The sequence below is a fragment of the Citrus clementina genome, unplaced genomic scaffold, assembly GCF_000493195.1.
Source record: "Citrus clementina cultivar Clemenules unplaced genomic scaffold, Citrus_clementina_v1.0 scaffold_1, whole genome shotgun sequence".
Lineage (NCBI taxonomy): Eukaryota > Viridiplantae > Streptophyta > Magnoliopsida > Sapindales > Rutaceae > Citrus > Citrus x clementina.
In genome coordinates this window covers 27209239-27278071 of record NW_006263303.1, presented here as the reverse complement: position 1 = coordinate 27278071, position 68833 = coordinate 27209239, and the positions used below count along the sequence as shown (strand labels likewise).

The 68833-nt window shown below is 33.9% G+C and overlaps 12 protein-coding genes across 14 annotated transcripts in view; 7 read left to right on the top strand and 5 right to left on the bottom strand.

Annotated features, from left to right (window-relative positions):
• The first annotated feature begins 18 nt into the window (after positions 1 to 18).
• LOC18054124 (AAA-ATPase At5g57480) lies at positions 19 to 2022 on the top strand. Its single transcript, XM_006453320.2, has one exon. It carries the CDS (start codon positions 220 to 222, stop codon positions 1771 to 1773), a length of 1554 nt encoding a protein of 517 aa, XP_006453383.1. The 5' UTR covers positions 19 to 219; the 3' UTR covers positions 1774 to 2022.
• Positions 2023 to 8965: 6943 nt separating this feature from the next.
• On the top strand, positions 8966 to 13755 carry LOC18054123. Its single transcript, XM_024192285.1, has 12 exons — positions 8966 to 8993; positions 9251 to 9343; positions 9530 to 9658; positions 9794 to 10088; positions 10225 to 10343; positions 11014 to 11146; positions 11339 to 11415; positions 11878 to 12075; positions 12462 to 12651; positions 12875 to 13053; positions 13274 to 13374; positions 13462 to 13755. Exons 1-12 carry the CDS (start codon positions 8979 to 8981, stop codon positions 13601 to 13603), a joined length of 1671 nt encoding a protein of 556 aa, XP_024048053.1. The 5' UTR covers positions 8966 to 8978; the 3' UTR covers positions 13604 to 13755.
• Positions 13756 to 15768: 2013 nt separating this feature from the next.
• Positions 15769 to 19138, top strand: LOC18054122. Of its 2 annotated transcripts, XM_006453317.2 has the most exons (6): positions 15769 to 16128; positions 16652 to 16766; positions 17009 to 17683; positions 17837 to 17939; positions 18335 to 18397; positions 18737 to 18829. In XM_006453317.2, exons 1-5 carry the CDS (start codon positions 16046 to 16048, stop codon positions 18358 to 18360), a joined length of 1002 nt encoding a protein of 333 aa, XP_006453380.1. In that variant the 5' UTR covers positions 15769 to 16045; the 3' UTR covers positions 18361 to 18397; positions 18737 to 18829. The 2 variants fall into 2 exon arrangements, with proteins under 2 accessions (XP_006453380.1, XP_024033785.1); XM_024178017.1 differs by lacking the exon at positions 18335 to 18397 and having other exon boundaries at positions 18737 to 19138.
• Positions 19139 to 23094: 3956 nt separating this feature from the next.
• Positions 23095 to 24358, bottom strand: LOC18054120 (DNA repair protein XRCC3 homolog). Its single transcript, XM_006453315.2, has one exon. It carries the CDS (start codon positions 24309 to 24311, stop codon positions 23403 to 23405), a length of 909 nt encoding a protein of 302 aa, XP_006453378.2. The 5' UTR covers positions 24312 to 24358; the 3' UTR covers positions 23095 to 23402.
• A 1378-nt stretch (positions 24359 to 25736) lies between these two features.
• Positions 25737 to 26228, top strand: LOC18054119 (histone H4). Its single transcript, XM_006453314.2, has one exon. The coding sequence runs from the start codon at positions 25800 to 25802 to the stop codon at positions 26109 to 26111; it is 312 nt and encodes a 103-aa protein (XP_006453377.1). The 5' UTR covers positions 25737 to 25799; the 3' UTR covers positions 26112 to 26228.
• A 5722-nt stretch (positions 26229 to 31950) lies between these two features.
• LOC18055644 lies at positions 31951 to 34252 on the top strand. Its single transcript, XM_024178549.1, has one exon. It carries the CDS (start codon positions 32094 to 32096, stop codon positions 34029 to 34031), a length of 1938 nt encoding a protein of 645 aa, XP_024034317.1. The 5' UTR covers positions 31951 to 32093; the 3' UTR covers positions 34032 to 34252.
• Positions 34253 to 40237: 5985 nt separating this feature from the next.
• LOC18055643 (uncharacterized protein DDB_G0271670) lies at positions 40238 to 41077 on the bottom strand. Its single transcript, XM_006453312.1, has one exon. It carries the CDS (start codon positions 41075 to 41077, stop codon positions 40238 to 40240), a length of 840 nt encoding a protein of 279 aa, XP_006453375.1.
• Positions 41078 to 43276: 2199 nt separating this feature from the next.
• LOC18055642 lies at positions 43277 to 44071 on the bottom strand. The gene has a single exon (XM_006453311.2). It carries the CDS (start codon positions 44069 to 44071, stop codon positions 43277 to 43279), a length of 795 nt encoding a protein of 264 aa, XP_006453374.2.
• A 2442-nt stretch (positions 44072 to 46513) lies between these two features.
• Positions 46514 to 49280, top strand: LOC18055641 ((DL)-glycerol-3-phosphatase 2). The gene is made up of 6 exons (XM_006453310.2): positions 46514 to 46691; positions 47110 to 47334; positions 48017 to 48077; positions 48248 to 48395; positions 48544 to 48623; positions 48870 to 49280. The coding sequence occupies exons 1-6, from the start codon at positions 46625 to 46627 to the stop codon at positions 49000 to 49002; spliced, it is 714 nt and encodes a 237-aa protein (XP_006453373.1). The 5' UTR covers positions 46514 to 46624; the 3' UTR covers positions 49003 to 49280.
• Positions 49281 to 53197: 3917 nt separating this feature from the next.
• On the bottom strand, positions 53198 to 54371 carry LOC18055640 (auxin-responsive protein IAA33). Its single transcript, XM_024178249.1, has 2 exons — positions 53591 to 54371; positions 53198 to 53494 (listed from the first exon to the last, which is right to left on the bottom strand). The coding sequence occupies exons 1-2, from the start codon at positions 54016 to 54018 to the stop codon at positions 53413 to 53415; spliced, it is 510 nt and encodes a 169-aa protein (XP_024034017.1). The 5' UTR covers positions 54019 to 54371; the 3' UTR covers positions 53198 to 53412.
• Positions 54372 to 61503: 7132 nt separating this feature from the next.
• Positions 61504 to 64438, top strand: LOC18055639 (probable small nuclear ribonucleoprotein F). Its single transcript, XM_006453308.2, has 5 exons — positions 61504 to 61624; positions 61997 to 62084; positions 62163 to 62200; positions 62366 to 62430; positions 64136 to 64438. Exons 1-5 carry the CDS (start codon positions 61619 to 61621, stop codon positions 64203 to 64205), a joined length of 267 nt encoding a protein of 88 aa, XP_006453371.1. The 5' UTR covers positions 61504 to 61618; the 3' UTR covers positions 64206 to 64438.
• A 3131-nt stretch (positions 64439 to 67569) lies between these two features.
• Positions 67570 to 68833, bottom strand: part of LOC18055638 (NADPH--cytochrome P450 reductase) — a 5632-nt gene continuing 4368 nt past the window's right edge. Inside the window, exons 16-17 of one of the 2 annotated variants that reach the window (XM_024192416.1) lie at positions 68718 to 68831; positions 67570 to 68000 (exon numbers count right to left, since the gene is read on the bottom strand). In XM_024192416.1, coding sequence (XP_024048184.1) covers positions 67920 to 68000; positions 68718 to 68831 — 195 coding nt within the window. In that variant the 3' untranslated portion in view covers positions 67570 to 67919. The remainder of the gene's footprint in view (positions 68001 to 68717; positions 68832 to 68833) is intronic. The other variant, XM_024192417.1, reaches the window with a different exon arrangement.

Here is a 68833-nt window from a genome sequence, read left to right as displayed (position 1 = left end):
CCCCCCCCCCCCCCCCCCTCCAAAAGAAAACTCCTCGGCCTTTTCAGCTCCTCTTTTTCCTTCTGCTTTATTCCTCCCACCCTCCAAATTCCTGAACCCTTCGTTTTTCCTCTATAAATTCACCCACAAACACATACTTTCGCTTCAACCCACTTCCCGTTTCTCTCATTGCTTCACAAATCTCAGTTCAAAATCGGAACTTGGCCGTCACAAATCACAATGAGAGAATATTGGACATCACTAGCCTCATTACTTGGCGTTTTGGCCTTCTGCCAGAGCCTCCTCCAAGTCATTTTCCCACCAGAACTCCGGTTCGCTTCTCTCAAATTATTCAACAGAATCTTCAACATCTTCTCCTCCTACTGCTACTTCGATATCACCGAAATTGACGGCGTTAACACCAACGAGCTCTACAACGCCGTCCAGCTCTACTTAAGCAGCTCCGTTTCAATCTCCGGCAGCCGCCTGAGCCTCACCCGTGCTCTCAACTCAAGTGCCATCACCTTCGGCTTGTCAAATAATGACTCCATTTACGACTCCTTTAACGGCGTTGGCGTTCTCTGGGAACACGTTGTGTCTCCAAGACAAACTCAAACGTTTTCCTGGAGACCGTTACCCGAAGAGAAACGTGGGTTCACTTTACGGATCAAGAAAAAGGACAAGTCTTTGATTCTCGACAGCTATCTCGACTTCATAATGGAGAAGGCTAATGATATCAGAAGAAAGAATCAAGACAGGCTCTTGTATACAAATTCGAGAGGTGGGTCTTTGGATTCAAGGGGCCACCCTTGGGAATCCGTGTCCTTTAAGCACCCGAGCACTTTTGATACACTAGCCATTGATCCTGAGAAAAAGATTGAGATAATGGAGGATTTGAAAGATTTTGCAAACGGGATGTCGTTTTATCAGAAGACTGGGCGAGCTTGGAAGAGAGGCTACTTGCTTTATGGGCCACCTGGTACTGGTAAATCTAGCATGATCGCTGCCATGGCTAATTATCTTGGTTATGATATTTATGACCTCGAATTAACTGAAGTGCACAACAACTCTGAGCTGAGAAAGTTGCTAATGAAAACAAGTTCGAAGTCAATTATTGTGATTGAAGATATTGATTGTTCTATCAGTTTGAGTAATAGGAATAAGAGGAGTAATGGGTCAGGTTCGAGGGGTAATTGTGGAAATGGCAATTACTATGAGCCTGAAATGAGATGTGGGTCAGGTTCAGTGGGCGGTGAAGATGGTAATAATTCAATTACTCTTTCAGGCTTGTTGAATTTTACTGATGGGTTATGGTCTTGCTGCGGGAGTGAGAAGATTTTTGTGTTTACTACTAACCACATTGAGAAGCTTGATCCTGCATTGCTTAGAAGTGGCAGAATGGACATGCATATTTTCATGAGCTATTGTTCTTATCCTGCATTGTTGATTCTGCTGAAGAATTACTTGGGGTATGAGGAAAGTGACTTGGAAGATGAAACTCTGAAGGAACTGGAGGATGTTGTTGGTAAGGCTGAGATGACTCCTGCTGATATTAGTGAGGTTTTGATTAAAAACAAGAGGGATAAGTGCAAGGCTGTGAGGGAATTGTTGGAGACTTTGAAGGTGAAAGCCGAAAAGAATGTGAAACATGGAGGGATTATTGTGAAAAATTCAGATTATGAAGAAGAAGAGCAAGAAAAGAGAGCATTGGAGAGTCCTATAGAAGGCAGTGACATTGAAGACGCTAATAACTGCGAGGAAGGCGATGATGATCATGAAGAGAAAATAAAATGAAAGTCTTACTTTTCACTTTCTTTTTCTGTCACATGAGTAAATTAAGTCAAGGTTAAGATGAAATTGGCAATTGATCTGCAAATTTTTGTTAGGGTGGGGGGGGCCATTAGCGAAGGAATTTATTATCAAATATACTGGATGTGTCCAACTTTATGGTTGTTTGATATTATATCCATCATGGATGGATCTTATGTTTAGTTTAATCATGTCAAATATATAATATATGATCTAAAGATAAGCTTATTGGCATGTGGGTTTGGTTTGCCATGTGGGATTTTCTTTTTATGTTATTTTAGTTTATCTTATTGTTATATTTTTGAATGAAATGAGTTGTATAGCTTGCACATGCTACGTATTATTATCATTTCGAACTCGTTGGGTGTCTACGTGCCATTGAGTGAGTGCACATGGGTTGATTTTTCACCCAAACGCAACATTTTCATAACTGGGAATATTATAGTTGTTTTTCGAGGATCATGAGATCAGCCAAAAATCTGTGATCAATTATTAATGATCGAATTATGTTACTGTGTTAATGTGGAGTACGTTGTGAAGATGATGTTGGAAAATGATATTGTTGTTGTAACATCAATTGTTGTAAAATTTACAAAATTGCATGAATATGATGATCAATAATTAATGCTAGGAACAGAATTATTGTTAGTATAAACTTTATGTCTATTTCGATGTAGTTAATTCAAGGAATTAATTAAGAAATATATATTTTTATCATTGAAGACAAGAGTTTCCGAGTTGTCGTCTTGGACGTACTTGAAAAAGTTTTCTTAGACCTTCTCGAGCTTTTTCTTTACAATCTTTGTTTTGTTAGTTCTCGATATGAGTTGTTTCCATGTAACCTCTCAGTTCTCATTATTATTAAAAAATTCCAAATGCCAATTGTCTTTCATTATTATTAAAATATTTAGTATTGTAACTTAATCTGAATTCCAAACACACCCTAAGGAGACCATAACATTAGCAAGCGTAATTTCTCCCAATTTTTCGCTTTGAATTTTCTTTTATTTTAACAAAATTCAGAAATAAAAAAATTTCCAAGGTTATTGTCATCTTTCCATGCTCTTCTAACTTCTAAGAAACTATTTCCGAAAATGAGAAAGAAGTCAATGTTTTGCCGTCCATCCATTAATGTATTTTACCAAATTTTATGTCACGTGTTTTGCTACATTCTCATATCTTAAATTAAACAGTATCTTAAATTCCAAGTGACTAGAGAAATGCAGCTGATAACTTAAAATTTGTAACGGAAATTTTGAATAATATAAGAAAAAAAAAAAGCCGGTGTGATGTATGGCGCAGCTGATGCACCGTGTCACACTCACACCCGCTAAAGAAGCGTAGTTAAAAGCCGTTTTGATAATGGGATCTAGCTATCATGCACTTGGTTCATGCGACCCGAAACTTTGTAGTTTTGTGATTCAGCCGTGGGATTTAAGGGAAAAGATGTTCGATGGCTAGACTTTTTGCTTTTTTTTTAACGTTTATTTTGCATTGCAGTCGCTGCTGTTTGATGAAAAATCATAAAAGCTGAGAGTTTCAAAATTTTGATTTTTCAAACTGCTTGTGATTTTACATATTTAAGCAATGCCCCTGCTTGTGATTTAGCTTAAAAATATCACATATAATACTTGACGCTTTTGAGTTGTTATCAATCTTTAAAATATAGTTTTCATTCAGCCATTTCAATTTCATGAAATCCAACTCGTTGCCAACCACCGGGTACTGAAAAATTACCTTAATATACTAATAATAAACTATACATAAAATAGAAAAAGTGACGATGAGTACAACTATTGAAGATACGGTGTCGCAGCAGCGGTACTATAGTTTTGTCATCGGTAATGAGTACAACTGTTGAAAGCGAAGATCATTTTATGACCTTTTAAGAAAGTGAACAGCTAAATGGGGTGCTTGAAAACGATAAAGTGCTGTTTTTCACTTTATAAATACTTTATAAATTTATGGAGTAAAAGTTGAAAGCCCTAAAATACTTTTGATGAAATGACATGATTCGTGGATAAGATTGGAAGGGCAGTTAAGTAATTAGAGAGAGCGAAAAAGTTTGAAGACAAATGAACAAAACCCAGATTTGGTGTTGGTGTTGGCGAAAAAGGGGGGAAAGATCATCGAAGTCTTGTGATGGATTGAGAAAAAGTTGGCCCCTTCTCGATTATGATTTGGAAAGGCGTTTGGTTTGTCAGGCCGAGCAAAAGATTTTGCCTCGCCTTCTCACGAGTCACCGCAGCAAATGCAAAACCATGATTGAACCCGAAATTAAAAATTAAAAAAATTAAAAAAAGTTGTTTTGAATTTCAGAATCGCCCATGTTTTCCATGTAAAACGCGTCTCTATCAGCTGGAAAAAAGATCCGGATGATACTTTTTACCCTGTGTGCTGCAATGCATTGGACTTAATTCGTGCATTTCTTTTTGGCTAAGCATTGAGAATTGGTAGCCAAATTGTGTTCCGATTGTGTTATAACACAATTGATTCGGATCATAGCCAATTAAGCGTCCGACTGTTAATTTCAATTATTTAAAAACACCAAAAATATAGCTCAAAGTTGTGTTTTCATAGATTTAAATTAAGTGCTTAAACTTACTTTTTGTAAATTTTTTAGAAATATATAATTAGTAGTTATTGGGTAATAATATAAAACTAATTGAATCTTAACTGTATATTACCAACACACACACGTAGTAAAAAATTATGAAAAGTTGAGAATAATCAACTCAGTACTGAATTCAAATATATGTTTTTATATACAATACCATTAGAGATAAAAGCAGCGAATAAGATCATTGTCAATATGTTGTTACTATTGTTTCAAAAATCCCATACTGCAATCTACCGATATTAAAATCATGGGGCCACTACAAATTAAATTCATAGAAATATAGCATAGTACGAAGGTGTAATCCTATGAAAATGAATTTTCTAAGAGTAACAAAATTTCTTAGTTTTTAAGGTGATCCTTCCGATATGTGGATATGCTTCGATGGAAAAAGCAGTTGGGTTGGTGGGGATGGTCGAGATTTTAATTATATACCAATATTCCAATGAAAGCGAGACATCAAAATTCGTAGATGAATTGACAATCTCATATATGGACACTGAAGCAGACATATATTTCTGATAGGAACTCCAAGGGCTCCCACAGCTATATTCAAACAAGCTAACTGGTAAGCAACAAGCATACATCACATTCATTTAGTTTCTTCTCTCATCCAACTTCAATAAAAACAATCAATTTTATTCCGATGGTTCCCCATTGAATACATGCAGTGGCCCACGAGCAAAAATTATGTGTTAGGTGAGCCATGGCCAACAATTATTCCATTAATGGTACTGTTTGCTTCTGTGTGTACTTTGAAAAGTTAGAATAACTTCAAAGGTGCCGACTTACTAGCATTTCTTTGAATAAAGCAGAGGATCAGAGACTACCTATGCATTGGCCATTGCCTTCAACCTAGAATCTAAAATATGAATTAATAATTATCACTTGTATTTAATCTATTGTCATAAGTTCTTAACTCATCGGCCGACATTGGGATTTGGGAGTGACGAGTTTGGGATATTTTGGGTTTTGATTTTTCTTTCATTAGATCATGTGAGATTGTGAAAGATAAAAATCTCTCGGATAGCACATCATATTTTGGATTTGAATCTTGCTCGTAAGATATAATTGTAATGGGATGCTTAATTTTTATTAAAGCTGTATCTATAATTTTTTTAAAAGGAATTAATTAGTACATTGGGTGGAAATATTATTTAAAGGGACTAAAATTTAGTACTGAGTTAAATTTTTGTTGAAAAAATATTGATTAATATTTGTTTTTTATCTTTTTTTGTTAAATAACTACTGATTTAATGCTAAAAAAATAATTCAGTACTTCCATATATTTTGATTGTAAAGTGATTTAAACATCTATTATAAACTTGATTATTTAAAGAGATGGAAAAAGAAAAAAAGTCCCTTCTATTTGCAATCAGATTATTCAAATTTTTTTGTACTGTCAGTCTAGCAATATGTTTATATACATGGTTTCCATACTTTATTAAAGTACGAAAATATTATTACACCATATAATATAATAGAGTAATGCCCATTACACTATTACCCCACGTGATTTAATAACTTTTTTGTACTTTAATAAAGTGGGTAAACCTTCACTAAATAATAACTCTATATATAAAAAAAATAAATCATCAGTTGATGAAAGAATACATTGGAAAAATTGGTCGCCGTTCTTTACAACATATAGTGAACTATTCAGAATCCAATCTTTGATTCCAGAATTTTCAACCATTGATTTAAGTCCAAAAAATGAGGCCCCATCGTCCTTTTAATTGGTGCAGAGGAAACACTGGAAAAGCATATGATCACATGAAAACCGAGTAGATTTTGTGGGGAAAAGGAATATATGCATTGCAAAATTTTAAATTTGACCCTACTACCACTGCATGCATGTAAATAATATCATTTACAAAATGTCGACACCTTTCTTTTTATTATGTATAAAAAAAAAAAAAAAGAGGGACTGAAATAATAGACACAACACGAATCACTCTTCCAAATATGCCGTACATACAGAATGAATTTTCAGCTTCATCGGCGGCCATCGATTCATTGCACATCTAACATTCAGAATCAGATACTCATCGTGAACGTGAAATAACAAAAATGAGACCATCCATTGTTATATTTTATAATCTATACGATCAACAGTTTGTTAAAAGCTCAGAATCTTGGACTGAAAAGGCAAAAGAAGATCACGAATTAATGCTGGCCGTTCATTTCCACCAAGTCGTCCAAAAAAACTTGCATGGATTCTCTACTTAGATCGACCAATCCTTTTTTTTCCGTTTCAAAATTTTCAAGTCTAAAAGGTCCAAAGAAGTGGGAACCGTATATAGCGAGAGAAAAATAAACGTGACTAGCCAAAGTAACAGCCATTTTTGTTTTAGAAAAGTTTAGAAAAGCATCCGCTCGAGTTAGTGGATAATCTATTTCATTAAAAGTTTTCAAGTCAAAACTGCAATAGTTAGTTATTCATTAATCGGTTTTTATATATGTATTCAATGAATTTGTATGTTTCTTTATAAGCTTTGTTGAATTTTGAATGCTTTTGGTCAAATTTTGTCTCTGTATTTGCTAGGATAAGTGCTCCTAGTCGTACCAGAAGATAATCTCGCTCCACTTTGCTTATGGGTGTTTGTTTAAATAAAATTTTATCTCCTTTTTTTTTTTTTTTTGGTTTCGTCTCTATTTTTCTTGAATTGATTGGGTGGGATAGAGAGAGTGATTTTGTGCAAAGCCGAAAGATCATTTCAATTTTCAAGCGCCCAAAATTGAAATTTATTGTTGAAGAATCAACATTTAAATTGAGTTTGTCCATATCATTTTGAGGGGAGAATTTTCAACATTTATATGCCAGCGGAATGAAAGTCATTTTACCGAATGTTGCCAACTATTTGGGCCGACTTCCATGCCCTTCCTTATTACACACACCCCCCCCCCCCCCCCCTCCCCCAAAACCCCACAAGAAAATAAAAATGAAAGTCACCTCTTGTAGTTGTAATCCATGTCTTGACTTAATCCATTTTATGTTTAAACTACTGTCCACGACAATCAATGAATCCAAACACCGAAATAACACTCTCTTTATACATTTTCAGAAGAAATCAAATATAAATTTCATGACGAATATATGATAAGAATTAAGATTAAATCCGTACCAAGTATTAAACCTTTTAGCGAACCAAACCATCCCCTATAATTAACAATGCATTATTTCTCAAGTAGTATCTCAACCATATATAAAAGCAATAAGGCGGCATACTTTACTTTTTAAGTTATAGCTATTGTGGAAAAAAAAATACTGTAATTATGAAACAAACATTAATAATATATAATGAATATAAAGTTTAAATAATAATTTTGAAAAAAATATTAAAAATATAATAGATTTTCCATCATATAAATGAAAAATTATATCAACATAGTTTCCGAGCTACAACAACTAGTGTTTACCAAACATTTTAGTGCTGTAGTTTTTAAGTTACAATTATCCAACCTCAATTCCGAACACACCCAAAATGGACTAATAAATAATTTATTGATTATATATATTTTTAAGAAATAAATGCCACACTTTTTTTTTAATAAGTAAGTATATACCACACTTGAAATTAAAGTGCTGATATAATTTGAAGTGTACCCTATTTCTCATAATTTGAAACTAGCTATTTTACTCCATTTCTTAAAGCCCAAAGTTTTGTTCAGCGGCACAATGCTGTCGTCGAAGCCCAAGTTTTATGTCAAATTGGCCCAACTTACTTTTGAGGTGGAGTATCCTTTTACCCCGTAAAAGTTCCTCTTAAAACTCCTTTTTTTTTTTCAGGTCTTAAAACTCCTTTTTAATTTAAATTAATTAACCAACATAGCATAAATGAATTCATTTCTTGCTTTGAAAAAAATTAATTAAAAATTTAGATAAATTATTCTTTTAGTAAAATTTTTATATCCACCTTATTTTATAATTCATATTTATATTTTAAATTTTAATTCAATTATTTGAGAAAATTAAACAAGAGTTATAAAATAGAAATTATATAAGAAGAAAAAAATTAAGATGAATATTTTAGGATTTTTATGTAATTTAAAAATAAATGGGTAGAATTTATGAGTAGATGATTAATTTTAATATAAGAATTTGTATTTTATCAGTTAAACCGAGAATATTGGTTTAATTATTTCTTAATCTGCTAGTTCTAATGGTTTTGGTTTAATTATTGCAGATTGTAGAGATTTAGCTCAGTTAATTGGAGAAGTGAGATTCTCTTTTGTGCGACGATCTGCGAACGCCGCTGCCCACCGTGTAGCTAGGGTGGGGGGTTCTATGTCAGGTCCTGGAGAGTAGAGGGATGTTCCACCTCTATGGTTATATCCTCTGTTGACTATTTCTCTTGTTTAATGAAATTTCCTTCATCAAAAAAAAAAAAAAAATTCAAAAGGAGTATTATAAGGATCTTAGAGGGGGTGTTAAAAACTCCCCCCTTTGAAGGGGCTGTAAGGCCCAAACCATGGACCGGACTTGATTTTAAGGCCCGTAAAGAGAGTGATTTTAAACGTCAAATATTTGATGCTACTTCATTCACAGTATCACTTGAATTTGAGTTCTTCAATGGCGGATGTTGAGGTAAAGCCAGACCCTTCACGTTGTAACTTTATTTATTTATTTGTTTTTTCAATTAGTCATGCTAAAACTGATTGATTATTACCTTTACTTTTGCTTTTATTTTTTTGGTTTTGCTCCACCAGTTCTTAGCAGGCAAGCTGACCCTTTTTGTAGCCATTCTTTGTAAAGCTTGAATTTTCGGGTTTATTTTTTTAGCTTTATAGAGCTGCCTGCGGTTTTTGTTTGAAGTAACGTGAATTTATTTCAATAAATTGCAGGCATGTTCATCAAGGGACTCTTTGGAGAATGGTGATGGATGTTCATTGGTTCTTGAGCTCACTGAAGATGATCCTTTATTCCATAAAAAGAAGGTGACAGATGCATTGGATAATTGACAAAAAGTTTAAAGTTTTTATTTTTATTTTTCTAAAAGAAATGTTGATTCATGGATTATTTTAGTCTAGTACATTGATTGTAGCTTTCAAAAGAAGTTCTCTAACTTGATAAGAGTTGCTAAGATGCTAAGTTCTAATTATATTTCTCTTTCTTTTCGACAGAAATTACTAAATGATAAGGGTTTCGGTGTCAAGGAACAAATACACCTGCAGAGCTCGATGTGTCCTGATTCAATAAGTAACAGTTTGGAAACAATGCTTAGGATAGGAAGAATTATCCACTTAGATGAGGTAAATTGCAACTCAAAAATGCATATTTTTTACACTTGAGACATGTTGTAAAGCTGTTCACAGGGAATCTGTTGAACGAAATATCCGGTACATAACATGTCCTCTTTCTATTAAGTGAGCTCATGGTGGGTGCAGGTGGAACTTTATTTTGGTGAATTTGACACACAAATGGGATTTTACAGCCCTAGGAATGAGTTGGAAACCCTCAATTCGATCCTTGCGCGTGTTAACACCTTACTCTCTCGTCAAATGCACAAGAAAATGAATGTCTGGCAAGGATTACAAGCTGCAATTATTCTTAAGATCCAGGAGTTTGGGAACCAGATCAAAGAGGTCGCCAGAATTGATAAAAACTATACTTGTGAAAAGGAAAAATGTCTAGTGCAATGGGGTGAAAGCAATGGTGTTAAAACAAAACTGGAGATTGCATGTAAGTTTTCAAGGTTAAGATGGCATCTTCGATGTTCACTTATCTAGTCTACTTTTTATGATGGCTTTATTTGACATTGAAGCATTCAAGTTTGGCTTTTAATATATTATGTTATTCATGCTGCATCATCATATAGATGTAGGCGGAGCCGGTAGAGGAGTTGTTGCGATGGAAGATTTGAGAGTTGGAGATATTGCTTTGGAGATCCCTGTATCTATTATCCTTTCTAAGGATCTTGTCCACAAATCTGACATGGTACTTTTTCATAATTTAAAAACTTTCAATGATTTTATGATGTCACCTGCATTAGGTTACACCGACTGTTACGGTTCTAAGAAAAATGTTCCGGAAGACTCAAAGGAGAAAGTAGTAATCATCCTGCCATTTAAAAGAACTTTGTCAGATTGGTGCTATACTGAGACAACAAATTGCCTTTCTCTTGAGCTTCAACTTCTATGTTTCTATCCTCAGTATGAAAACCTATTTGGCTACGAGAATAGGAATTGAACCCACATGTTGTAGATTCATGATCTACATCCACTACCTGTGATTATGCTAGCAGCATCTGCCCTATACCATTCAGAAAATTGAAAAAAAAAATATTCAAGGATTTCAAATGCTACAACTGGTCATCACCTTATGAAGATAATGAAGGGATTAAAATATAAGAGGTAGAACATTCTTTCCAATAGAAGCTATACAGGATTTAACCAAAGAGAGGGGAGAGATGTCTGTGCAGTATGTATAAGGCTCATGGTTTTAGGTGCCTGAGCAGTTGACATATGAAAATTACAATTTATTAGATAATACGCTGTTGTAAGCTAACTATCACTGAATTTAGAGCCATTTGCAGACTCATACTGAGTCTAAAAATTTTGGTCCAGTTTAGTGTTGTTGAGGACTTTTAGACTTTATTTGACTGCAGGATAATGTCTTGGGGAAGATTGAAGGAATGTCCTCTGAGACTATGTTGTTGCTCTGGAGCATGAAAGAGAAGCACAATTGTGGTTCAAAATTCAAGAATTATTTCGACAGTCTGCCAAAAGAATTTCATACAGGTATGCTTGCTTTGACATACTTTTCTGGGCTAGTTTACGTGTAGGTTCTTGCAACTACCATTGGAGGTGTAACTGCATTATGGCTTATAAGATTTTCCTTTTGCATGTGGTTGTGTGTGCGGGAAAATAAATATTTCCATTGTAAAATTTCTAACACTATTCTTTCTGCTTGGTTCCTTTTAATTGCTGCAGGTTTGAGCTTTGGAGTTGATGCAATTATGGCTCTTGAAGGAACCTTGCTGTTAGAAGAGATAATGCAAGCAAAAGAGGTTATTTCAGCTGGCCATGGATTATTGATAAATTTAACCTTTGTGCTTTTCTTATTTCAAGAAAAATTTGCTTGTCAGAAAAATGTTGATCCCGAAGGAGATGAGTTTCGCATCTTTAAGTTTAGAATGGTGATCTGGTAATCTGCAACTGCTCGTTAAATTTTCCTGAATCTCAGTGGAGTTCAACATATAGCCTAGAGTCCTATATCAATTCTTACTATTGTGCCAGATCTTGACATGTATAATAATTTGGATCAATTAACTAAAATCAATTCCTTGTATCCCTTTGGCAATATTTTCTCATTTTTTCCCAAATCTGAACTTTTTGGGAAATAAAATAAAATATAAAAAACTGAATTGTTCTGGTTGAAATATTTCATGTTTTGCTTGCTTGCTTACATATTTCTATATTGCATGAAGAAAACTACTTCCTGACCACTATTTCATCTTACCCTTTTGCAGCACTTGCGCACTCAATATGATGAGTTGTTTCCTCGACTATGTAATGATTATCCTGATATATTTCCTCCAAAGTTTTACACGTGGGAGCAGTTTTTATGGGCTTGTGAACTCTTTTACTCAAATAGCATGAAAATCATATTTGCTGATGGAAAGCTGAGGACTTGTTTGATTCCTATAGCTGGCTTTCTTAACCACTCGGTATTTCATTCCTCCTTCCTCCTTCGTTTGGTGCTCTGTACCCTTTTATGCCCTGTATGGAAATCAGAAGTCATTCCTCATTAAGTTCTGGCATTTACCATCAAACTATGAGCAATCTGAGGTACTTCAGTTTAGGCTTCAAGTAGATGCTCTATGTTGGATTATACTGATTTTTTCCCCCCAACAAAAGCTTACCGACCATGTGCTTCCTTTTGGTTGCTACAGTCATTTGAATTGTTCTAGTTTGGCCCTTTTTTAATCTTTGCTGTTAGAGCTTATCATAACGTCCTATAGACATTAGAAACGTTATACTTTGACGTCCTCTTGTCTGATTTTTCCCCCTCCCAATTTTCATGTTCATGCATGTGTTTTGGTTCCTTTTTCAGTTAAATCCACACATAGTGCACTATGGCAGAGTAGATTCAGCTACAAATTCGTTGAAGTTCCCTTTGTCAAGACCTTGCAATATTGGAGAACAATGCTGTCTTAGTTATGGCAATTTCTCTACTTCACATCTAATTACATTCTATGGCTTCTCACCACAAGGAGACAACCGATATGATGTTATTCCAATAGGTATATGTTTTTGTTGTTGTTAATTATTTTTTCTTTTATCGCATTCTTATTACCGTCCGTAGACATCTTTCCAGGTGTTTGAGAAAATCCAAGTTGTATCCCCATTTGAGATTGGTTCTCATTCTTACTTGAATTCACACTCTTCTCTTGTACTCTACTCCCTATCGGTACGTGCTCATGTTTTGATAACATGTCTATATATTATATCATTGTTTTGGTGCAGATATTGATGTTGGTCAGGCTGATTGTTTTGATGATTGCCCAATGTCTAATTGGACCACCCACATGGTGCGGGGTACTTGGCTCTCAAAGAATCACAATATTTTCTATTATGGATTGCCATCTCCATTATTAGACTATCTAAGGAGAGTTCGAAATCCAATGCAGTATGAGAAGACCCATGTACTTTTTCTTTCTCTTCTTCATATGTAATAATTACAGCTGGCAAAATTTTATTATATTTCTTCCCAATTTTTGTTTTTGCCAAACTATGTTTTCAATTTTCAATAAGGAACTTGACTGCACTTCAATGATTAGTTCATACCTTAGTTAATTTTATTTATTCAAATCTTGGATGTGTATGATTTCATTTTTAAATTTTTTTTTTTTTGGAAATTTCTAGCAACAACCTGACCTGGAAATTGAATTGGAAGTCCTGGAAGATCTTCAATCCACCTTCAGCAACATGATGGAGATTCTGGGAGACACGGATTTTGGCGATGGGTAAAGAAATCTCTCACTTATTTAACACAAACTCTGTAATTGAGCATTAAAAACTTTCTTTTGAAAAGAGATTGTGCCATCCTGCAGTGAAAACACAAGCTGGGATGTAAAACTAGCATTGGAGTTCAAAGATCTAGAACGGAGGATTATATCTTCTATTTTAACTTCATGTTCTGCTGGTCGCTCGTTGGTTGAAAGTGAACTGTCCAGAGTTATGTCTAAGGATTGAAAACACCATTGGCTTGTTCAGCTGGCTGGATTGATATTTCCAATCGTAAGCCATAGGTAAAAGGTTACCAATATATAGGGGATAACTATTTTTTGCTAGCATCTCTGTTGAAATTTTGTTTACATGATTAATTAAACTATTAGACAAATATATTTGACTATCTCTATGCGCGACATGAACACAGTCAGTCCACATGAATTGTCAGCCCTAGTTATAATATAACGTGCCACTGTTTTACGGAGCATACTGCATATAACACAAAGACCACTATTTCTTTGTATGAACGGTCTGCATCTGGCATAATTTTTGTTAAAGTGTTAAGCATTGGTTGTCTCTTTCATGATGCATCTGACTTTTTGCAACAGCACGTTTGAGTCTAAATGTTTCAGTGTAAGTGCTTTTTATTCATATTTTAATAGCATTTTAATAAAAGAGGCACCAAATATACCTCATTTTTGTGATTGTTGATGTGGAGTAGGATTGTAGAAATCAAAAGGAACAGTGCTAAAAAAAAGATATGCCCACTACTTTTAAACGTGCGGTCAATTTTAGAGTGTGAGAGAAGAAAATGCCTTTTTGTAAGATAAGATCTAAACGCCAAATTGACTGGTGCCACTAACTGTCGTTATTCTGCCTAAACATCATTTATAGATTAGACGATCTTTTAAGAGGGTAAAATTTCATTGACTACCTTTGAGGTCTGATCAAAATACTATCCGATGATTCAAATTCCTTTTGATTTCAAGATTGTTTCTAGCTAATGTGGTTTGTTTGTGATTAAACTAAACTCTGAAGGAAGTGAATGGTTTTATTTATTTGTTTTTCTTATGAAGTTATTGACTTTCAAGATGATGATCATCTAAAAGGCTATGACTCATGAAGCATGACAATAATGGATTGAATTATTTTATTGGGATGCTCACTTATTGGAACACAGGTGTTAAAAATGTTTTTAATGTGAGAGTATCTGGAAAGAATTATAAAATCCCGAAAAGACTCTCATTAGTGTCTTATTCTTATTGGCAAAAAATTCATTTATCAATTCATGTGTAATTTGTGAACACATATTTTAAAGTTTGTATATACTGTGCCAGCCAAACTACGTATGCCAATTACACAATGCTAGTCCAACAATGTTGACAAGCCAATTACTTTCCACAGCTTTTGCCATCAGACAAAAAAATTGTTGCCTCCCTCAAGTGGTTGTGGCTCAGTTGGCAGCACATACTAAATATGTGAGAAAAGTTTTCGAATTCGATTCTCTACTAAACACGCTATTTGGGAGGGGTAAAAAGTCTTAACTGTGATTATATCTCGAATTCAGATTAGTCGGGATCCAATACGGTTGTTGGATACCAAATGAGTTACACAAAAAAAAAAAAAAAAAAAATTGTTGCCCCCAAATTTAAAAATGGGCGTTTGGCTTAAACAACAACACTAACAGCTTATTTCCAATTCGGTTCAGATATATAATTATTGATTTTCAAAATGGGCGACCATATTCGTTGCTACTTGCTCATTCAATAAAATGGTTGTTGAAGTGGTTGTGAATTGTGACTAGAAAGCAACCATACTCTCTATTAATAAATAGAAAATTATTATTATTATTATTATTATTTTAATCATACTAATAACTGCGCCGATTTATGTTCCCTTGATATTCTCCATCATATATATACCGACAAAATCATCTCAAGCCTTCACTAAGATAATTAGAAGCATGGTTTATTTTCTTACAAGTGTTTGGCCAAAATTTATTTTGTTCTTACAGAATTAGTTAGTATTTACAATCTAATGAAAACAATGCAGTCTTTTATCCTAATTCTGTAAAGACCAAAATGAAATTTTAGGAGAAAAAAACAATATATTAATTAGGTACGTTGATGGGACCCGTGAGAGTTGGCCAATGACAATCATGTGCTGGCTGTGCCACCTCATCACCCGCCGCTTGCTTGTCCTTTTTCCTTCTCTCTCCAACCGCCGACGCCGTTTTTGCTTTCTCTATTAACCACCTATGAACGTCAAAACACTAAATAGTTGACCCCCAATCGTTACTTTCCACGTCACTGAAAAATACTAGTCGTATATATCTGGCAAGTTCTGGTGCGCAACCTTAAATGCGTTAAGATAGAGCCTTTAACAGAAAATAGAACCTCTTCTTTACTTGAACAAAACAAAAAGGCCTGGCATTTTTATTAGCTTAGCCTTCACCAAAACAAAAGGAAGAAGAAGAAGAAGAAGAAGAGAAAGAAATTTCAATTGCGTGTGGCTTTCTCTCTCTTCTCTTCTTCTCTCCTATTTCTTTATATCTCTCTTCATTCCTTGCTTTATCTTATCTCTGAAGAGAGGAGGAGAGAAAGAAAGAGAAGCATTTTCATTTTTTTTTATACCAATTAAGAGTAATTACTTCAAATTATTGCTGTTGGCGGTGCTCCTGTGAAGATGATGGTAGCTAATAGCTTTGATCTATGGAAAAAGGACTCCTTTTTTTCCGCAGCAGAGGAGGTTCAAGAATCAGCTGATATGTATGATTTCTGATTTGGAAGTTTTAATTTTTTTTTCTCCTTTTTTCATCTCTGTCATTTTTTTCTGGAATTCTGGTTATTTTGTTCATTTTTGTGATAGAAATTGTGGATTTTGTCTGTTTAATTGTGCGTTTTATTGGTTTTTGTGATGTGTGCGCGAATTGTTTTGGGTTACATTGCAAGTATATTGAAGATGTGTGCATAAATTTGATATTGGACTGGTTTTGTGATGTGGGTTTGGAATTTTGAGTTTGAAATTGAGGGATTATAATCCTAAGGCTTTATTTTTATGTTTTTGTTTCTTAAGGAGAAAATATGAGTGCAATTTTTTTGGTATTAGATTTGGAAAAAGGAAGTATGCCTATTCTATCAGAATAAACTGTGAACTGCTATGCCTTTAAAGAATTGTCTTTTAAAAATATAAAAGAAGCAGCTTTGTTGAAGTTCGGAGAAATCTTTTTAAATTCCAAACTTCCTTTTCTGCCATTTGAAGTTCATTATTTTGATTGGTTTATGTTGCCAGTATGGAATCCGCTTACAGATTGTGGGTAAAACAGAAGAACGAAGGTCTAAACCCAGAGGATTTGAATGAACTCTCAAGGGAACTACAAACTGCTCTTGGTACTGCTAAATGGCAGGTATGTTTTCTCTTCTGTGCTTCAACAATTATGATGCCAACTGGAGGCTTATAAAGAAGATAAAATCCCCAAATTATGTGGACTAGTATTTTTCTTGGGTTTCAGAAGTGCATTTGGCCTTCTATTATGTTTTCATCCAACCAGAGCTTATATGTGGAAATTCTTACTCAAATCTATTTAACTGACTCACTAACGTCTGAAAATTCTGATTTTCTGTTGTTTGCTTGTGATTGTTGAATCAGCTGGATGAGTTTGAAAGGGCTATCAGGTTGAGCCATGGACATTGTCATAATGATTATACAAAAACTAGGCATGGGCAATTTATTGAAGCCATTGAGAACCAAATTTCTTGTGTGGAAGCAGCATTAAGGGAAGCTTTTAATGAGGAAGGAAAGCAACCCCTTCGATGGATAGAATTGGATGAAGAGGAATGTGATGATTTAGCCATGTTTCTTTCTGGAAATTCCTCCTCCTCATCCACTGGGAAAGAAGAATGCGTCAAGTTGACACCTTCTGAGAAAAACTCACTTTTGGAGAACACTCACAAGAAAATAGATACAAGGCTTAATCTTGATGCTACCTGTGCCACGCAAAATTCTGATGAATTGACAAGTTCCAAAGCTGCTGTTAGTTTTGATAAAAATAGAGATTGCGTCATAGAGATAGAAGAGGAATCTCCTGGAAGAAGGGATGATATAATTTGTAAATCAGATAAAGCAACTGGTACACGAAGACCATGGAGTTCACCAAATTTTGCCTCATTGAAGATTGCAATTGCTAATGAAAATGGAGAAGATAGCAATTTAATGGCAATGACTGAGTCCACACCTAAGGAAAAAGGTTCCAAGCCTGTTTTCTGGAAGCACATGTGTACAGAACTTCCTCAGGCAAAGGGAACAGGCAATCTGTTCCACCAGGTCAGATTTAACATGCTTGCTCGGTTTGAACTGATTTCAATAAAAATTTAGCAATATATGTATAATGACCTATATCTCTATTATGATCTGATGATTGAAGATGATTTTAACTGATTAAAGTCCTGGAAATCTTACAAGCTTAATCTTTTGCAGGTCTTTGGTGGTTTTCAAAGACGGCGACAGAGTCCTGGGCAGTTGCAGTTTAATTGTTCTGTCCAGCTTATGCTTGTTTTGATGCTAACAATTTTTTTGATTGGTAAGCTCTTAACAGTTGAGTTTTAATAATTTGTAAACAGCAATATTGGAGAACAATTCAGTGATTGGTACTGCATATATCACTTTGCTAATGTAAAAATTATTTAAAATGGTTGCTCCATTCTTCATGCTCATCTATCTTCTTAGGTAAAACACATATGAATATGACTATCACTATATTAGGAATTTGAATAATACTGTTCAACATATGACAGGCACAATAATTCAAACTTGTGAACTGTGAAGTATCTCAATCTCAAACATACTTATTTCTATTGTGAAGTATCAATCTCAACCGTGCTTAGTTTTTTTGATTTGCTGATTTGCCAATGGCGGCCAATGGTTGTCGTTTTGAGAAAAAATGCTAATGAGAGGTTCTCATCTTTTCTCCTGCAGTGCCCTTTGTTTTCTATTCGGCATGAGAGCCCGTGGTAATTTACTACGTGACCAACATGAAAGGTGATTTCATTGCCTTAGTTACCTTAATTCATAGATTTTTGTTGCATAAGAATGTAAAAATGATGTGGTGGAGCAACTTTGCTTATCCTTCCTTTCCTTACCTGGGTACAGTTTTTGCAATTCTTTTCTGGAGATTACTAAAATATGGGAAGTGCTTCTCACACCTTCCTACTTTATATTGTAATAACCTTGCTCTCACAAACATGAAATGGAACTATAAAAGTCAAGTTATTTGTACATAATGGTTAATGGCCGGCATGAAATTGCCCCAAATTATTGTGTTCTTCTTCTCTTAAGATCTTATAGAAAATTAAATTCTGTCGTCTGTTGAATCTGCAGGTATTGAACCTAGCCAGCCGATGGAGGATTCTCACAATTCTGGGCAGCTTTCCAGTTTCTTGTTCCGGGCCAAACAAAAGCTGTAAATTCGTTCCTATAGTCTTAAAAACACATGTTTCGAAGACCTTTTGGTAGTGCTTACAGTCCCATTTGAATTAAAAGCTCAAAATTGGAACACACATGAAATGTAGGAAAGATTGCTTGGGGGCTTTGGGATGAAACCCATGATTCTCTATGTACTGTTTGTGTCCTCCCTTAATTTGTAAACGTCTTGTCTTGATATTTGCAGGCAGTAACTATTTGTTGAATATGTGTGCAAATATTTATTCGACTGAACTTGATTGGGAAATGTGATCCCCGAGTCTGCCACTACTTGAAATCAAAGTTGAGAAGTTTTAGATAGCCGGTAATGATTCTGAATTGCGTTTAAGCATGAATGCTTGATTGGATGTCTTATGTACCTGTGAGGAGCCACGTCATTCTTAAAATAATCAAACAACAAAACCGTTAACAACCAGGTGGTTGTCTTAAGTTTAAAATACGCGGGTTGGTGAGAAGATGAAAATCATGCAATATTTTATGATACTGTCGTGTCACTGTTCTTGTTAAATCATTTGTTTTAAAGAAATTTTTTTCATTCTGCATCATCGTCTACAACGAAAACTTTATCAACTTTGACACAACGTTGACAAATTGAGTAACCTCTGTTTGTTATTTCAAAAGCTTAGAGACCAAAGTTGCAAAGTGAGCTTCATATCTGAATCCAATTCGTTGCCCTGCACTTATCCTCTTCTTCTCAAACAGCTCAATCGTGTCCTTGAGACGATAATAAGGAGGTTCAAATTGCAGCTTGAGTTCATATATATCTCTGGTGTCATCATCATATGCGCAAACGTTAATAGCTTTACCGTCTCTCAAGTCACTGCGATCTTTTCTCTTCAATCCTGGAAGTATATATTTATCAGCTTCAATTTGAAGAACAAGGATCTCACGTTCTGTTTGCAAATCAGACTCCGACACTATCCTCTGAAACAGCCACCGTTCATCTCCAAACATTGCTTCCGTTGCCCTATCACTGCGTTCACCCAACATTGTAAAAGCTAACTAATGATGCTAACAAGAACAAACAAAGATTGCTTTTTTATATTGGAAGGCTACAAAATTACAATATTATTATATCAATTTGCAGGTTTGTAAGAAAGGAAAATGTTTAATGCTAATTTTTCTTTTTGGCTTTGGGTGACGATTCCTTATTTTGTAGAGACTTTCTGATTCATTTCCTAGTAGTTGTAGATTACAAATCTAATATTTATTTATTATATATGTTAAAAGGTTCGTGTTATTTGAACTCTGAATTTTCTTCTCTAAATTTATTTACTCAATAAACTCATCATGTAGATTATAAAAGTAAAATTTTATTCTATACACCTTCAAAAATCATAAATAACCCTATTTTCATTTGCAATCTAATTAACTATCATTGTACTATAATAATCTTTATTCTAATTTTTTCCCCTCAGTTATTGAATTTTTTCTTGCTCATCACTCGTCCTTCTTGGACAAAAACGAATTAGAGAGAATAATGAAGGATTAGCTACAAAATTTATGATATATCTGTTTGTTAACTGCGGTGATGGTCAAATCAATGAAAATTTAAAGATTTAATCGTAATTCAATAAATTGAAAATGGTAAAGCCAACAACTTGGTTTCCTTTCATCGTCTATTGCCTTCCATTCAGACTTTGAAAAATCATCACAATTAGTTGAGTCGCAATCAACTTGTGGAGTTATACACAGCGAAAGAGAGTGTACGTATTCTATTTATTTAAATTCAAACGGACCAATTAATTCTTCTCTGGCTTAATTTTCATCTTTAAATTGATTTATCAATCTTTTATAAATTTAAAAATAGCAGAAGATTGTTGTTTGTCTATGCAGTGTCCCCATGAGATTTCCCCTTTTTTTAATTTAAATTCTTGGTTAATTGTATCGATGGATATATTGGTAATAAAAAAACTATAGAAAATTATGGGTGTAGAGAGTACTTTCATGGGGCTCAAATAGCCTCATCTTATATCCAAACTCAAGCCATTAGTCAAGTTTTCTTACCCCGAAGTCCGAACTGTATTCGGTTTCCTCATAAATTTAAGGTTTGAGATTTCAATCAAATAGGGCCATCTGAATCTTGGTCTTTCAGAATCTCCATACGGATGCTAGGGTTAGTTTTTAGTTGTCGCCTTCTTCAAAATTAATCTTCTAATAAGTGTTGGCTCTAGGGTTTGCAATCTCATCGAGATGGCTCCTGCTTCAGTGGGATCCAAATCAACGGTAGATTGGGAAGAAATCAACACACATGTTCCTCTGTATATGAAGCATGCGCCTTGGTATGCAAAGTCTGAGGTACCAGATAACTTGAAACACCAAAGAAAACAGAAAGAATCACTTCAGAGCAACATAAACTTGTGTTATGATAGAGGTGCCAAAACTTTCCAGGCGGACTAGTACAGGAAAGGAGCGTGTGAAAACTGCGAAGCAATGTCACATAATGCTAATTCAATCATGGAAAGGCCGAGAAAAAGAAGAGCAATATTGACAAACATGCGCATTGCAGCAGATGAAAAGATAGAGAAGATTGTTATGATCCAGCAAAGTATGCCCGTGATGTCAGTAAGAGACATGAAGCTTATAACGAAGATGGTTTGAAGCTTGATGAGAGTGACACTACGAATTTTGCCCCAAGTTAAGAAGGGTGTTTGTGGTAATGGCAGTGGAATCACGGGAACTAATAGAGATTTGCGTATTCGTGAAGATATACCTAAGTATCTCCTGAATCTTGATGAAAATTCCGCATATTATGATCCAAAAATTCGGTCTATGCGGGAGGATCTCAACCCTGATGACAATCCGAATGAGAAGTTCTATGCAGGATATAACAGATATAGAATGGGTGGGCAAGCATTGGAGTGGAAGCAAGTCAATATTCATGCATGGAAAGCTTCCGGAAGAGGGCAAGACATACACCCAGAGGCTGCTCTGACGCAGGCTGAGTTGCATTATAGGTGGGAGAAGGATATTGAGGAGAAGAAGAGGTTGTGTAAGAAAGAAAAGATTATGGAGAAGTATGGCAATGCTGCCAGTGAAGACTGAAGAGGACATGCCAATGGAGCTTCTATTTGGAGAAAGTGACAGCATACTGAATAGGGATCTTGCCGAGAGGATTCTCCGAGCAGCTAATTAACTGTCTGTATTGAGTCCTTTATGCATGCAACAAAATTGAGGCCACAGATTTTAGTCTAGATTCCTTTATGCGCAGATTCCTGTAAATCAAAGAAGTGAACAACGTAAAATACAGTTCTATACTATATGCTTATGCATTGATAGAGCACGCCATCTCAACACAACGCAAGGACATAGGAAATCAGTTCTTGGTCTTAATAAAAAAAAAAAATTCATTGAACTTCAGTAAATATATAACTCCATTTCATGCTAGCGTTTGCTAAATACAATACTGTAAAAAATGAAAGGATATCGTTTGCCAATACAACACTCTGAAAAAAATGTAAGGATGGTATCAGACCATCAGTGCAAGAAGCCTTCTAGGCTGTGGCTCAATACCTAAAAATGGAGAAAAAGACACAAGTACTAAAAAATCTGGTATAGGAAAATGAAAATGATGAAATATAGCTCTTTTATCCATTATCTAAAACAGTAGAGTTTAGCTCCATTTCAAAAGGATATTGAAGATATGAACTGAATGAGAGTACAGAGAAATCAGCAAGACAGAGGAATAGAAATATGCGTTGCTGATGTGCCATGCTCACATAAGTTAGCAAGTGAGCATATGTAATGGCTGCTGCTGGTTCTTTCTTGCTGTTTTATCTTTCCAGTTTACCTTGTTTTGAAACTATAGCAGATTACATAAAGGTGTAAAGAGGCATTGCTGAGGTAAAACTACAAAGGCCAAAATGTTTATCCTATATAAGATAAAATGAAAATTCGAAACCACAGACGTCAAATTAGGCTTCTTTCTAGAACAAGGCTCGACTCCAATGAGATAGGAGGAATGGCAATTTGATTCTTCCGGTGCTTCAATGTCTTAGCATTGAAACATTCCAATCAACGATCTGAGTCAAGTCAATCGTAATCTGAAAAACAAACTTGTACAGATTAATAGTCAAGAAACCATCATGCAGCCGCTTGAGTTTATTGCTATTAGAAAGAAGAAAAGAGCTCCTCAACAGAGTTCTAAACAGCTTCTGTAAGATCAGACTTCGCCTGAACTGACCCAGGTCAGACTACATAACACCACAGGTAATTCCAACTATCATTTACATCATGTATGGATTCAGTGACCACAGAAATAAGTGCAAGACAAATGTAAATTTGATGAGTAAATACATAAAGATGGTCCAACAGAATTAAGCACCAAATATCAAACAATTTACACCTGAAAAGAAAAGCTAAACAAAATTGTCTCTGCCAATGTCGCGCTATTACTCCAAAAAGATCATGATAAATAAGAATGACGTTGCATAAATAGAACGAAATCAAAAAAGACACATACAAGCTCTTGCTCTTCTTCCCCCAAAAGTGCACACATAAACTTGAGAACAAAATTCAAGAAATTTGGCAATAATACGTCTGAGATGACATAATTTACATAGCACTATCTTTCAAATCCAAAAACACCTTCTCTAGTAATCTCAAACTCACAAGATGTATCAGCCAAATGAGGGGCAAAAACAACATGAAGCGACCTCCTTGTCCTCCTACACACAAAATCTTCACTACCACTACCGCCAACACCACCATTGACCATCTGATTCTCTCGGACAACAAAATCCTCATTCCTAGACAAAAACAACCTCGAATTCACACAATTAGCCCAGGCTATCCCCAAAGCCGGACAAATTGGTCTCCCTGAAGAGTACAAGCAACCTAAATTCCCAACTCTCAACCCATTAACCCCTTCATTTGGCTCCATCAAATCGACCACCTGGTTGGTCACCAGAACTGCCAAACCAAACCCCACAGCCATCGCCTTCAACATCCCCGATATCTTAAAAAACAAAAACGACCTTTTCTTAAGGTCATCCATGGTGTTGTCAAAGTCAGACCGAAACAACGCTGCGATGGAATCAATGACTATAAGCCTAATGGGCAATCTGGAGTTCGAAGAATTTTTAATAAAAGATTCTATCTTAGGCATTATATCGAGCAGTTGGTCCACGGAGTGGACGCTCTGAACAAATACGTAATCGCATGGGTTATGGTCGTTGGAGGGCCGAAATGTGTGGCTGAGTTGGTGGAGGCGGCGCATGGGAAAGGGGAATTCTGTATGAAGATAGAGAGAAGAGGCGGAGAGGCCGCCATGGGAGCTGGGGAGTTGGGCGGAGAGGGTGAGTTGGAGGCAGAACTGGGTCTTGCCGGAGCCGCTTTCGGCTACCAGCTCCGTTATCGAGTTGCAGGGAATGCCGCCACCAAGGCAACGGTCGATTATGGGGCAGCCCACGGTGCACTTTTCGGTCGTTAATGGGTTGTCGAGCAAATTTTGTGGTGTCATAGGCGTACCCATTAACGACCAAAATAAAATTGGCGCTAAATGAATATGGGTTGATATTGTTTGTTCCATGACTTAATCAGATTTATGATTTTAAATTTTTAATTAAGAAAATTAATATTCGGAGTCGGAGATAGTAAATTTTATGTTATTCACTTTACTTTACTTTTGTTTATTTATTTATTCTTTCTTTTATTATGATGTAGTGGTATGACACACATCAAAACCAATCAACATAAAATACATTACAATACACGATCGGATAAACTATTGAATTATACCGAGGATTTGTGAGAAAATCAAAGTGCAAAAATTACATCTTTTTAAAGAGTAACAGTAACTCGATAAGTAGTGGGCATAACAAATTAGATTTTAAAGCTCCTTCAATAACATACTAAGCCCTTTTTATTTCAATCTTTACCATTAGAATAAGCCTTTTTATTTCAGTCTTTGCCATTAGAATGAGGTTTACAAACGATAAAGCGATCGGTTTTCAAAATAATAATAATAATAACGATTTGCTGCTTGTAGCTTGAAACGAAAAATAAACCCTAACATACAAAAAATATAATCATGCCCCATAAATATAAATCTTAATTGAAAAAATAGTTCCCAAGTTTAGATTGTTTAGTTAGATAAATGAAAAACCTCGAAGAGGAATAGCACGAAGGAAAATAATAAAAATTGAAGTTAATGTTGATTTGGTGGTACAAATAAAATATGTTCAATTATCTGATCCAAAGAAAATCTAGTAACAGGTCAAGTTATTTTGATAAGGTTATAATTATTTTACTTGAATATCTATTGTATGTGTTGTGTATAGACTGAACATTATTAATCAGTAATTTTTCTTCTATAAAAAACAGGTTAATTCTTTTTAATATAAATCTATCAAGTTTTAACTTTTTCAATGACCTGTATCAAAGAATTGAATCGCGGGACACACAAATTAAGAGGAAATTGTTTTTACTTTTTGTTTGCATTAATCAAATCATTAATCTTTTTTTTTTTTTAGAATATCAAATGAATATATGATTATTAAAATAGAAAATGGGTTCTCAAAAAATTTAAAAAAAAATTGAATGTATGACATCATTTTTGTCAATATGAATATATGATTATTAAAATAAAGAAATGGGTTCTTTATTGATAACGCTAAAAATTTAAGCCAACCAAACGCGGCAAAACAAATTTTTTCTTTTTCCCGGCCTACCACTAAAAGTAAGTTTTCTCATAGTTCCAGTTCCCCCCAAAAGCATCCACCCGCTCGTTCCCAATTTCCAAAACCCCCCGCGATCCACCACTCAAATTCAATAAGCCACAATCCAACGGATAATATTCCAAATTCTATCCTTCACACGGATCGCTCTAAATCCAACGGCCATCACTCCATTTAGCCTCCTATATAAACCCCTCCGCCCTTCGTCACCTCAACGAATGAAACAAATAAAAGAAGCATAAAATTAAAGAACTGAAAAGAGAGAGAAGGAAAGCAGAAGAGAAATGTCAGGAAGAGGAAAGGGGGGCAAAGGATTGGGAAAGGGAGGAGCGAAGAGGCACCGCAAGGTGCTGAGGGATAACATTCAGGGGATCACAAAGCCGGCTATCCGGCGGCTGGCGAGGCGTGGCGGAGTCAAGCGTATCAGCGGTCTGATTTACGAGGAGACTCGCGGGGTTTTGAAGATCTTTTTGGAGAACGTGATTCGTGATGCTGTGACTTACACTGAGCACGCTCGTCGTAAGACTGTCACCGCCATGGATGTTGTTTATGCTTTGAAGAGGCAGGGCAGGACCCTTTACGGTTTCGGTGGTTAAATTTAGGGTTTCTTAATTTTTATGTTTTGGAATGCTATTGAGTATCTGATGACTTTGTAATTTGTATTGATATTTGGTCTATCAATGAAATTTTATGTTAATTGTTGCTAAAACTCTGGATTTCATTTTTTTTTTCGGGGAAATTTTGGGGCTAAATGTGTTTGGATGCCGGGAAATTGTGATTCAATTGAACGGCATGGTAATGGGAAATCTCTTGAAACAAAAATAATTGATTTGTCCGTAATTAAGTGCTCTGTGCTCGAGCTTGGAAAAAGTAAATGAAATTTGTTACCGGATTATAGCACAGAAATTAATTTAGGAAGCGGCTGTTTAATCTTTTGAATCAAATCGCCGAATGAAGTTGAGACTCTTGGCGAGGGATAAAGTTTCTGTGGTTTCTGCAAAATGTACTTGGTTTGTTTAGAGCACACCAATTCATTAGTAAACCAAGGAGCATACTTCTTCTCGGCGGGTTATTACTATACGCACCCCACAATTTTAGTGTCTTGGTATTTTTGTACAGTATGTAAAGTTCTGTAGTGTGGAAAAATTGTTTCACAAACAAAGATCGCATTAGGCGTCCAACAAGATAAATATTTTGTCTATTTATTTTCTTATTAAAGGACAAAAGGTCCGAGCTCTAGCATTGCCCGTCGTTGGCTTAAGAGGATGCTTGTAGTTAATTTTTTTATTATTATTACAAAAGAAATAAATTCAGGTCTCATTAAGGACTTCAAAAGAGTAATAAAAAATTAAATAGTTAAATAGTCAAAAAAGAGTTACCAATGAATTATACTGTAAATTTCTTTTTACAATATTATATAATGTAACACAATTTCTTTCGTTACAAATTTACACTACAATTTTAGTTGTCACATTCACAACATTTTTATAAATAAAAGAAAATGAGAAAATTGAAGAAAATAATATAATAATAATATTGTTGCAATAATGGGTTGAGCATTAGGGTCCAGCTACTTTGCCCAAGCGGTTTCTAACCACAGACGTTTGTCTTCTAGCGAATCCACCATAGATAGTAAGTCAACAGATCCAACGGTTCTCATCTGAAATGGAAAAAGGCAGTGTAATTCATGCGTTATCTACGTTACCCGTCTGAAGTTAGATACCAAGAAATGAGGTTTTTGTTGAGTAATTAAAAAGTACCAATCGGGCATATTCTCATTTTTTTTTCCGAGGGTGAATCTCCTCGGTTGAATGGTATGAGCAGATTTCTTGTGGCATATCCGTTAGAGAGTACATATCGACCAAAAACGAGTGCTGACTAAAAATTCATACCGATCAGACGTTTGTCACTCAGAAGGAGGGCACGATCTCACAACTACATGATAATTTCGCCACGCCTCAAACCGGTGGAGAAAACACGATGCCCCATGTTTACCCACGTTTGGTTGTTGAGACTCGTTAAGACCCTTAATCACCCGAATATGACGGGCATGGGAAATGTTCTAAAAACACGGAACGATTGCCTATAGTAACACCACATTATTGGGCCAAGCTAATGCAGCAAGTTGCCGCATTAACTAAGTCGGGTTTAAATTAAGGAAAAACCTATTTACCCCAAATTTACTACCCGAATCTGCGCCCCGAAATCAAAACGCACCGTTTACTTTTTTTCTCTCCACACGTGTTGCTTCATTTTGCCTTCATTTTCCACTTCCTTGCTTTCACTTTCCACTTCTCTAGTTAAGCCCGTAAAGCAAGGTAAACATTTTGCTTTCACGTTCCATATCTCTTTCCAGTTAGCAGCACTCTTTTTCTTCAGGCAGATTCGTTTATTAAGTCAGGAGGATTTCATTCCATTTTTGGTTTCAAATCCACTCAACCACGCCACTTGCGTCTTAATTCAATCTCTTTTTTTTCCCCCTTCCCTCAACTCTTGATCGATGGTTCGTTCTCTTGCTCTCGTTCAATTTTCGTTATTGTGTTTGATGCATGTATCATCATCTAATACAAAGAAGAAAATAGCAAAGAAGAAGGAAATAATAAAGAAGGAAGGAAATAGCAAAGCAAAGTAAAATAAGCGGACCACAACTGGACACAACAAATTTTCTAGTTAGGCCCACACATTGACTGAAGAAACACGTGAAGAAACAGCTTTGCTTTTGCTTTTTCTTTCCCCAGCTTTTTCTTTTCCTTTATATAAAGCAAGATAATGGACACATGATTAACTCATAGCAAATTGTGCGTTTTGATTTCGGGGTGTAAATTCGGGATAAATAACAGCACTCTTAAATTAATGCGGCAACTGCCGCTTGGTTTTTTTTTTTTTCTCCCTTTTTCGCTTTTTGCCTTTGCAACTTGATTTTTGCTTTTGCTTTTTGACTTTGACTTCTGTTTTATAATAATAATAATAATAATAATAATAATAATAATAATAATAATAATAATAACAAATTTTAATATAATATAATATTTTTATTTTTTATTTTTACATTATAATTATTAATATAAATTAATAAATATGTAATTTATTATTTAATATTTTTATATTATAATTTATTAATAAATTTATAATTTATTATAACTAATAATAAATAGTTAAATATGAATAAATTTAAATAATATTAATTTAAAATTAATAATAATAATGTAAAATATTAATACAATTTAAATATATTAATATAATATAGTATAATATTTAATTTAAATTAATCAAAAAAATTATTACAGTATAGTGTAGTACCAAAATATTGTACAGTATTATTATAATACAGTGCTAATGCAATACATCATAATACAATACACCAGCATTAAAATAATGCAATACATCATAATATAATACGTGTATCAAACGCATCCTGAAAACATTGCTGTGAGTTTGCACGAGCTTAAATTATACAGTTTTCCCGAAAACTCCAAATACTGACTTAAGCATTGGAAGTTTTTGGTCGGAAAAACCACCGGCGCCTCTGATTTGTTTCTGTGAGCGTAGATCTTAAAGGGAGAAAAATGGTGATTCGAGTCCCAGGAATTTGAGTAACTGTAGAAACTTGTGAAGTGCAGCGTTTCGTCGTGGTCAATATAACCGTTGGTGAGCCAATTTGGTCGGGCAATTAGTTTTTATTTCTACTGCAAAATACTTCCCTCCTAGGTAGGTTTTTCATATACATTTTTATATGGGAGACGGTAATTAGTTTCCATTTTGCATTTTTTTAATAATTTGTTTTGGTGTTTCTTATCTGGTTGGGAATGAAGAGATAGAAATTATGATAATAGGTGGTCTTCGAAGAGCGAAGAAAACCAGGTGCTTGAAAATACACTGGGGGTATCTGCATTATATAGGAGTGTCAGTGACTTGTGTCATTGGAGAACCGGGAAGGTGAACGGGGGCCTTTTGCCCACAACTGGTCTCAATTCTCAATGGATTAAAGTCGCAATATTTGTGCATTAACAATATCATACTGCATCTGATGCTATTATGTGGCTTTAAATACTGTAGGCCATACATAGTGGGAGTTGGTGGTGACTCGTGATTTAGGTTATTTGCTTGGCTTCTGATGGTAGAAGTTAGTTAAATTGGATTTCATTGACAAGGAAAATTGCTATGAAGATTGTGATTTCGAACATCCTGAGTCTTGACTAACATGAGTTGGAAGAGGTGCTGCTGCTGCTGGACATTACAATTCCAATGAAAGACACAATGAAGAAGAACCAGAAACCAATCAAGAAATCTAGAAGAAGTAAGGTTCAGTCACAAAAACATAAAAGTCAAAAGAACGGAAAGTAAGGTTAAAAAAAAAAAAACGCAGGCATATGCTTCGCTTTTGTATTTGTATGTTTGTATTCAAAGTTAGAACTGGGAACAACCGGGGTTATAGACTTGTACTTGGTATCTCTTGAGTCATTAACGGGGAGGCTTTTTATGATCATTTTGGTTTCATCTTCACTGCATTGATTTTTGAATAAACTTTGGTCAAAACATGCAGACTTTCAAATTTGCAAGAACCAGGAAATTTGGGGCATTAACATATTTCCGAAACTGAGAGACATATATATTACAGCCTAGAAAAACGGCGATTGGAAAAATAGCAATAAAAATCATTTGATTTCATATACGTACGTCATTACTGTTATTTTCTTGTGACATCCACACATAATGGTTTTACGAACATCATGATTATGGTAAAATTAAATTTTAATATCACGTGTGGTGTGTGATAGTGATACAACCTTTGAAAGAGCAAGTGTAAAACACATTATAGAAAGAAACCTCAATTGGTGGATAGGTATATTCACAACATTGGCTAGTCCATTGAAAAATACAGTTTCATTAATTGAATAATTCATGTAGACTTAGGGATGGCAAAAATCCCCACGGGGACGGGTACTCTCGAAGATTTTCCCCATTCGGGGAGGGTATGAGGATAATTTTATATTCAATTTCTTATTCGGGAAAGTAATAGGTAAATTTTTTTACCCAATTTCTTATTCGGGGAGGGGACGAGGATGAGGTGGAATCCCAATCTCCTACCCATTTCCCCATTTTAATTTTTATTTTTTAAAATTACTAGTAAAAAAATAATAAAATTTGAATTATAAAATTATAAAATTATAAAATTTGAATTATAAAATTAAAAAATTATAAAATTTGAATTATAAAATTAAAAAATAATAAAATTTGAATTATAAAATTATAAGTATTGGTAAAAATAAAAAAAAATCAAAATATTTATATTATTAAACTTTTAGGCGTAATTAACTAATTAAAGTCCTAAATTTTTATTTAGGACATTAAAAAGACCGGATAGATTCTATTAGGTTAAAACTTTTGTTTTAATTTTAATATTCATGAAATATTTTAAACTTAAATTTATTTTTTATTTATTTTTAGATGTTATAATTGCCTACAGCAAATCACAATTTTAATATCTAATCTAATCTAATATTTGTTATTGATTTGCTACGACTTAACTATTGTGTTGTAAAGTGAATAATTCAAATTTATAAAGTGCCCACACCACCATTGAAAAGTTAATTTTGAATCTAAATTTGATTTTATTTGTAACAATTTTGTATTAGGCTATTAATTTGTTCATGATAGTTTGTATCCCTTGCATGCTGCGTTACTTACTAATTTAATGTATGTGACTTTTGTAATGGATATTAATGTAAGATATATTTCGAACTTTACTTTTATTTGAATTTTTTATTTTAATATGATTAACTCAAAATCGAAAATAAAAAAATGTATTAGTTATTCGGGGATCGGAGACACTCGGGGATCCCCTGTTATTATTCGGGGAGGGGATGGAGATTCTCTTAAATAATTTTAACAGGGACAAGGACATACGCAAAATATCGGGGATGGGTACAGGGAGATTGGTCCCTCCCCTCCCCTCCCCATTACCATCCCTATGTAGACTGTTTAGCCAGTAAATGTTTATGATATAATTTAAGTTCATCAGAATTAATTTAATTAATTTATTTATTTTTATAAGCTATAGTATGCTTATGTTAATTCAAGACTCTCGCGCAGTGTCGTTTATGATTTTGCCTGTTTGAATTCCGTATGTATATATGTGTCTATTGCTTTTTTACGTAAGGGAAGAAGCATGCTGTTATGCCGTGCAAGAGAAATATAAAACTACCAATTGGATACGGGCTAATGTCATGGGTTCATTGAGAATTTGAGAGTCTTGATATGTGGCCCGTCGCTCACCTGATATACTCAATCTATTTCAAATCCAATAGTTTATATTGGATCTAAAAGATTTTTTTTTTCCGAGATCCAAACTAGAAGCCCATCAATTTGAGTTTCGGCCCATAGCCACTCCCTCAGCGCCAGTCATCAGCAGCCTCGCTCGCTGTCTCTCTCGATCTCGATTCATTTCTGCAACCAGAAAAAAGATCAAATCAAATTCCTCCATACCATCGCTGCGCAATGTTGCTATCACACCTCGGTCACTACCTATAAACTTGTTATTTACTATAGCTCACTCGTTAGATCCGATCCGATCCGAAATGTCGTGCCTAGCACTCTCGCTACAACCCGTAAACGGATCCGATATCCTCCTCCAAACCCGAGAATGGTTCCCGCCGACCCGAGCGCTTGCCGCCCTCTCCGCCTTCCGCCAAACCCGCGAAGTCTTCGCCGCCACCAAACGCCTCAACCCCAACCCCCAACATCAATCCCCTGCCAACATCTCCGCCGATTCGGAAAGCGCCCTCGAATCCATCGCCTCCCTCGGTGACGACCCCCTCGCCGCCTCAAGCGGCCAGCTCATAGTCGGTGTCGAGTCCCGCTATCGCGTCGTCTACCGACTCGTCAACTCCATCTACGTCCTCGGCATCACCAACGCCGATCACGATAACTCCATCAATGTCTTCGAGTGCATCAACATCGTTAACCAAGCCGTTAGCGTCATCGTAACGGCGTGCCGCGGCGTTGACGTCACTCCTGAGAAACTCAACCGTAAGTACGCCGAAATTTACATGGCGCTCGATATCGTCCTACGTGGCGTCAGTAGTATTCGCTTGGCGGCAATGTTGGGTTCGATGCACGGAGACGGGATTGCGAAGATGGTTCACTCTGCTTTGGATACGGAGGCCAAGATTCGTGGAGCGGATCAGTGGAATTCACTTGAAATTCATTCGATTGAGCATCAAGCCGCTGTTGATTCTTTCTCTCACGCGACATTTGAGGTTCCAGCTGAGACGCTGGCAGCAGGTGATGAGGTGGCAGCGACGCTTGTTGTACAAACGGCAGCCGAGCAAGATAAAGAGCAAGAGAAGTCAGAGGAATCACCTACCGAGAAAGACCCGTTTGCAGCAAGCGAAGCTATAAATAAGGAGCCGGAATTGGTGGGTGGTTTTAAGAAGAATAAGGATTCAAGCAATGATTTAACGGTGGCGTTGGCGGGAATTGAAGTTACCACATTGCCTCCGGCTGAGGCTACTCAGTCGACGCACATTAATGTTGAGGGTTTTGAAGGTGAGTATGGTGGAATTGAGTTTAGTAATGACCAGGCTACTATGGAGGAGACTTTTGAAGGGTTTAGTGATGCCTGGGGTGGAGGATTGGATGCTTCTGAGTTCGTTGGTCCCAAAAAGATTGCGAAAAAGGAAGGTCTTAGTGGACTTGAATTGTTGCAAACAGGGCCTGATGCTCCGGCCCCTTCATCAAAGGATGGTGCAGGTACTCCACTCGATAATCTCGTGAAAAGGACAGAAATGAAGGGTCCTGAGATGTATATTGTTGAGCAAGTTAATGCAGAGTTTAGGGAATCATTGCTTGCTAGAGTAGGGTTGATGGGTGCCGTTTATTTGAGAACAATGCCTAAGAAAACCTCAGGGGATGATAAAGATACTGAATTTTCATTTAGGGTGGAGGGTACAAGTGCTGTTAAGAGATTTGCTGTGCAGAGTTCAAAAGTTAGTAGTTTAGGTGATGGCATGTTTCATGTGAGAACAGCTCCTTCTGATGAACCTATTCCCATTTTGAGGTATAGTTTGCTTCCTAGGTTAACGCCATTGCCTTTAAGAGTTCGGTTGATTAAAAGACATAGTGGAACTTTGCTTTCTGTGATGGTACAATATGTTTCCAACCCTGATTTGCCCATGCCGTTAAATGATGTAACATTTTCCTTGAAACTCCCGGTTGATCCTACATTGTTGAAGGTTTCGCCTAAAGCTGTGTTGAATAGGTCTGATAGAGAATTGAAATGGATTGTGCCAGAGATACCTGTAAAGGGTGCTCCTGGAAAATTGAGAGTGAGGATGCCCGTGGATTCAAGTGAGGAAGATGGTGGGGAAGAGATTGACGTTGTCTGCCATGTGAAATTTGCTTCACAAGGAATGCTATCATTATCTGGGGTCTGTCTACGGCCTGCTACTGAAGGTAAGACGGACTTTTATGAGGTTGGTCACAAGTATGAGAGTGGGGTTTATATATGCAATTAATTTGTGATTAGGTGGCTTCTGCTTAGCAACTGTTGGTTTTCATTTTCTATTTGTATTTTTCTTGTCTGTGAGGGGACGTCAAGTGAGTATGTGATTTGGGTTTTACTTGTAGCCTTTTTTGACGCTGAGCCTGTAATTTAGATCAACATTTATGTGAAACAATGTCTCTTTTTGTAATCAGTTCATGTTCTTCATTAATGGATTGTATATGTTGTTCTCTATGTTGAAGTTTATGATTTCAATTTTAGTTGGTGCATTTTGCTACATACATACATGTTATTAAGTTAATGTGTGCTGCAAAATGATCTTGTTACTTGAGTACCAGTGTTGATGATTGACTATTGCATGTATCTAAGGACTCCAAATATCTGGATCAAGTAAATGGTTGCCGAATGACTTATGATCATATGCTGTCTAGATGGCAATTTAAGTTGAAATTGAATGTTGCATAATGTTCGTAATGGAGCAGTCTTGAGACTAATTATTCAAATCTATTGAAGCCATAAACCTGAAAAATGCTTTTATGAGATTGGGATGCTTTGCTGAGGAGATAACTAAGATTCAGCAAGGAGTTCTTTGATTGCAGAGAATTTAATTCTCTGGTGTAGCCGGTTAAAGTTATGCAGAGTCTCTTCTACTTTCTAGGTGTAGTTGGTTGAGGTTATGCAAAGTCTCTTCTACTTTCCAAGGTCTCATGGTTGATTATTTGTAACAAATGCTATAATGACGGTTCCAAGATTCAGTAGCTTGCTACTGTGTTTAGTGGTTTTAGATTCTTTTGGTTAAATATGAAATTCATTTTTCTTGCATTTAAGTGTATTTTGTGGACCCAAGGATTTACACAATTTCAATTTTGGAGTTCTGAATATAACATTTGAGATGCTAAATTTGTGAACTAGATCGCATGGAGGAAAGGAGGGAGAAATGCTGAGGCAAGTTCTCAAGTGTCTAGGGTTGTGTGGCTCCTTGAAACTTTTTGCCCCAACATAGATTGCATTTCTTCTTGTACGAGGCTGTGTGTTTAAGTTTTGATCAACTAAACAGATTTCTTAAAATGTAGGCACTAATTTGTGGTATATTTTTGTATAGTACAAAAAATTTGCTTAGTGGACAACTGGTCCACTCTCTATTTTGATTTTTCTCCATTAATACATTTTTATTGAGTTTCATATAAAAAAATGTAGGCACTAATTACTTAAAGCTCCTACTTTCCTAGGAATTTTTTCCTAGGAATTTGGATAAATATTGCCTTGGGATTCAACAAAATATTATTGAAATGTAACTTTGCATGACCTATATACTTTATGATGTTTTGAATTTTTTGAGCTTCTTATAAACGAATATGCTTGTAATGGATTTTCTTTTATCCTGCTGATTCTTAGCTTCTTATTCTGGGAACTTTCTTCTTCTTCTCATTCTATTTTTCCTTTTTTTAAATTTTTTTACCTATATTGTTAAACCTTAAGTCCAGCAAGAGTTTCTCAAGGATATACACTCATTTAGGACTTCTGAAAGTTCAATTATACCCAACCATGTTGGGACACGGAATAAACTTTATGTAGTACCAGGAATGTGCTTACATTAGTGACAATGAAGTCTCGCCTACATGGTTAGATAGAGTGATATTGTTGGGCTGCCATGTCTTTAGTACTCTTGTGCAGTGTTCCCTCTCCAATAGATCAGCAAGAGAACTGGGAAATCCAGAACATTTAAACTTTATTCCTTTTATATGATTCTGCTTGTGAGTCCTACACTGCAGAACTGTTTCCGGTGGCTTAATCAGGCACCTGGGTGTGTATGATAATCAACTCTGATGCCTTTCTTCATTGTTATATTTTTCCAGTGAGCACAGAGCCAAACTTAGTGATGGCCTCGGTTTGTATCCAATAGGTGGTAAAAATAAGAGGAATTAGGACTGGCATGTGCTTGGGACTAGAATGTGAAAGATTTTTTACTCTCATATTGAAGAACTTGGTTGTGCTGCGTGCAGATGAAAATGTGTGATGAAATGTTGCATTTCAATGGATTACTGGCATTTGGATTCCAATTAGATGAGGGTTTCAATGGTGTGCTTCGAAATGGAGTCTTGTTTTTGTCATTTAGTGCCAAGTGGCAAGACACTGAAGCTTGTGTTTGTGTACAGGGCGTGCCCAGGTAGCATCGGTCCTTAAATACTTCCATGCATGTAAAATTGCACGAGTTTTTTGTTGTTACTTGTAAAACAGCTTTTTCATATATTCCAGTATTTGCAAATTTACCTTAACTTGAGATGTGTTCAAGTTGATGTTAACCTTAAGGTATATGAGCTTCTATTGTAATGTCATAAGCGACTCAATATATAAAAATAAATTTAAAATTTTTAGAAATAATTTGAAAAAACATGCACTTTTATAATATTTCATTACTGAAAATTGTTTTTAATTCACCCCAAAAAAATAAAAATAAAACACCTTGGTTCATTTGAGTTTCTCGAATGGTGGTACTATTGGCAGTCAAGTTTGGAGCTATCTTGAAGATTTCAGCAAAATGGAAAGAAACTGAAAAGCGAAGCAACAAAGAAGAGGTTGGATTATAAATATGCTGCATCATTTATTATGTTATGAACAATTCCACCATAAAAGATTGAAAATTACCACCTTTCCTTTTCAAACACAGAAACTTCATTCCGAAAGTCATAATTTTAATTATACACTACATCAACAATTCCCACAAGATGGGTCAATAGTTAATGCAGATTGAGACAAGATAAGCATCAAACATGGCTCGCCTTCTAAGAAGAATCAAACTGTAGTTTACAAATTTCATAGTCTTGAGTGTTGACAGAGAACTCAGCGTTTTTTTTAGTTCCCTTTGGAAATTTACTACCTAATAGTCCACTCTTGAATTCGTACAACATGCAAATAATTTCTAAATATGATATCTAGCCAAGTCCTTACAATTAATAATTTTGGTCCAGAAATGTAATTGTCAAGCCGTCCGGGAAGGTGAATAGAACCTTCAAATAAGTTAGATTTTTCTTGATTATTAGAGTTTCGTATTAGTTGATTCAATTATGGTCTACAAAATATATATTTTAATAGCAGCCTGGAGAACATTTGAAGATGGAACGTCCAGAAGTGAAATTCCAATTATGTGGGTTTAATATTACAAATTGGCCATTAGAAACATGAATCATGTGCTTGGAAATTGGGGACTTAAAAATTGGTCAAAGGAAGGCAGTATGAAGCCGGTATCGCGCGATAGAGGGCCTCAACCCACTCTAGCTATTTTCATTAGAGACTTCTTGTTATCTTATTTAAATGCCTTCTATATTATTATATCGCGTCTTCTACTCAAAACGTGGAGGGGCTAAGTGAAAATTTTATATGGGACAATCTAAATGATCTAATAAAATTATATATACACTGTATGGGATGGATCATAATCACTCCATAGAAATCAATTGCAAATATAATAAGAGTCATTATGTACATTTTGGTAATGGAGATATCTTTTCAATATTTGGTCTCTATGAGTTCTCTTCTTCATTATGATCCCCTATTTAGATGTTCATTTTTAAGATTTGATCTTTATAAATTTACGTTCTTTTTCATTATGGTACTCAACTTTTGGCTTTGCTTCTAATTACTAATATAGTTGGTCAATTTTAAAAGTAATATGTGTATTAAAATATTATTAGATGAATAATGATACACTTGTTTTCACTTAAGTCTTTCTCACCGGCTTAAATTGTATCATGGAAACCCAAAAAAAAATAAAAATCATTCATTTCAAATCAAATGCCTTGACTGCTTTAAAACTTTGCCACCTCAAGATTTACTCTCTACGTTTATTAAGGTTTTTGTAAGTCATTTCCATTATCAATGCTATAATTCCCCGGCATTATCATTGTTGACAACATCATAATAATATAATGATTTAGTAAATGAAACAACAATGCATCATCCATACTTTACTTCACAAATTAGATTGTATTATTTCGCATGGGAACTTTTTTTTTTCTTTTTTTTCCTTCTCCCTTGAAAGGTCGCATGGAAGCTTTAATTGAATAAGTGGATATCGATGCAAGATAAATCCAAGTTAGAATTTAGTGAATATGCCCAAGCTATCATAATTTCGATCGGTTCTTAGATAGCTGTTTGCTAAATACGACGTTTTAACATATAAATTGATATTAAATGAAAATTTGACATTTATATGAATTAAAATTCTATGTTAAAGTATCACGTTTAATTATCATTCAGCAATGTGTTTTTTATCTCAATGTTTTTAATGTTAATAACAAAAAGTTCATTTGAAAAGAAACTTAAATCGCAAGGTAAAAAGTGTTAATAATCTCCCTAACATCATAGAAAACGAAAATGGAGTAAAAGGATTGGAACGAGGTTGGTAAAGGGTAGCCTGCAAATTACTCCTCCTATAGTGAAATATTGTCATAGCAATTAGCAAACTAGCAATTATGGCACTGACCCTTTCCCCTCGATTGCTTGGAATTCACTTTGTCCGCCACCTTTACCTCATCCTTAAATGAGTACAAGATTAATTTAAAATACTAATTAAATGATTAACTCTAGCTTAGTAATTTGTCTGACGTGAAGACAAACGTATGTACTTGGAAACTACACAGATACTGAAACAAACTCCTGGTTTTAATCAACTAAGTGCATTTAAGACTAAGACTCGTGAATGTAAATGTCTAGACATTAACAATCTTAATTAACTAGGTTCAATTTGTATTTGTTCAAAAATCAGTATCATATATATACGTGTGCGAAGATTGTCAAAGTCTCAACATCCACACACGTATTGTTATTGTTATATTATCTTTCGTATAACATATTCCCTGCTTCTAGAAATTAATTAATTAGTCATAATCTTCATATATAAACAAGAGAGTTGAAATTAACTTTGATGTCATCTAATTGAGAGCCGGCAACATAGTTAAAAGTTAGTTAAGTTGTACCATAACAAACTAAGAGCATATAATTTAAATAACGTAGCATAATAAAATTTTACATGTGTCAATCACGCCGATCGATCTTCCAATAGTATTTTATATTAATTAATCAAGCACTGTAATAATAATAATAATAATAATACCGTACCCATGGCAGCATAGTTTGAATTAATTTGTATCTTCTTACGTTAATAAATCGCTGTCAAAAGATTAGGATTTTATGTGAGCAAATCCCATGAATCCATTCGGCAAGCACTAAAGTTCTTGTTCAAGCACTAGAATATAACAATGTCAATTCCATTAATATTTTAAGGTGAAAAAATGGTGACTAATTGGGAATTTTTGAGACGGGCTTATAAAAAAAAAGTAAAAGAGTCGATGCATCCAAAAGAAAAAATGGCTGTATCATTAATTTGATGAGAACATGTTCACGACGTGGAACAACATAGAGAAATTTGTGAATAGCCCTAAAATTAGGGTTATTTTATAAAAGTAGCGGACTTCCATTTTTTTTCCCAAAAGAAAAAAAAAAATGAAGTCACTGGCTAAATATTAACATTTTGAAGATAAATGCTCCTCCCTAATATATATTGTGTCAAGAGAAATAATATTAGCAACTTCATTTCTTTTTCTAATATAAATCTATCTTTAATCAAACTATTATATCAGTTGAGATATTAATCATTTTTTTTGTTCTTTTGGATAGGAGTTGAGATATTGATAATACAATAAAGTATAACCAATATTTTTAGTTGTAAATAAAGTATATGCAATTCAACCTCCAACTCCCATATAAAAACAATAGCAAAAAACCAAGCAAGGAAGAGCAAATTTCTAAATTTAATCACAAAAATTCAATAAAAAAAAATTAAAGCAATGAGCTGTGTATTATAAATTTCTGATATTATATCATTGTCGGGAGTCTCGTGACGTGATTATCATTGATTTCTATGGCCCCGCGTAACAAACCAAAAAAAATAAAAAATAAAAAAACCTTCGTTCTCAATTACTACTGAGAGAGACTGGAGAGGAAGAGAGCACGAATGCATCATCATCCATGTTCCATCACTGTATATTATCATCCCTTCTACGTAAAGTCTTATGATAATTTTACCCACGCGTACAAACAAAAGCCATACACTTTATACTGAAATGACCAAAATATCCCTCCCATGCAACGAAAGCCGACTCTATGTGCAATTTCGACCAAAATACTGAAATATGTATGCATGGCACGTGATGATCCTCCTCAAGCGTGCGAAACGCAAAGCGACGCCGTTACAGCAACACTGGCATGGTCGCTGCAGCTTAACGCTTTAATGAATTTCCAAGAAGAAGAGGAGGAAGAAGAAGAAGATGATGAACTCTTGCTGCCGGTGCTCCGGTTAGCCGGGAAGTTACCTTCGGCATCCAATGATGGGAACATCACGGACGAACTCCGGCGAAACTGCCGGCTTCTAATGTCTCTTATGTCCATCTCCGGCGGAAATTTCACGATTCCAAGGAGGGGAAAGTACCATTTTGGCTTCGATGAAGCTCTCTTATTGTTATCAGATTTCCCCACGCTTTTAACGGAAGCGCTTCTCTCGATATCCAAATCAGACGATGTTTTGGAGCTGCCGAAACGACGGAGCCTTTGGTAGTCAAGGGAACGGCTGATTCTCAAGAATTGGTAATTATTCTTGGTACTATTAGAACGAGGAGTAGTTGCATAGCTATCTAAGTCTGAGAGGGACTCCGATCGACGGTGTAAAATCCCTTTTGTTTTAGCTTCATTCGATAAAACTCGTGAAGGCGGATCAGGCTGTGGCGTTGAAGATATGAGCTTCCCGCAGAAGATGATATCCTCTGCGGGGCACATCTCAGAGCTGAAGTCGCCGCTAAGAAACTCAAAGAATTGATCTTGTGCCTCCGTTGACGATGATCGCGGAGTGTGCCTCTGGCTCTGGCTCGTTGCTATTTCCTGGGAGTTGTTGTTGGCGGCGTTATCTTCTTCGTCGAGAGGAAGGTCGCAAAGAGAGAGGGCCTCCTCTGCTTCTTCCTCGGCAGCGCCGTGAAAATTTCTACCGCTGTTATTGCTGTCTTCCATTTTGTTTTCGGAGAAACACTGGAAATGGAAGCACATTTGTTGAAAGGGTAATTGGTGGGCTAATTCTTTTTTTAACAACGCTGGATCTTTTGAATAAGCATAAGTAGGTCTCAAGGCAATTTATATGCTTAAATAAAGCTATTTGGATGGACATACGATTACGATTATATATATCAAGTCTAAATTGAGTGGGGAAGCTTTTTCATTTATTTATTTATTTTTTCTCTAGGTTGAGAATATTTAATTGGACAGGTAGGTATGTATGTATGTATGTATGTATGTATATACACACATGACTTAAATACGAGATAAATAAATAATTTGTTATAAAAGTCATAACTAATATTTATCGTATACTTTTTTCATTTAATACAATTTTGTAGATTTTATATTTAAAAAAAGGGGTTCGAATATATTTAAGATGATTTTAAATTTATTTGAAATGATATTTATAATTTGATATATAATTAATTTACCACAATAGTATTGTCAAGTGTATATGTGCCAATGCGTGTATGTGATGATATTGTCACGTGATAGGACATTCTTACACTAATATATATGAGGGCTATAATTACATTTCTTTTTGTTTTTTAATTATAAGGAAATAGAGAGGTGTAGAGAAAGAGACAAATGTGGAGCGCTTATTGGAATCAAGTAGTTTCCTCCCAACCACTTAGATTGTTTGGAGGCCACATGTCCAAAGTCCATGCAGAGTTATTAATTGTATGGACATTGTTTATTTTAATTTAATTACTTTTAATTCTCTGCTAAATTTTGTCGAGTTCTAGTAAGTGCAAAACAAGGATAGAAATAATTTATTGTCTAGAGAGAGAGAGAGAGAGAGATTGTCATCAAAACGGCATAAAGAGGATTTGGTGACTTGGTATTAATGGTGAAAAGTGGATTTTATGTCCATTTTAATTAACATCCTTTCGGCAAAAGTTTTGGAAACTAGCCTCTGTCCGTCGTTTCGGTGGTTACTAATGGTCATTTTTTATTCGGGTACGCCAGCTAAGTAAAGATTTACACTAGCCTCATTTTTTTTGTTTTCTTTTTCAAAAAAAAAATTATCAATTTAATTATATGACACCACCAATGGTTGCATAGCAGGCATGGTGGGTATTCACCCTAATTCATCGGGACAAAGAGAAATGACGATTAGCCAAGTACCAAAATGGAGGGTATTAAAGTATCTTAATTGGCAGTAACTTCAATTTTGTGAGCATTGTAGTTTAATTAGTTTGAAGTTACTGCAACCTAGAAGGTTGTTAACGAGCTCCAAAAAAAAAAAGAAAAGTTAATTAACGAGGACGAGCCTCGAATTTACCGATCGACCACAAAACGACAAAGAAGAATTTTTATAACGAAGTTTAGATGCGAATCTTTTCATGAATGTCACCTTGATTTTACATTCCCACGTTCCTAACTCCCAAGGAGATCTAAACTAATCATGTCTGTCGAATAACAAAACAACACCATCTAGGCATGCATACGTAATCCAACTTCGGAGTTCGCATAAATAAAACAATCCGAACAAGTGGGCTTGAATAGAGATAAGCGTGACCACATGCTGGGCCAATATGATTTCGTGACGTTTGCATATGAGCGCAGCCTGGCCTGCGAGGGTGGACTCGCCGTTAATATTGTTTTATTGGTCCTGAAAGTGCCAATTAATTTGAATTTATTGAGGTTTTACTATTAATGTATGCGCTAGATGATTATATTCACTGATGTGCCATCGTCTATTGAAGTGTAGGTTTTCATAGAATTACTTAACCATTGCGTCCTCATAAAAATGAACAGCCAAATCATCAAACAAGAAATAGGAAAAGATAATGGAAATATAGCATTAACACGAAAATAAAGTGTTGGAAAATGATTTTAGTGGGGTTACGGTTCCAACTCCAGCGTATATTCGTATGCAAGTAACGTGCCATTTACAAATTAGCACCAATATTACTCTGGATTCAAAACTATGAGAGAGATTTTTTTTTTCCTTTTTTTTTTTTTTTAATAAGTCTCGAAGGTACTCGAGAAATTTATTAATAACGAAAACAAAAAGATACACCTAGCTAAGGGGGGATGAAGTGAGTCTAACTAGTTACCCCTCGTAATAAAGAAGACTATGCTAACATATTTGTGCAAAGACATTATTTATGTACGAACACATGCATGCAGAGAAGCAAGTAATGACTCTCACATCACTTGACCCAGCGATAAAGTTACAGCAACATTAGCATGATCCTTGCAGCTTAACGCTTTAATGAACTTCCAAGAAGAAGAAGAAGAAGATGAGGAGGAGGAGGATGAACCCTTGCTGGAGCTCCGGTTAGCCGGGAAATTACGTTGGGCATCCAACATCACGGATGCAGTAGCCCGGCGAACCTGTCGGCTTTTAATGTCTCTGAGGTCCATCTGCGGCGGAAACTTGGAAATTCCAAACATGGGAAAGTACCATCTTGGGCTTGGCTTCCCAGCAGGCCTTTTATCAGCCGAATCAGTTGACGCTTTTGAGTTACTAAAACGACCCATTTTTTGATCGTCAAGTGAACGGCTGGTCCTCATCGTCAAGACCTCACGATTCTGTGAACAACGAGTTGCATAGCTTCCGAACTCTGAGAGAGACTCCGATCGTCGGTGTTGTTTTTTTCGTTCATAAATATTGGATGCAATTTTTGTTTGTTGGTGTTTTGGCGAATCATCAAATGAAGAAGAAGAAGAAGGTGTGAGTTTATTTCCACAGAAGATAATATCTTCAGCAGGGGACATTTCAAAGCTGGGGTGGTCGACGCTCACAAACTCGAAGACCTGGTCATCATATTGAGGCTCCGGCTGGCTCCTTGTCATTTCTTCGAAGTCGTTGCTGTCAAGAGGAAGCTCGGAAAGAGAGAGCACGTCCTCTACTTCCTCGGCACCGTCTTGAAGCTCATTTTCTGTGTAATTATAATTGTCTTGCATCTTTTCGGGGAAAGACTCGAAATCAAAACTCATATTTGTAGAAACTAGAATGATTAAGGGAATTAGACTATAATTTTAACAAATTTAAAGCTCACTTTTTTCTAGTGTTAGGCAAGATGTATCTCGACTCGAGTCTTACAGAAAGCTATGGGAACGCTTTATATTTATACACCGAAGAAAGCCTAGAAGGGGGGGGGGGGGGGGGGGGGGGGGGGGGGGGCGGGATGGACTCTTTTTTTCTTGAAAAGAAAAATTGTTTTGTCCTCAATAAATATCAATATTGTTTAAATAGGGAAGATATTTTATGTGCACAAACCTATACGTTAAATAAGAGATAAAGTTTAATGGAAATCAAGACTAAGACCATTCCTATATATCATGATCATCCCCATATACATTATGCATGCAGCTTATCCAATCTCATAATTATCTAATGGGTTTTATATACATTAGGTGCAAAATTAGACTAGTTAATAATAACAAAAAACTACAAACTCTAATGCAGTTTTTTCAGGTCTTCTATTAATAATTCGTATTTATTATAGTTATTAATTACTTGTCACTCGTAACTAAATACAATATGTCCATATTTTTTATAAAAATATATTATATCTACATATTTGTACTAAGAATAGTTCGTAATAATATATAATTATCTAACATGTTGTCAAGCGTGTGTGTGTGTGTGTATTGAACAAAGCAAGTGTACACTTAATTAAACGTGATATAACGCAAATGGATATTAGTATATATAAATAAGACGGTGGCTATGATCACAATTTTTATTTTTAATTATTAGAAAAAAAAGGAAGTGAAGAGAAAAGCACAAATGTGGGGAGAGTTTATTGGGTTTACGTCGTTTCGTTCCAACTACAACTTCTTCTCGTTTGAATTTTTTGTCCAATTGCCCAGCATCCGCGCAAAGTGATGTTATTGAATAATAATATTTAGATTTTTACGTACTGTTATTATTAGTATTTATTGATCGCGATTTCGTTGACTTCTAGAAGACAATGATGTGAAGAGAGAAGAGTCCGAAGAGAAGCAAGACATCTAGAAGGAACAGAGCAAGGGCATTGTCTAAAGAAAGATCAACGATGTATCAAAGGTCAGAACGGCAAAAACAGATGATTTAGAGACTAGCCATTGATAGTGTGAAATAGGTTTTAATTATTACCAAATTAACGCCGAAGATTTGGTCGCTATCCAATGTCGTTTTGGTGGTGCTTCGAGAGGAAGGCCGTGTCTCATTCGGCCACGTTAGTAATGCATATGATCTACTATCCTTTGAATGCAATGCATATGATCTACTTTAAAATATTCAAAAATTTCTCACAATCAAAAAATTATACTCGACTTCAAATATTAATGTTAAGGTTTGATCTAAAAACTTAATTTTATATATATATATTAAAATAATAAACATGGCAACATCAGCAATACTGCGCTTTTTAGTGACTTTGATCTCAACATCAAAAGTACAAGAAAACATCGAAGTTCGAGAATGAGGAGACGATCCGTATTCCTTTTCAAGAATAAAAAAAATTGGATATGCGTGCTCTCCTTAGCAAATATCTACGGCAACCTATAAATTTACCAGCCGCTATGTACTGTTGTTAGTTTAATTTCGTTAATCAACGAGATGGCTTTGAGGTTAACGACCCCAACTGATATAACAGAATCTGAATAACGAATTTAGTTTGATACAATACTTACAAGTAGATCACTCAAAACCTTAATGAACATATGATAACGACTAATTAACATTTTATCCATGTCGATAGACACAATGAATATATTGACAAAACCAATTCAGTTGAACAGTTACGAAGCTTCAGTTAGATTTTTATATCGTTGTGTTCTGTCTTGCTGTTACGGTCCTATTCTGTTCATACTGATCTGTCTTGTTGTTGTTTGTCTTGAATCTCAAACACTAGTTTTGGAATAAGCCTCCTAAAAGAGTAATGCTTTTCACACCCCCTCCAAAATCCTTATAAAGCCCTACACATTTTTTTTTATTTTATTTTCCCCCAATCACACTTCTGTTTTTGGATGAACTACATAACAGGACAGTTATGTATTTAACTAATTTTAAATATGTTTACACCTATAAATTATGAACCCTCCCATCTTTAAATCTTGGTTTACAATATAATTAGTTTTTTTCAATAAAATCAAAATAATTTTGGACAATGAAGTAATAAATTATCTACTTTTATTATTAAAAAGTACGTTTAAAATTTAATTAATTCTACTATAATATTTTGTCTTTTTCCGTAATCTTAACGAAGGTAAGGCTATTGATTCTCAACCCCTCCTAAAAGTAACCCCGTTCCAACCAAGTGGGCTTCACTAGAGCTAAACTTTGCCAATGGACCGGCCCAAGAGAACAAAGATATGTTAATTGTCTCAACACATGTATTTTATCTATAATTAAGGAACTTAAACGTTATATATATAAACCGCCGGAATCCACTGGCTTTGGTCTGGCAAAACGATCATCATTCTATAAAAGAATCTTTTTTGTGGTTTTTGTCCGCTTCTCATCAAATATTTATTTACGCAGAGAACAAAACCCAAATCTGAATGGCGGCTGGTTCGAACAAGAAGCCAATCACTCACGTCATCTTCGACATGGACGGTCTCTTACTCGGTAATTTAATTTCATCGAACACGCTCAATTATTCTTTCATGTTCATGTCATAAGTAAGTCTGAGTTGAGTTCAGATCTTATCTTATATTGTGTGATGATTTATTTGGTGGGTCTGAAATTTCCAAATGCAACTAAACCTCTTGCATTATGGATTCTTTAAGTCATTTAATTTGACAATGTAAGTAGCTTTACTTATAATTCAAAGCTTCGATACACAAATATTCAGTTTTGTTCAATCAGAAATCTGGCTGTTGGACAATTCCGTACGTGTGGTCTTTTTCAATGACATAAATGTTTCATCTAATATTTAGTCATTGATTTAATTTGCTTCGATTGCAATGCTTGTTATGTTAGTTCTTATTGATATTAATATCTTGCTTTGTACATCTGACGGTCTTTCTCCTGCTGATGACTGCAGATACAGAGAAGTTCTATACTGAAGTTCAGGAACTCATACTTGCCAGATACAACAAAACTTTTGATTGGAGTCTTAAGGCAAAAATGATGGGGAAGAAAGCTGTAGAAGCTGCTCAAGTCTTTGTTGAAGAGACTGGGATCAGTGACAAACTTTCGGCTGAGGACTTTCTTGTACAAAGAGAAGAGACCCTGCAGACCTTGTTCCCAACGAGTGAGCTCATGCCAGGTATTAGTTATTGTGATATCACGTAGGTTAGTACCGCTTTTTAGGGAAATGTTATTGTTGCAGAGTTGAGGATGAAGTTCTCAATTCTGTCTGTATTCATGACGAATTGGTTACTGCATCCAATCTCAATAAAGTTAACGACCCCAACTTTTCATCCATTTGTGTTGATCGTCTGAGAAGAAAGTTTGCTCTGTCAGCAGCGTTACCCATACCATTCCTTGTTGCATTATTTCTCAAAATAGATTAATCAATTGCTACCAATTATAAATTCATTCTTACTGGTATCACTATTTGTTGTTTATGGTTTCTGATAAAGCTCAAAATTTGAAAGTCTTAGACAACTTTGCTGGAACTTTGTGTCAACTAAGATCACATGGGGCTTGAAATGTGAAGTCTCGATTAACTTAAAAATTTATCTGTCTGTCCATGGGCGAACCAGAAGGTAACATGTGAAGGATCCTGAAATAGGTCAAAGTATTGATGGCTTCCTTCAGACACTTGTATGTGAACAAACCTCATAGTCTTCCATATCTTATCACACAAACACGAATTTGATGCAGATACACATCCGTACTAGGGGAACCAATTAGAAAACTTTTATATGTATACATCAGTTTTCTTGGCATTTAGAATTAGTTGCATATCAAATGATAGTTAATTGTTTAATTGTTTCCTGTTGTAGGGGCTAGCCATTTGATCAGACATCTCCACGCCAAAGGAATACCAATGTGTGTGGCAACTGGGTAAGACCTCTCCCATACTCTCTGCTCTTGTTGTGGTATTGTTTCATTCACTGAGAAATCTAAAGCTCATCTACCTATGAAGTTTTCTCTACCTTCCAGTGCTTACTGGAAAATTTGCTCTAACTTAAGGATCTTAATGTGACCTATTTATCTTCAAATGTGTTTTGTAGTTCTCTCGCGCGTCATTTTGAATTGAAGACACAAAAACATCGTGAACTTTTCTCATTGATGCATCATGTTGTTCGTGGGGACGATCCAGAAGTTAAACAAGGCAAGCCATCCCCAGACATATTCCTAGCAGCTGCCAAAAGATTTGAGGTATAACCATCTTATTGATGCTTTTCTATGCTTTGAGTTGCATTACTTGCATCAGTAGCATTTCCTGAAATCTTTGTAAAGCATTTTGTCAGTTCCAGTTCATTAGTTTGGTTGACGCTGCTGCTCATGACAATTTGTGCGTAAACAGGGTGGGCCAATAGATTCACAAAAAATTCTCGTGTTTGAAGATGCCCCTTCAGGAGTACTTGCGGCTAAGAATGCTGGGATGTAAGCAATTCTTCCACATGTTCAGTTTTGATTGTCTGAATACTGACAATTTTATATTCTCAACAATATGCCTCAAGTTGTGTTGGAAAAAAATTTCTTTTGAGGCATAATGCATTTTGGAAGTAGATGCGAAATTTACTTTACAACTCAAACATATAAGTTTTGAGAACAAGAGAAAGCAACAATTGAGTAATGTGGCATTGATTATGATGTTAATTATGATGAAAGCTTCCATCTACCTTGCAGGTCTGTAGTAATGGTTCCAGATCCAAGGCTGGATAGCTCTTATCATTCTAATGCAGACCAACTATTGAGCTCATTATTAGATTTCAACCCAAAGGATTGGGGTTTGCCGCCATTTGAAGATGCACTAAACTAGATTTTCATATTCATGAAATTATCATGGCATCGACCTGAGTACTGAGTCATTTCCATCGATTCTTGATATTTGAAGGCTATTCTTTATTAATATTCTTGTCAAGGATATCACTCTTTCATTTGAACTTCTGATCTGATTGCCTATTGTTGCAAGAACCCAGTTCCTAGAAAGCTGATTTGATATGCAAATGAGTAGAATGTAGGAACTGAAATATTTTGAAATAAGAAGAATGTAAAAGGCACCCAGGAATTCAGTGAGTGAAGACAAATTCTTTTCAAGTTTGCTGTTACCTCTTTTATCCTCGTTTAAAATTTCATTGTGCAGTGTAGATGACTATGGGAAATTTTTTCCAGGGGTACTTCTAAACACTTGAATATGTGAATGTTCCCTGTAAAAGCACTTTTAAGTAAAAGAACTTCCCAAGTGAAAAGCATTTTTACCATGTTGAAAGCTATTTTAGCTGTTATTACTTATTATCAAATGAACAGTTCATTCCATTGAAAGTAGTGAAAGGACCAAGGGACCAGACCCATGACGGCAGAGAATGAATGGATGGGGGACCTTGTCCGTTTCATAAGGATGCCCACTTACCGACTCCTTGAATTAAAAATTAACTAAAATTTGCATTTGCTTTGAAAGTATATGTCATCAGATGCAATTAAAAATAGATTAATAAAACCAATAATCAAGTGTTACATTTCTCCTATTCTTAAACACTTCTCAGCCAGTGGCCAGCGGTTAGCAAGCACGCTACAATCCCTTGTCAAAATAGTTAAAGCAACGACCCTTCGATGGTGGCTGTTTCAAGCAAGAAGAAATCAATCACTCATGTTTGAAGATAGATTCACAAGAAATTCTCTGTTTGTTTAAGTAGCGGTCAATTTTCTGTTTGTAGGGGTTAGAAACATCTCCATGCCAAAGGGATGCCAACATGAGCGGCCGCAGCCCACAAGGCAAAACAAGGCAAGCCTTCACCCGATATTTTCCTTGCAGCTGCCAAAAGATTTGCGGTATATAAAACAACTAACCAACAAATGCAAGTTCTTAAATGCTAGTTGCACTCGAACTAATATATTTATTGCTTGTTTAATTGAGTGTTTATTCGATTGACGTCATCAAGTTAAGCTAGCGAATTATAGTACCACCACAGGCTTAACTCATAGTGGAGGAGGGTACATATTTAGTTCAAGATTTTTGTTTTCTCAACCGATGTGTGAGATTGTCTTCTTGACACCAACTATACATATAACGTGCAGGTCTGTAGTAATGGCTCCAGATCCCAGGCTGGACAAATTAAAATTAAGTAACATTAATTATTGGTGGTACGTGAAGCCACATCAATTGATCAACGTGTTCTCTATCTGATTGATATTGTTGCAATAACACAGCTCTTTTGAGCGATAATGTTTGAATACATATTACCGATAATTAAAAGACTAGATAATATGGATGATTTGAATATTTATAAGAACCAATCTCGATAGAAGTAAATAAATAAATTCAATTAAGGTTATATGGATGCAATAAGAAAACATTAACTAGTATCAGTTTATACAAAGCAACACACACATAAATATAAAACAAAGAACGTGACTTGAAATCCCAAAGGCAGAGCACACCTTCCCCTTTGATTCAGGAAGCAGCATATATTAAATCGCTCGCTGCTGTGTCGGTTTTGTTACCTGCTTTTGCAAGCAATGTTGCACGTGCCCTAATGAATTGACAGAAAATTTTAGTTGTTATTTATTCTAATAAATTAATAATGTAATTTGAACCCACACAAACAATAATAATAATAATAATAATAGTAATGTAACAATGGTTTGGCCTTATGTTTGAACATTAAAGTTCTGATATATAACCACCATGCCGACCACCCAATTGCTGCTATTTAATTTCGTTTCAGTTCTCTCTCTCTCTTTTTTTCGGGCCAAGCAATAATTCATCTAGTACAGGAAATAGTAAAAATTCAATAAAAGCTATATTAATGCTGGAAATGAGTCACTTTCTGCTTTTTGTTTTCTTGATTTCATGTTATTTATTGTCAATTAGGAAATGTGTTATCTGGACCAGCCCAAGGCCTAAATTAATTGAACCTAATTCATGAAAAAGCACAGCAGCTATTAATTGCAGCTGCAAACAGCGAAGCTTTAGGGTCGGCTACACAAAAGTGTGCATATATAGGTTGTGTTTGAGATTAAGGTGACATAATTTTTTAAAATATAATTATTATAAAAAAATTATAATTATAAAATTAAAGTTAATAATATGTAGTAAATATAAATTTTAAATTTAAATTTTAATAAAATTATTAAAAATATAAAAAAAAATTTATTGTATAAGTGAAAAATTATATAAACACAGTTTTTAATTTATAACAGTTAGTATTTATCAAACACTTTAGTATTATAGTTTAAAAGTTACAGCTGCACAAGCTCAATCATAAACACACCCATAATAATCTTTTAATGTAAATTAAAGTTTGTAAATGCCTCTAATATTAGAGAAAATGTGTACAATGGAGAGAGATAAAAAGTTTATTAATTCAATATTATTCCTTCTACAACCAAATTATTAGGCTTTAAAACCATTCCCTTCAAAGATTGTGATACATCCACTCTCTACTTACAAATCCTCACAGGTACCTTAATCTCCCATTATATTCTTTTTTTTTTTTTTTTGCCGTTTTGGGATATGATATAGACATATTTGATTATCCTTAATAATCGATAACATGATATTATTAGACCCAAAGTGTTGCTTTTTAACCCATTTTAAGTTCTGTCACAGTCACTCCATTATTCGATCTCATCAAAAGCATGGTCTATCCCAAATTTGAATACAACCAATACTATTTTCATTAAATATGATCGCAGTGAAAAATAAAAAATCTTCAACATTTCCCACTATTAGCATGAAGTTAACATTTTAATCATTTCAATTTGATTATAATTCGTTGTTTGAAACGTGAAAGGTTCATCTTACCTACTTGTATAATTTGGCGCACTGAGAAGGACCGTATGGATACATATCTTATTCTAAATCATAACATGAAGTAATATCGTGATTTGTGACAAATAATTAGAATATGTAAAAAGGAGTTTAAAGAAATTTCAAGACATGTATTATTACTTGTAATCGCAGTGGCTAACAAGGGAACATAATAAGGACCACATCTCTAAGAGTCGTCACTTCAATTTATTTTATCATGTAAACTCTTGAATTGTTCAAAATATTTATTGATCACTTGTTATTAAGGGACAATAAATTCATCACTTAACCAATTTCACCTACAAACGGTCCATATCTTAACCAACAACACATTAATTAAAACGGTCCTCAATAGCATCAACAAATATCAGTCGCACCTTTAGAAGAGTATTTTTACAAAATGCATACGCTCGCACCAAATAAAAATGGATTTGTTCGTAGTTTTTTGAAATGCCTACTATAACCCAAATTTTTTCTCCCATTTCCACTCCGAAAGTTTTGTTCATTAGGAGTATGATGATGATGCTCAGAGCAACAATGAAATGAATTATTTGCCATAATAGATTATTGACGTATAACTCATATGTTGCCTATAATAAGTTGATCACTTACGAAAGATTAGTGAATAACTTCTCAATAACTCAACAAATTTTCATTTAAAGTTAAACAATTTTTTCCTTTTTTTTTTGTAGGATTTACGCATAAATGAATAAAGAAAAATTACTAAAATCTAGATATTGATCTTCCAACAAAGAGAAAAAAAAATTTGAACATGTTTGTTGATTTTTATTATCACTCTCTGTCTCTTTTCTCTTCATCAAATTGCACAAGATACGGTTTTCTTTCTCATTAGATTTCATGATTTCATAAAGAAAAGTTACAAGTGATCGAGAGATACTAAAATTTTCTCCTAATTAGAGTTATTCTTAAGTAAAATACTAAGCAATTAACAATTAACCATACACATCAGATCATATATTTGTATGTCACAAAATCTTTAAAATCTCAAAATAACTTGCTTGTCAATAAAGGATACATCCTAATTCCTAAACTAAGAGGAAACAATTATAAAACAAACTCCTATTTTCTGCTCTCATGCCAAGAAAGTACAAAGGAGAGTGGGGGAAAAAAAATCAAAAGATACAAGCAGTGAAGAACCCCAAAAGGATCAAACTTAACTTATATATATGCAAATCTAGAAAAATAAAGGATATTTTATTCATTTAGGGAAACCAAGAAACTTTACACATGCATGCAAAGATTAACTAGCTAGCTATATATAGCTTAGCTGAGACATTTCATATAACAATCCAAAACATTGGTTTCGGTTCTTCGTTGATTTTTTCAGTCATATTAATTTTCTTTTGACTTGCTTGGAAACTCAATAATCTGCAAAAGGGCCAGACAACACAGCAAGCTCTATGCCACTCTTGTTGGTCCCTTCCTCGAATTCCCCTTCACCGGCAGTATCCGAATTCTCTTAGCAACTCGTACAAAATCCCTATGATCCACAAACCAACCAAAAACAATATATTAAATTAAATTAGTAAAATAATTATGTATAGTTAATTTCTAAAAATACGGCAACATTACGTACTTCCAGTTAAGGTCACCGGCGAGGAGGAGATCATTTTCCATGTCTTCATAAGCAATGAGGTGACCCGGGACAGCATTAGAGAGATCAAGATCTTGCTCTGAATTGATTGCAGCAGCCTCGCCGCCCTCAACAAACATCTGCCTTAGTGCCTTGGCCAGGCTCTGGTAGCTTGCATGCTTATGAAGACTGATGCGTTGGCAGATCGAACGGCCCTCGAGGACTACAGTCACCGGAGGAACCACCGTGGAGACGAGATCATCATCATCAAGGCCAGGAAAAGCTTGGAGCCTGTTATTATTAGGGTTATTAACAAGTACTCCTGTATTCGTAGTGGTGGTACAATTCATATTTGGAGACATAGCTCTTCTCTCTTGCCATCTCCTTTTCAAAGATTCTTGTCTTTGAGCCTGATCAAATGATCTATTCATGTTTAATTAATTTGCTCCGAAAGGACAGAAGACAAAGAAACTGAAGAGGGTTTGGTCTGAAGTGGGATGAAAGTGAAAAGGATTTGGTTTTTTTGGTGTGGTGTGGGCAGAGAGATCAATACTTAATAGACGGTCTTTTGGTTTTACACGTTGCGTATATGTAAGTGTTCATTATGTGATTATGTATGCACACACACACACACACACACACACACACAAAAGAGTATTCAATGAGAACACATGCAGCCACATATGTAGAGAGAAACTGTGAGCACAAATGTCGGGGACGGGTCAAGCTGGTGTCTGGAAACACCCTAAAACTTGTGATATGCCTTTTCTTTTTCCAAATTCGATGCCCTATATTTAATGAAATTGTACTCTTTTTTATTTTTCTTTTTTAAATAATTCATCACTGCTCTTCATTGATATTCTTCTAGATTATATATAGTTCTTTAATTTATTGTCTCGCCGTTTGAGACCTCATACATAAATATATTTATCATAGGTATTGTGATTTTCTATCTTTCGCAATTATTATGAAATAAACTACTAATTGTAAGGAATAAATAAGTATGTGAGTGATAAATTTTAACTGTCAATTCTAATGTGAATGAGATTCGAATTTTGAACACTTATTATTTTGAGAAAATCGTAGACACGCCTCTAGTACCATGAACACTAATAATTTTAAAAATGATTGTCAATCACACAAACCTACTTATTATTTAAATAAAATATTTTGGAAACAAATGGGTGAGGGTTAAGTGGAGGGCAGGGATGTTTGCTTGTGAGTGCAAAAGAAGGTGTTTGTGAATATATATATATATATATATACTTGGGTTTAGAATCTGGGATTGAAATTTAGGACAAATTTTTAGTGTTGTAAATCAGCTTATAACATTATTGATTTAAGATACTATAAAGTTATATATATATATATATATAAGTCGGAACAGATTTACGGTGTCATAAACCAATTTTTACAAACATTAAAAATTATCTACGATACTATAAATTCATCCTAAATTTTAGTCCTGGATTTTAAGTTCAAATCTAAGAAGTGCTCTAGTAATTATATACACTGTAGGTAATATTTTTATTGAATATTCTTGTGTTTGGCCATGAGAAAATTTTTAATTATTATATATAAATAAAGTAATATTTATGGGGATGGCGATAAAAGGCGTGAAGGAAAAGCAAACCCAATAAAAAGAAGTGTATTTTAAAATATCAAAACACAAAAATTGGTTGTTAAAAAAACAAATTGATTAATAATTAAGCAATTAATAAATCTTGTAAATTGTAACGCATGGGCTACAGAGACGACCGCGCTGCGGTCGCCGAACGGCTCGCTACTTTGACTCTCAGCCGGTCGGGAAGTCCACGTCATCTTTTATTTTTGAGTGAAAAGACCAATATGCACCTAAATCAAATGCTTTAGAGGCAAATTGCAGATGTCGCCTATGGGGTTAATTTGGTAATATAGTATAAGCGAAAAGGTGCAAAGTTGCCCTTTGGCACAGAACATTTTGCAGCATGATACTGCTGTCTGTGGCCATGATGGAAGTTCGTGAAAAATGTCCGTTTTTGATGTTAGGTAAATTATTTTAAACATTTAAATAATATTTTTTCAAGTATATATATATATATAAAGTTGGGACTTGAGGAGGTGACGTGGCATCATCATTTCTCATATTTGTATATTCTCTATTATCTAATAAATAGATAAATTTTCTTTTAGATTTAGTTTTCCGTCTTCACATAATTAATTTGATTGTTATTACACAATAATAATTATATAAAGATTTTAATGAGACATATTATTTGTAATGAACATCTAAGGGGGAATGTTATGAATTTATTGTGTAAAGATTTTACACAATAACAACATTTGTATATTCTATATTATCTAATAAATAGATAAATTTTCTTTTATATTTGGTTTTACATCTTCACATAATTAATTTGATTGTTATTATACAATAACAATTATGTAAAGATTTTAATGAGACATATTATTTGTAATGAACATCTAAGGGGGAATGTTATGAATTTATTAAAAGGGTAAAAGCTTGTTTAGTCCTTATATTATGAGGTTAGTGTCCATTTAGTCCCTGTTTTTTTAAAAACACCTCAAAACGTCCCTGCTACTAAATATTGACACTTATGCCATTATTATTTTTTATTTTTAACTTGCTTTTACAATATTACATTTTTACAATAATGTTTCTTTTGTGGATATTAATAAAAAATTAAATTATCAAATTAAACTCAAAAATAAAATAAAAACAAAAAAGGTATATATTAATTTTTGTGAAAGCTCACGTATGTCTAAAAAATTAATATCGTAAAAAATTACATTATCAATTTTTTTAGAAAAATTAATATTTTAACTCAAGAGTGTGTTCCACAAAAATTAATATATTTTATTTTATTTTATTTTATTTTATTTTATTTTTTGGTGTTAAACTGGTAATTTATTTTTTTCTTTTTAATAATGTCTAAAAAAATTATTATAATAGGGTTATTTTTTTCTTTTTAATAATGTCTAAAAAATTATTATAATAGGGCAATATTATAAAAATAAGTTAAAAGGAACAAAAGATAATGGCAAAAGTGTCAATAATTTAATGGTATGGATAGTTTGAGGTATTTTTAAAAATATAGGGACTAAACGGGCACTAACTTCAAAATATAGGGACTAAACGAGCTTTTACCCTTTATTAAAATAAATGTAGATGTTCATAACATATATTTCTTAGTCTCCCTACTATCTCCCATTAGCAACATTTAACTTCCCTATAACTCCCAATATCTCACAATGAATTATGATCCATAATTTTTCATTAATTTCATGGAGTAATTATGTAACTATAAAATGAGAGCTCATCTTTTTGTTTTGTACACATACAGTTGGAATGAATAAAATCAATTTATAATATATTTTCTCATTTTATTCTTTATCTTGCGTTGCTTCTTTATTTGTATTGCTGGCTAATGGTTTTTTTTTTTTGTTTTTTATAAGGCTGCCTCATCTTAAAAAAAATCAATTCATATTTTTTATCAGTTTTATCAAGTGTAAAGTAAGAAAAAAAAAGATAATACTAAATTCTTTTTTCAAAGCTGCGTGAAGCGCGGTTCTATAATATAATAAATTGGTTGAAATTAAAAAATAATTACATTACAAAATATTAAAATAAAAAATAATTATTAGATTATAAATGATTACATATCTTTTCCTCTTTTTATTTAAATTCAACAATATTTAACCATTAATAATAATTAATTATAAGTCTTGAAACATTCATTTATTTTATTGTGCTAACAATTAAATTTTAGTGGCTTAAAATACATCAATTAATTAATATAAGAAGGAAGGTTCCTTCATCTTCCCTCAACAAGGCCATTAGAGCCTAATTTTAATGTTATAATCCCATATTTAATTATTCAATCTTTTGTTTAGTGCCTTTTGGCTTCTTCAAACTACATAAACATTAAATATTTAAGATTTATGGTATCATTATTTCTCATCTTTTTATATTCTCTATTATCTCATATATTGGTTGAGATTAAAAAATAATTACATTACAAAATATTAAAAATCTATATCTATATATATATATATAAAGTTGGGACTACAAGAGGTGGTGTGGCATCACCATTTCTCATCATCTCATATTCTTTATTATCTAATAAATTGGTTGAAATTAAAAAATAATTACATTGCAAAATATTAAAATAGAAAATAATTATTAGATTATAAATTATTACATGTCTTTTCCTCTTTCTATTTAAATTCAACAATATTTAACCATTAAAAATAATTAATTATAAGTCTTGAAATATTCATTTATTTTATTATGTCAACAATTAAATTTTAGTGGCTTAAAATACATCAATTAATTAATATAGGAAAGAACGTTCCTTCATCTTCCCTCAACAATGTCATTAGAGCCTAATTTTAATGTCATAATCTCATATTTAATTATTCAATCTTTTGTTTAGTGCCTTTTGACTTCTTCAAACTCTATAAATATTAAGTAGTTAAGATTTGTGGTATTATTATTTCGCATCTTTTTATATTCTATATTATCTAATATATTGGTTGAGATTAAAAAATAATTATATTACAAAATATTAAAAATAGAAAATAATTAGTAGAGTATAAAAGATTACATGGCTCTACCTCTTTCTATTTAAATTCAACAATATGTAACCATTAATTATATGTTTTCAAACATTCATTTATTTTATTAAGCCAACAACTAAACTTTAGTGGTTTAAAATACATCAACTAATTAATATAGGAAGGAAGGTTCCTTTATTTTCTCTCACCAATGCCACTAGGACCTAATTTTAGTGTCATAATCCCATATTTAATTATGCAATCTTTTATTTAGTGTTTTTTGACTTCTTTAAACTCTATAAATATTAAGTATTTAAGATTTGTTATGTTTGGGTTTTTTTTAATTATTTAATCAACATCCTCTTTAGAAATGTTATTGTGTTTTTATTTTTTGACTTATTTAAATTTTTTGTATTGTGTGCTTCATGGAGTACTTTTTTCTTCATGAGTTAAACAATGATAAAGATAGTTAGATGATAAGAGTTAGACTTTGTAAGATGTGGGAGTATGTTAATACCAAGAAGAATGGAGAATTGATTAGTGTGAACATAATTTTTATTGATGAAAAGGTTGTGTACACTTAACTATACATATTAATATATATTTTTAAAGTTAACAAAAAAATAATTAACTTTCATAAATAACATTAGTTTTATAAGGCTGCGTCATTTTAAAAAAAAAATCAATTTCATATTTTTTATCAATTTCATCAAGTGTAAAGTATAAAAAAAGATATACTAATTTTTTTTTAAGCCACCACGAAGTGGCGGTTCTATTTTCCTAGTTAGATAATAAAGATATTTCCGATACGTTCTTTGTTAAATAACAATCTTTAAAACATCTCTAAGTTATTGTAAACCTCAATTTATCTCATTTTTTATTTAAAATAAAAACGAAATTATTTTTTTTTTTGTCTTCTTAAAAAAAGTAGAGGATAACGGGAAGTTTATGATAATTTTGAATAGGTGTATTTTAAAAAATTATCATTTTATGACGGAATAATTCAAAATTAACCCTAAAATATACGTTAAAGCACCTTTAAACATATAGAGTGTGAGTGGGATTCAAACCTTTTGCATGGTAAAAATATCTCAAAAATTTTATTGTTTTGGGGCAGAATTCAAAATTTTATCAATTAAATTGACTAAAATCTTCTTAGTGAATTAATGTCTTTCAAACGTATTCTTAGTATAAACCTATTTTCTAGAAAATGAGACCTAAACCTCTTTCAGGAAATCCATAATATGTTTTATTAGTTAGGCATTTATAAGGTAACTTGTATTACGGAGCATGATGTTTCATGTTTGGTTTGTACCCTTTTCCCACTCACAAGTCCTTATAAATTCAAAGACATTGGTTTTTATATAATTTAAAGAAATGCGAGCTACATCTCCAACTTATATGTTCCAAATTTTTTATCTCCTATTTTAAAAAAAAAAAAAAACTACGAAAATTGGAGCTAAATGCAAAGCCAACCCTGTATTGTACAATTCATTTATAATTAACTGATCAGTTCAGTTGAACATCTTAGCCAATTTGGTGATGTAATTTGAAATTGACTAGTACTTAACATCCCCTTTCATTTCATTCAAACTTGTCAATTCTTAATTAATAATTATGTTATCTATTTTTCTTGTCTTTTATTACAAGAAACAACATTAATAACAATCTTTTCAAAAGCTAGTCGGCCAATCATATTTTAATACGTGTAGAATATATACGTTAATTATATATATATATATAATCTAATCATCGATTACTGAAAATCAATTCACTTATATGGTCAACTTCACATTTTAATGATGATCAAATTTTTTCACTACCCATTTTTCATTGGGTAAAAGCTCGTTTAGTCCCTATATTTTGAAGTTAGTGCTCGTTTAGTCCCTATATTTTTAAAAATACCTCAAACCATCCCTACCATTAAATTATTGACACTTTTGCCATTATCTTTTGTTCCTTTTAACTTATTTTTATAATATTGCCCTATTATAATAATTTTTTAGACATTATTAAAAAGAAAAAAAATAAATTACCACTTTAACACCAAAAAATAAAATAAAATAAAATAATATATATTAATTTTTGTGGAACACACTCTTGAGTTAAAATATTAATTTTTCTAAAAAAATTGATAATGTAATTTTTTACGATATTAATTTTTTAGACATACGTGAGCTTCCACAAAAATTAATATATACCTTTTTTGTTTTTATTTTATTTTTGAGTTTAATTTGATAATTTAATTTTTTATTAATATCCAAAAAAGAAACATTATTGTAAAAATGTAATATTGTAAAAGCAAGTTAAAAATAAAAAAAAAATAATGGCATAAGTGTCAATATTTAGTAGCAGGGACGTTTTGAGGTGTTTTTAAAAATACAGGGACTAAATAGACACTAACCTCATAATATAGGGACTAAACAAGCTTTTATCCTTTTTCATTTTTCACATGGAAAGGAGGCTATACAGTACCAGTACTTCGAAAAGAACAAGAATTTGAGTTTTTTAATAAGTACCCTAAATCGTCACATTCACACTAATGTAGAATTACTCAAGTACTTAGAATAATATAATTAATTGAATCTTCTCAAAATAATAATAATTGAATTGTTCATACAGACTTGAGTTGTTCAGACGACATTGATTAGAATGTTGCACATTGTAGAATAAAAACAAACAGTTTCGAAACTTGAGAACTTTCCAATAATAAACTAAATTTTGAAGAGATTAAAAAATCATCAGATTCGCTATATTCTCCGAATCAAAATTTTCTCTTATTTAGGACATTTATTACTAGAGCAATTATAGAGTTTCATGATCGATAGTTATTACTAAAGATATGCAATAAAAAATCAAAGTTGGTTGGTGTGAGTGGTTCGGCACTCTCACTCCTTAAGAGAGGTTAGGGGTTCAAGTCCCACTCTCGTATGGAGTCACCACTTTGGCCAGTACTTTACCCCTTATGGGCTGACCCGGTGCGAGCGGGGATTAGTCTGGGTTGTGGTACGGGCTTAAAGGTGCCTCCCACAGTTGGGGCCCACTCAAGACCACCTTGTGGTTCAAACCAAAAAAAAAAAAAAAAGACATGCAATAAAAGAATTATTCTTGAATCTTAATCATATGCACATAATATAGAAAATCATATTCAAAAGAAAAGAGATCTCAATTCCTTTAAACGAAGGGAGCATAACAACGGATATGGGCTCAAAAGAATGAAGTTGACCCAACTTAAAACGACCAGGGACCCTTGTAAATATTACTAAATACACCCATCAATTCTCTAAGACAACCACTGTCATTTTCAGAAGAACGTGAAGTCAGGGAATCGATGGGGTTCATTGAGTAACTGATACAAATTACAAAACCCTAGAAAGCAAAAAACCCTTGCAAGTTGCAACTGCTCCACCACAGATCAAGATCATCAATAGAACACGCAGCGACAGCGTACTTTCCTTCCTTCCTCGTCCTTCGATGGCTGTAAGTGACACCAAAATTAAATTGCAAACTTTTTTTTGTTAATTATTTTAGTTTTCATTGTATTGTGGTAAATTTATTTTCTTGTTTGATTATTTGCCTATATAGACAAGTAACTTTTGTATTTCGTAAGAGTATTCGTGATAAATTTTTGAGGGTTTAGTTTTTTTTTTTGTTCGTATATGTTTTTATAATATTACTTTTGTACCTGCACAAATAAACATCACTAAAGAAAAAGAAAAGAAAAAAAAACTGAACTAAATTTGGTTGCGTAAACTTATCGAATGCTACTGCATTATTTGATGGAATTTGCTGTAAGATATAATTGACATTGTGTTTTCAACTTAATTGCTATGATTTATGTGAATATTGCAGACGATACCGGTTAACCCGAAACCTTTCTTGAATAACTTGACTGGAAAGACTGTCATTGTTAAACTCAAGTGGGGAATGGAGTATAAAGGTACTTTCAATTTCGTTTTTTATTCGACACAATTGGCTTCCATTGTTTATTTTTTAATAAATTTATTATCTTGTTCAGGTTTCCTTGCCTCAGTGGATTCTTACATGAACTTGCAGGTGCAACTTAAGATTCCTTTCCTTTTTATTTCTATTTGCTTATCTAGTGTCCATTGTTAATTAGGTATCTATGTCAGGCATAGCACAACTTTTTCTCGTATAGAGGATGCATGAGTGCATGTTGTTAATAATCTTTTGCTTTGATTTGCGTTATGGTATCCGCAGCTAGGAAATGCTGAAGAATATGTTGATGGACAGTTCTCTGGAAACCTTGGAGAGATCTTGATCAGGTAACTTCCACTTGATGTTATTGTTTTGTTCCTGAATTATCTTATCACTTAAAATGCAATGATCAGGACAAAAGTCTCTCAGGCTATTAGTAAATGAAATTACGTTAAATTTTGTTGTCTATGGCGTAAAGGATATTGGCAAACTAGATATAACATTTGAGGGTGGACTTAAAGCCTCGTTTGATTTTGGTCATTGCGAGGATAAGTAGAAAGTGTGTGGCTATTGATATTATCTAGGGCTGAAATTTTCCTTTAGTATCTTGTTCATACTTAAACATAAGAAAACAAGATGATATGGATTTTTTAAGATTCTGTTTCTTAGAATGAGTGTTTTGCACTTTTGTGACAAGATTGCATTTGAGTATTCCTTTTAGGGATGGCAATGGGCACCGCCCGCAGTGGGTTTTAATTTTTTTAAGAAAACCCACCCGTTATGGGTTTTGACAATTACCAAACCCGCAATGGTATCTGGCGGATTTTTTACGGGCTTGTACATTTAAAATCACAAATGTCCAATATATAAATTTACAATAATAACCTTAAATTCGACATAACATACTCAATTTTAAATTTAACCAATGTAAATGAAAAATTAAAATTTCAACATCAATCCAACACAAATTCTCAAATTTAAGTATAAAACACACAAATCCATTAAAAAAAACCCACAAACTAGTATCTACAAATAACAATTATATTTCATATTATCATTCAACACAAGCTCTAAGAGAAGATTTTCATTTCATTCATCATCATTAGCACCCATCCAACATGATGCCTACAATAATGATTAAGACTAATATTTTCTAAAGAATAATACTTTTCAAATATTAATTCGAGGAAAAAAATTATAATAATGAAATAATTCATGCATTAAGTTAAAGAAAAATAGACCATACAAAAACACTTTGGTTATTTGGTACTTTGCATAATTACATTATTTTCTTTATATATTTTTAGATTTAAATATTTTTTCAATTAAGATTAAATTAAAAATATTTAAAAAACCATTGCGGGTCTAGTGGTTATCCATGCGGGTATCCGCCGGATATTGGGCTAATACTAAACCCACCCGCATCCAAGTGGGGGTTTCAATTTATAATACCAAACCCGCCGCAACCCTCAAAATTATCCGCAACGGGCGGATTTGCGGGTTTGCGGGCACAATTGCCATCCCTAATTCCTCTTATGGTTAATGTTTTTAATCTGCATTTCCAAAGACCCTGCTGACTAGCTTGCTAATGTTTTGGTCTGAACTGAAGAATATCTAATGCATATTTTTGTTTATTAGCAATTTAGATACATATATTTAAGTGTTAATCTATTTTGATTGTTTTTGTTGATTTTTTTTGTGGCTTGATTATCACTATTGTTGTCTGTCTGCATTTGTATCAGTATCTGCACCATTCTTGTAGTTGGGTAAACCTGATAGATAGACGTGTAATCGGTTAGGAAAGTAAGAAAGGACTTGGATAAGTGGCTATCTTAGCTTGTTAAGCTTCTTGAACTTAGATTTGGACTGGTTGCTTTTTGCAATAAGGGAGAGGTTTTTTCTTGGATGACTTTTGCCAAGCTTACAACCAATGTGTTTACAGTCGCTTCGGCTTCTTGTCTTTTACCACTGTTGAAACTGCAACCTACTGAGTTTGATGCATCTGATTTTTGTTTTTTTCCCTTTTCTTCTTTTGTTTATTTTTGTATGCAGATGCAACAATGTTCTCTATCTCCGCGGGGTTCCAGAGGATGAAGAAATAGAGGATGCTGATCGAGACTAAGGGATTTGTTCAAGCATTTTAGTCATCGGCTAAATAGAACTCTGTTATTTTAAGCTTAAACCTGCTCCATTGTACTTGTATGTAAGTTTCAGATGATTTGTAATTTTACTGATATATTCCCCATGCCTTTCATCGGGGCCTGACAAACAAATTGATTTCCCTTTGATATGAATTCTGGCGTTTGAATGCCCTGTAAACTTAGCTTCGGGTAATTCTCTCGGTTCTTTGAAAAACAATACTTTTGTCGGGAGGAATTTATCATTTTGGTACTTACGCTATTGGCCAGATGGTCCTCCATTGAGGACAAGTTTGAACTGAGGCAGTGGGGAGCTGCCTGTAAAATGAAAAAAAAGATTTTCAACTTTTTGGACTTTCATTTTTCTTAAATTTAGACCTATAAAACAGCTTCTCTTTTCCAAATGTTTTGGCTTTTGAAATGAAGATAGTAATCTTTTTAGACTTCGACCTCTTCAAGTTTACTCTATTGACGTTTGGTTTTGCAAAACTTCAAATGAAGACTTATTCCTTCTAAAGTCGTAGATGCAAGCCTCTAAATCCTACCAGACCAAGATGTTGAAATTATGCTTACTAAAATCTTTGATTACGGTATATCAATCAATGGGTTTGAATTATCAAATAACTCTTCATAGGTCGTTGAAGTAAAGTGGGTAGGTAAGAAAAATACAGGAAATAGGATTTGCCGTCAAAAGGATGGATGTTAAATGGTAACGCCACCAATCTGTCAGTCAATGAGATAAAATAATCGAGATTCAGATCCATTTTCCGCTTGATCTTCGCATATAGTTAGCTCTCAGTCATTATCAAACTAAATCAATGCCTTTGTTTGGTACCCTCTCTGCACAATTAAATCACCAACAATTTGATATAATTAATAGGTTTATGTTATATTTTAAAAATTGTTATATTCATACAAAGAGTTGGTAGTAGTAGTAATGGTAGTACATATAAGTATTTTAGAATATACGTATACTGATGTTTAAGAACATGTTAAAATTAACAGAATGTGAATGAGGCACGACAAGTCAACCCATATCTTCAACGTTATGATTGAAATTTTAACTTCATCCATCTACCCTTGAAAAAAAAAAACTTGAGGTAGTTTGCAAGCTGTGGCTTAGATTCAAGCTTTGTGTCGAACGACCAATTAAAATCGAAACACGTTGAGAAAGAAGTAGCTTTATAATCTGAGTCTACCACCCAAACTCAAATGAGTTGAGTTGAGTTGCTTTTCCTTTCTCCCCATTCATTTCTCATTTCTCAACCACCGAGGCCCCCAACTTTAAAAAAAGAAAAAAAAAATGGGGGTCAAAATCTGTGGTCTATATATAACACGCCCACAGTTTCTTTCATTATAACAAGAGGAGGAGAAGCTCTTTAGTTGAAACGCTGTGGCGGTGATTAAGTGTCCCCCACCAATAGGGATGGCAATGGGCACCGCCCGCAGCGAGTTTGCCAATATTAAACTCAAATCCGCACAAAATTTAAATTATCAAATCCACCCGCAACCCGCAGCGGGTTTTAACAATTACCAAATCCGCAATGGTATCCGGCGGATTTTTTGCGGGTTTCTGTATTTAAAATCACAAATTTTTAATATATAAATTTATAATAATAACCTCAAATTCCATATAACATATTCAATTTTATATTTAAACAATGTAAATAAAAAAGTAAAATTTCCACATCAATTCAACACAAATTCTCAAATTTAAGTATAAATTACACAAATCTATTTAAAAAGCACAAACTAATATCTAAAAATAATAATTACATTTCATATTATCATTTAAAACAAGATCCAAGAGAAGATATTTATTTTATTCACCACTATAAGCACCCATCCAACACAATGGCTATAATAATAATTAATATTAATATTTTCAAATACTAATTCGAAGGGAAATATCTTTAGTTTTCTTTAGGTTATGACTTTAGAATAGGAGATGAGCCATATACACACATACATAACTTTGAGCCTTTGGTTATTTAGTAATTTGATTAATTATATTATTTTCTTTATATATTTTTATATTTAAATTAAATTAAAAATATTTGAAAAAAATTATTACGGGTTTGGTGGATATCCATGCGGGTATCCACTGGGTATAAGGTTAATACCAAACCCATCCACATCCATGTGCGGGTTTTAATTTATAATACTAAACCCGCCCGCAACGGATAAAATTACCCGCAACGGGCAGGTTTTGGCGGGTGAGTTTGAACGAATTTACGGATTTACGGATACAATTGCCATCCTTACCCACCAATAACACAATAGCGGTTGGAATTACATCAATGTTGCTTTCGGGGAAAAGAATGACCCCATAAATATATATATTTTTCATAAGCCAAGTGTTCCGGAACCTCCCATGTGTTTGCTTTAATTGCCCATTTTGTCAAAGAAGGTGGGAATATCACGATAAATCATTTTTTAAATCTGTCTTCTATTGAATTTATGGGATTCAATATGTGTTGTATTATGTTGACTATACCTTGATTGGTTCATCTAAAAGGCGAACACTCGTTGTTGGACTTTTATAAGTGTCCTTTAATCAGCTAAAAGTTCCAACGACCGCGTGTTTTTGAGCAAGGAGGGACTGATCCAAGTATCAAAGCTTTTGGACCTTATACGTACACGTAATTAGGAAGTGCTGTCTGAGTTGGGATTTCTTTTAAATTAAAATTTAGAGTAAAAATGTAACTTAACTTTTTATTAACTAGATCTCTTAATCCAATCATAAAAATTTAAACCTAAAATATTATTTGTCTTCTCTTCACCCATTATCATTTATAATTAATAAATTATAAATAAATGAGATTTCTTTTAACTTAAAATTTTGAATTAAAAGTTATTTGAATTTTTCATTCATTAGTTTCCTAAATCCAATTAAATTTAAAGTTAAAATATCATTTTTTTTCATATATATATATATATATATATATATATATATCAAACAGAAAATGCAATCTCTATTTTTTTATATTTTTTGCATCTGGTCTTATAAAGTAGTTATCAGTCAAAACTAAACGAATTAAGAGACAATGTAGCTTGTGGTAACATTTCTCTGTTACGAAAGGACATATAAAATGTAGACAAGAATTCCATGTTACCTAGTGATGACTTTTTTTTTTTCTTTTTTAATGATAGTCTTGATTTGAAGTATGCATAAATTGACATCGGGAGCCTATTTCGATTATTCCTTAATCAATCAGATTCTGTTAAAAAATAATAATTTTAAAATTAATCATCCTACAATGTTTTATATTGGCGAGGTGGAAGAAATGAAAGAAAAGTAATATGAGAAACCAAACTTGCAGTTTATATTATCCATATGCAAAAGAGTTACGTAAAGAGGGGTACAACATATTCAGTCGATTGAACCATTTTTGGTTCTTATATGGAAAATCTGAGTTCACAATGCTACGCCTAGCGAGTAACGATAATTACCATATTCTGTATTTATAAATTACATGAACAAAAAATTCCATCATATGGTAAGGGTAAAAAAGAAAAAAAAAAAAGAAAAAAAGAATCGCAGTTGCCTTTTCGGGGTGCGGGAGGCAGGACCCACACAAATAGCCTTTCCGTTGAGTGCTTTTCAAATGAGCTGGCCCGAGATAACATATTTATGTATGTATTATGCAATCACCTTCGAATTTTACTAGTGAGAAGACTCAGGATCAGAAGGATGGTCACCATACATCACGTAGATACCTGCCAGTCATTTGCAAATTCTTCACCATGCTCTCAGCTTTAGAGCTGTCAAGAGATCCCTGAAATTGATAAAGACACAGTGCAATTGAGTTTAAGAGTCTTAAGAGAGACTGGGCAAACTAAACCAAGTAATAGGAATATATACTAAACACAGCATGGCAACAAAAACCACACTAGCAAGAGTAACAATCAGCTGCCATATGAAAAATCTCAGCTCAACATCATTACACAGATTTATTTCCTTCATACAAAAAAAATGAAAAAGTAACCAACTATTTTACACCAACTCAATTAAATTATCACCAATTATGTTTTTTAAATGAGTTGGACTGTTGGCACCCCTCTTATCTCCTCAAAAGTTGTCAATCAGTAAGTTAAATTACATATTATGCAATCGTAGGTAATAAGAATTCTTAATCAGTAACACATACGGAAAGAACGTTATTCTAAACTTTTACAATTTATTTTGGTTAGATTGAAGCGACGAATAGAAAACAAGAAGGAAATAATTGGATTGATTATGAATGCAAGTAATGTGCCGGAAAAATTCTTAAGTGTGGTTAATTCTTCTTTGTCCTCAAATGTAATTTTATTTGAAGTGGGGTTAACTTTCACTCTTGTCAAATTATTATTTCTAACAATAAAATAAGCAACAGCCCAGAATTCTTGTAACTTTTCAAGCAAGGTCCCTTTTGTTAGGTAGGTGTCAACTACAACCACATGCATCAAATTCATTAACATTTTAAGCTAAAATGACAATATTCATATTAGCATACCTGCTCTTGAACAATAGTGTGCAGAGTTCGGTGGACATCTCTAGCCATGCCTTTGGCATCACCACAAACATACAAGTAAGCTCCCTCAGAAAGCATGTTCCAGATATCCCAAGACT

Coding starts and splice junctions, on each gene's coding strand:
- LOC18054124 (XM_006453320.2), top strand. CDS start 220: ATGAGAGAATATTGGACATCACTAGCCTCATTACTTGGCGTTTTGGCC.
- LOC18054123 (XM_024192285.1), top strand. Junction 9,344..9,529: donor CTTTATTCCATAAAAAGAAG/GTGACAGATGCA, acceptor TCTTTTCGACAG/AAATTACTAAATGATAAGGG. Junction 12,076..12,461: donor CTGGCTTTCTTAACCACTCG/GTATTTCATTCC, acceptor TTCCTTTTTCAG/TTAAATCCACACATAGTGCA.
- LOC18054122 (XM_024178017.1), top strand. CDS start 16,046: ATGATGGTAGCTAATAGCTTTGATCTATGGAAAAAGGACTCCTTTTTT. Junction 16,129..16,651: donor GTTCAAGAATCAGCTGATAT/GTATGATTTCTG, acceptor TTATGTTGCCAG/TATGGAATCCGCTTACAGAT. Junction 17,940..18,736: donor GCTAACAATTTTTTTGATTG/GTAAGCTCTTAA, acceptor TTGAATCTGCAG/GTATTGAACCTAGCCAGCCG.
- LOC18054120 (XM_006453315.2), bottom strand. CDS start 24,311: ATGGGTACGCCTATGACACCACAAAATTTGCTCGACAACCCATTAACG.
- LOC18054119 (XM_006453314.2), top strand. CDS start 25,800: ATGTCAGGAAGAGGAAAGGGGGGCAAAGGATTGGGAAAGGGAGGAGCG.
- LOC18055644 (XM_024178549.1), top strand. CDS start 32,094: ATGTCGTGCCTAGCACTCTCGCTACAACCCGTAAACGGATCCGATATC.
- LOC18055643 (XM_006453312.1), bottom strand. CDS start 41,077: ATGGAAGACAGCAATAACAGCGGTAGAAATTTTCACGGCGCTGCCGAG.
- LOC18055642 (XM_006453311.2), bottom strand. CDS start 44,071: ATGAGTTTTGATTTCGAGTCTTTCCCCGAAAAGATGCAAGACAATTAT.
- LOC18055641 (XM_006453310.2), top strand. CDS start 46,625: ATGGCGGCTGGTTCGAACAAGAAGCCAATCACTCACGTCATCTTCGAC. Junction 47,335..48,016: donor AACGAGTGAGCTCATGCCAG/GTATTAGTTATT, acceptor TTCCTGTTGTAG/GGGCTAGCCATTTGATCAGA. Junction 48,396..48,543: donor CAGCTGCCAAAAGATTTGAG/GTATAACCATCT, acceptor GTGCGTAAACAG/GGTGGGCCAATAGATTCACA.
- LOC18055640 (XM_024178249.1), bottom strand. CDS start 54,018: ATGAATAGATCATTTGATCAGGCTCAAAGACAAGAATCTTTGAAAAGG. Junction 53,495..53,590: donor GCCGGTGACCTTAACTGGAA/GTACGTAATGTT, acceptor TGTGGATCATAG/GGATTTTGTACGAGTTGCTA.
- LOC18055639 (XM_006453308.2), top strand. Junction 62,085..62,162: donor GTGGGGAATGGAGTATAAAG/GTACTTTCAATT, acceptor TATCTTGTTCAG/GTTTCCTTGCCTCAGTGGAT. Junction 62,201..62,365: donor ATTCTTACATGAACTTGCAG/GTGCAACTTAAG, acceptor TGGTATCCGCAG/CTAGGAAATGCTGAAGAATA.